The following is a 63386-nucleotide window of genomic DNA, read 5'->3' on the forward strand; positions in this document are numbered from 1 at the left end:
ATATGGGTTTCTTTTGAAAAAATTTCTCCCTCTCTTGTTTCTTCTGAAATGATTTATTCTCATTCGTGTTTTAGTCTTCTTTCATGTCTTACATATGTTATTGAAAGAATACTAATTTAAATTCTCTTATTAAACTCAACACCTTGTAAAGAATAAAATTGGATCTCTTGAACCTTCTTTGTGTAATCTGGAATTAAACAATGTAATTGTTGGCCAATTGATTTTTTATTTGCGAAATTTTATTTTCTATAATCTTTTTTATGCAATATAAGATAATTTTTAAGAAATACAACACTACATGCTTTTATTTATATTTTGAATGTGCTACAAAGTGAATATAAATAAGGACTTATTCAATTGGAGTCTAGCATAAAGCACAATCACAATTAAACCTAAAATTAATACTGTAAATTAGATACTATTTTGGCCAAAACTTGTAGAATTAATCAGTCATCCGAGAGTAATGTATCATGAGTAAACTATATAAAAACTTTGTACAAACCATAAGTTAATATAGTTAGACAGACGCACCTTTAAAAGTCCAATATGGTATTTTAATATTTAGGAAAATATAGTTCAAGGGGGTTTTGGGGACACCGGATAGTTTAAGTAGGTAACTGACAAAAATGATAGTTTAGGAGGATTTTAAGCTGAGTTAAATAGCCACGCGTAGTGCTACATGGCACATTTTCGTGTACTAGACGCATCTCTAAAAATGCAATGAGAGTTTTTTAATATAAAGGACAACATAGTTCAGGGGAATTTTGAGGACACCAAATAATTTAAGTGTGAAACTGATAAAAATATGATAGTTTAGAAGGACTTTAGGGTATTAACTCATTTCAAATTGATGGGTAAAACTTGTGGATAGCCAAATCTGATGGATCGCTGGAATTTGGCCACAACTCCTAATAGATTTTAAGTTGATGGAAAGAACTTCCCTTGTCACAATTTCTCGGGAGAAATTTAAAAATAGCCAGATTTACAAGTGGTCATTCAAAAACAGCCATAATTTCAAAAGTCATCGAAATTTAGCCACTTTTCATGTAAAGATAAATCTGAACGAAAATAATGTTCAAAATCCGAAAAATACTCCAGCATATACTGGAGCCAGCAAAGTATACCGGTCCAGCATAATATGCTGGAAGTTCATACACAGGTGCACCGAACTCCAGTATATTATGCTGGACCGGTCTCTTTTGCAGCAAAATAGTGACTATTTTTCAATAACTTGACGAATACTGACTATTTTTGAATGACCAGTCCGAAAACTGGCTAGCCCGTGCTATTTTAACCAATTCCTTGCGCATCGCTAACAATCACGATCCAATTTTGAATCTGGCCACAAATCCTCTCATATCATTAGAATTTGATCACAAAGTCCTGACACGTCGCTATAACTTTTTGTCCAAATTTGATATCAAATTTTCTAATACCAATTCCAATTAATTTTAGTGATTAATAGATTCAACTCAAGCCTTCAAAAATTTATAGACTCACTTTGTCTTCCTCTACAAAGTTTTTTTTTTCAAGCTTAACAAAATCGAACAATGATGTTCTTCAATTTTTTTCAACCAAACCAATCCAAATTAATAAGGATAGACAACATAAGCTCAATGGAACATACCTGATTAGCTCAATTTCATCCATAAATAAGAAATAAATATTTAGTTTTCTATAATACAAATCTCATTCTTTTTATAGCTACTAGTTTTAGGGTACGCGCGTTGCGCGTGTACCCTATCTCAATGAGTAACCTTTTTTTGAAAGTAAAAATTGCACGGGGCGCCCTATTTCGGCGCCTCTTTTTAACCTGTACCCGCTTTGTCTTTCTGTTTGCACCCGTACCCACTTTTTAAAAAATTTCAGCTTCCCTTTCTCCTCCCCTTCTCCTTCTTCATTTTCTCATTGTCTACTGAGGAATGATATGGTCATACCATTGATCAGAAAAAGGCACCAATTTTTATCCAATAAAAAAACAGCAACATGAAAATCAAATTTGTTGTAATATAGATAAAACATAGAAACCGTAAAGAAAATGGAGAAACTGATCATCAGCGATCAGACATTCAAATGTTAAAAAGAAAAATTTTCGAAAACGAAATAACATAACAACAAAGCATTTATTTTGCAATAAAAACAGAACGCAAAATCGGATGCATTAGATGATCACAATACAGTTAATTAGATGTAACTGTATCTTCTTGGTGTCCTGAGCTGAAGTTAATTAGACAAAAAACTTCAGCTCTATAGCTGAAGTTTTTCAGTTACAACACAAAAACTTCAGCTCTAAAGCTGAATTTTTCTAGTTACAACATAGAAACTTCAGCTCTAGAGCTGAAGTTTTTATTTTATAACTGGCAAACTTCAGCCCGGTTACTAAACAAAAACTTATAAAATAAAACTTCAGCTCTAGAGCTGAAGTTCGCGAGTTACAAAACAAAAACTTCAGCTCTAGAGCTGAACTTCAGGCCCGACTACTAAAATGCTGAAGTTTTGTGTGATTGTCTTTGCTACTTCAGCCCCGTGTGCTGAAGTTATGCGAAAAAGCGGGTACGCTTGCAATTTTTTTTGCAAAGCGGGCACAGGTTAAAATGTGGCACAAAAAGCGGGTATAGATGCAAATGCCCCTTTTTGAAAATAGTCACATACTTATTATATTAAAGTCTTTTTGAGTGATGAAATAAAAGGCGTAAATTTTAAGGATGATGAATATTGATTATATCACTAACTCAATAAAAGAAGAAACTGTAAAATAGAACTCCTCAATTATTAGTTATTATCCTATTGTGGTTGTATGAGAGTTTTTGTAGGAATATTTTATGAAATTAGTGTTATTTATGCGACCTACTGAAAATAAATAAGTAACATAAAAAAGCTTTTATCATGATTTTTTAAAATTTATGTAATATAAATTAAAATAATGACCCTATTAGTCTTCTAGAAATTTTGGAATAACGTGGTTGGCCTACGATTCAGGAAAAAATGGTAAGTGACAACATAAATCCTAAAAAGACTAATATTGAGTTAATATTTTTCAAATGGAATAACTTTATTTATATAAAATTTAATGAATTGTCATTCGTTAGAATATATTTTATTTTCAACTGTTCCATCCTTATTGCTTTAAGTTTTCTCTTAGCCAATTTAAAGTTACTATACTATAAATGATTTGTGACGACCCAAAGGGTCATCACCTATTTTCTCTTTTATTTTCGCACTTTCGAGGCCTTGAAAACCTCATTTTTACTTGCCTTGATTTGCATGCGCAGTCCGGGCGCGTAGCCGGAAAGATTATGTGTTAAATTCTGTGAAAAATTTCAAAATGTGGCATTAAAATGATTAAAGTTGACTTCGGTCAATATTTTTGGTAAACGGACCCGGACCCGTGATTTGACGGTCCCGGAGGGTCCGTAGAAAAATATGGGACTCGGGCATATCCCCGGAGTCGAATTCCGAGGTCTAGAGCCCGAGAAAAGAATTTTTCTGTGAAATTATTTTTCTGGAATTGTTAAGGAAATTGGAAATGAAAATTTATTAAAAAACTATGATATCGGGCTCGTATTTTGGTTCCGACGCCCGGTACAAGTCTTATAAAAGGTTTAAGCGCTATCTGTAAAGTTTGGTTGAAAACGGACGTCGTTTGACGTGTTTCGGACTTAAAAATAGAAATTTGTGTTTGATGAAAAAGTTGGAAGAAATCTTGTGATTTGAGGCTTGATTCTATGTATATGATGTTATCTTGGCGATGTGACCGCTCGGTTAAGTTCGTAGGATGTTATTGAGTTAGAATGTGTGTTTGGTTAGGAGCCCCGAGGGCTCGGGAGTGATTCGGAGTGGTTTTGCACTTAGAAATATTGCAGATTTCCTTCAACTGTTGCAGGCACCCATTTGTTCTACGCGTTCGCGTTCTTCCTTATGCGTTCGCGATGCCCACTGAGTCCCCTTCTTCGCGTTCGCGTGCCCCTTACGCGATCGCGTAGGCTAACGCAGGGCCCCCCAGTAATTCCTTCATTGCGTTTGCGAACTCGTCCTCGCGTTCGCGAACTCGTCCTCGCGTTCGCATAGTATCAGCTCACCCTTTATCGCGTTCGCGTATGTACCCACGCGTTCGCGTAGAGTAAACCCAGGACCCCAGCCTTTTTCCTTCTACGCGTTCGCGTTTCCTCCCACGCGATCGCGATGCAGACCCAGACCCAGCTCGGCATGGACACACAACTCATACAAGCGGCGGGGGACCGCAGCAGAAGCTGATTCGACCTGGGCCAACAATTGTTCCTTCTCCGCCTCGAGTGCCACAACCCGGTCTCCTAGGTTCGAAGCCTCCTGGTCAATTTCACCAATACGCTCTTCGAGCTGAGCCTCCCTCAGCGTGGCCGTTGCCCTTTCAAATTCCTGCTCAGATTGGAGGACACGGACAGTGTCCTCCAATGCCGTCGCTCTCGCCAAAGCCGATGTCCGAGCCTACTCGGCACTTTCCATATCGGCCACTTTCTTTTCCATCTCGGCCAAGTTCCCCATCCATTATGCGCTCAAAGCTTCGACTCTGGTAGCATTTTTCTCAAGTTCGGCTTGCAAAGACAACACCTTCACCTGAAGGTCCTCGCACTCCGTGGCAACCTCATTGCCCACCTCAAGTTCCTCGTCTTTGGTATGGAGCAGCTCCTCGAGCTCACTACATCTGCTGATAGACCGCACCAGCTTCTGATCTCTTTTCTCTAACTCCTCCCTGATGGATTGGGTGCCAGTACCCGCTCTGAGCCGCTCGTGCATCTCACAGCACCTGTTGCGATACCACCGATACTTCTAGGGCATTTTTAGAAAAATCTTGGCCCATGTCTCAGCCCTAGGAGCACTCTCGACCTCCAGCATGTAAGACTAAAAACAAAAAGAGAGAAGAAGAAGAAAGAGAGGAAAGGAGTCAGTAAAGACAAAGGTCACAAAGCAACAAAAAAAACAAAAACAAAAAAGGAACTCACCCTTAGGCCCATCGCGGCCACACCGCGTGACAACTCGGAGTCGCTGACATCCTGAAGAGATCCGCTTTCTGCGGCAGAGCATAGAAGGTCAAACTACGGTACAAAGTCCACCGTGTCTTGCAGCAGGTTGAGATACGACAGAATTTTGAGTATTCAGGAAGGGCCTCCCGTTCTCACTACAGTTTAGGTAAAGCCCTCCTCGAACATCCTTACGTCCTCAGGATCAATGTCGGATTTGGATTCTTAATCATCAACCATGACGCCTTTCCCCTTCTCATCGGCCGAAAAAGGGGTACGGTTTGACCGGGATGACGAAGGGCCGCCTGTAACAGCAACGATAGCCTCGGGACTTCGTCTCTCCGCCATACCAGCCTCTTGATCGCTCACAACAGGCGTAGCCTCCACGGCTGGGTTGGCACCACCACCAGTTTCGGGCACCGCCAAGGCAAGGTCGCCTCTCGAAGATGTTTCGGCTGGAGGAGTCTCTTCCAACACTATCCGTCGTCTCTTCAACGGGTCCTCTCCACTACCAGCGCGGGAAGATTCGCCCGGTGAACGGACTGCGGGAATCGGAGTCTCTGGCCGAGGAGTAGCCTTCGCACGCACGGCTTCGATCACGGGTGCAGATCGGGCAGTAGCTCTCGACACAGGCCGGGAAGCAGCCCTCGGCACAGGCCGGGCTGGGGATGCTGGTTGACGGAATGCGAGCGGAGGAGCCCTCGTCCTTCGCGCTATCCGACCTGCAAACAAGGAAATATTAGATCATATAACGACAAGGTTAAACTATGAATTAAAGAATAAAGCGAAACTTCGATAGGCCGATTCACCAGTAAGAGGCTTACGCCCATACTTCTCATGAAAGGACGCCCACTCACGAATCCCCATCGTATGGGGGAGATTGCGCTCACCCACTGGCGGATATCGGCAACTAGCTAGGGAGGGGGGGTAGTCTTTCGGTTGCAAAAGCAAAAACAAGTCCTCAGCAATATCACCTAAAGGAGGACGATCGACGACCGTCTTAAGAAAAATCACAAAGTGAACAAAGGAAAACTCACGAGCGAAGTTCCACGTCTCTGGAAACCCTGTCTGGTCCGCCACAAGGTGCTCTGTCCGCACATAGAAGTAGCTTTCCCAAAAGCGGCGATTAGCCTTATCGTCCATCTTCACCACCAAACTATTGGTTCCTCGATGGCGCATATGGATCATCGTACCCCGAAGAAAATGAGGGGCAAAGATGTGAAGCATGTGTCCCAAGAAAATTCCTCGGCCGGCAAGCACCGCGTACTTGATAAGCATAAGAAAGAGTTTGTACGCGTACGGAGAGAGTTGGGCTAGGCATACTTCATAGAAGCGGCAGAAGTCCACCACCAAAGAGGGAAGAGGAAGCGTGTACTTGATAACAAAGGGGTACGCGTAAAATGCGCAATATCCCGGGCGGTGCAAATGTACAATATCCTTCCCCGCCGCTGGTACCATTTCGATATGGGCAGGGATTCCCCACTTGTCCTTGAGCGTCGTAATCGCTGCTTCATCCATAGTAGAAGGGACGAGCTTCGGTTCGTTTCCAGCAGGGCTGTTGAAGTAAGTCCCCATTTTCCCCGGGAGGGGTACTATCTCATCCACCGTCGGAAATCCTTCGTCTTCCACCACCTACACTCCCTCTTGAAGAGGGGACACATCACTTTTCGGCGCCGGAGATTCAACAACTCTGTCAGTCTGGGAAGGAGTACCAGCCATTTGTCTTCTTTGATCGAAATAAACAAGGATGATGAAGGGAGAAATGGTAATAATCACAGTGAATTCAGCGGAGGCAGAAGAATGGGAAGCTGTAGAAGGGGAAGGAAGTTTGCAAAGTTCTCTGATAATTGAAAAGTGCAACAATCAAATAGAGGGTTTCTCCCTTATTTATAGAGACATAAAGGCCCCGAGCAAGAAAACCAAGAACTGCCAATCAGAAAACGAAAGGGGCACAAGAAACGGTACGGTGCCTGGGAAACGTGCGCCACAATAACGCATGATAAGCCTTCGTGATATCATGAATTAATGTGACAATCCAACTCTGAACTGATGTAATGGTCCAATGAGGTTCTCGGATCGTCACATCACTACCTCGACATAAAGACCTAGACCCTTGCATAATGATAAGATTTCTCCCAACTTCTGAATCAACAGAATTCGCCCATCGAGCTCGTCAAGAGGTGACCCCAACAGGCGGAGGGACTAACTGTATGGGTCAAAATCTGACCACAAGTGGATTACCAATAAAGGAAACGGTAAAGGGTCGACCAAGCCATGGACGTACCCGTAAGGCGTAACGTCGATGAGCGTCTCGGCCACTGCCGAGATCGAGCAATCAGGAGGCTTGCACAGAAGAATATATGCGGTCGTGCTTGAGCGAGTAAAGAGGCATATAGTCGAGAAAGGGTATGTTGGTTAAAGATCGTTGGATATAGGGGGAAGAGGGGTACTATATATATGAAAGATAAAGCAGAAAGAAGTCTAGATTTCTGGTTACAAACCTTTGTAATCGCCATTGTTGAATCAATAAAGCTAGATCTCATAGTTCTTAACGAGATTCCTTCCTTATCTTCTTTGCTCTTATGAATACAGAACAATATATCAAAGATGTAAGCTTATCATTTACGTTTGATGTCTTTTAATCATTCCAAGAAATGTTATATAAACTCAACCTCATTTGATTCTACTTTCCCGGATGCTTAGATCTAAAGTTAATTATGTTTCGCTAGGATTTATCCTCTATTTTATCATTAATTGATTTAACTAAAAAGGCTCAATACTGTTTGGTCAAACAACCATAATCATAGAAAATAAAAATAAAAAGTTATAACAAAAATTACTAGTTCGGGTACCAAATTCTTAATTCCCACTTTCCATAGAGTCAAAACAACCAAAAATGAGAAAACAATTCATCACCAAAATCCAACCGGTAATGCAGTTGAAACCTCCGCCCCCTCTTTCGATGCATTCGAGAAACCCATTCCCATAAAAACAACACAATCTACGCCATTCTTTTCCTCTTCAGAAAATCATCCCCATTTTTCTCCATTCTCCCCAAAATGTCGTCTCATCTCCTCCAAACCACCTTTATCCCCACCACCCCCATCACCCTCCGCCGTGCTTCCATCTTCCCCGCCACCCATTTACGCAGAACCCATGTAATTGAATCCAAGATCCGTGAAATTTTCATGCCTGCACTCAGTTCTACTATGACTGAGGGCAAGATTGTCAGTTGGGTCAAAACCGAAGGTGATAAACTTGCTAAAGGTGAAGCAGTTCTTGTTGTTGAATCAGATAAAGCTGACATGGATGTTGAATCTTTTTACGATGGTTATTTAGCTACTATTATTGTCCCTGAAGGTGGGTCCGCTCCTGTAGGGTCCACCATTGCTCTTCTTGCTGAATCTGAAGAAGAAATTTCACTTGCAAAGGCGAAAACTCCGACATCCACTTCGAGTTCCACTCAAGAAACTCAAACTCCGGTTGCAGCAGCTGTAACCGAAGAGGTGGTTTCTCCGGTAGCAGCAGCAGCAGGGGTTTCACCCTCTGATGTGGGGCCCGCGAAAATGGCTTCGGCCATTCACCCGGCATCGGAAGGAGGAAAGAGAGTGGTGGCGTCGCCTTATGCTAAGAAATTGGCTAAGGAGTTGGGTGTGGAGTTGAGGGGCTTGGTGGGGAGTGGGCCTAATGGGAGGATTGTGGCTAAAGATGTTGAAGCAGCCGTTGGATCAGCTGCTTCAAAGCCTGCTCATGTTGGTAGTGTGGTGGGTGGGACCACAGTGGCGCAGCCAAGTGGCGCTGCACCGGTGGCTCCAGCAGTAGAATTGGGGACAACTGTGCCATTCACAACAATGCAGAATGCAGTGAGTAGAAATATGGTGGAGAGTCTGGCTGTTCCAACTTTTAGAGTGGGGTATACTATTACTACTAATGCACTTGATGCACTCTACAAGAAGGTATGGTTTTTTTTTCCTGCTAATGTCTTATTTTAGTTGACAAAGATTTGAACTATGGAATAAACTAGGGGAATTTCATGCTATGTTATGGTTTTGATAAGCTGAAAACGCTAGCTGAATTGGTTTTACTTTGAAATCATTAGAGAAGTGTATTTGCTGCAATATCTTGTCTACAAGAAAGTAAGGATTTTGGTTGTCTTATTTTAGCTGAGTAGTTGTAAAGGTTTGGACTTTGGAATAAACTAGGGGAATTTCATGATATGTCATTATTTGGATTAACTGAAAATGCTAGCTAAATTGGTAATACTTAAAAAATCTAAGAAATGTATTGCTGCAAAATATTGACTTTCTTCTTTTAGATAAGATTGTATGATAGATAAGATCCTATGAGAATAGGAAAATCAGAGTGGAGCGCTTCTATGCTAATTACTACAAGATGTTATTACCCCCCACCTTGATAATGTTATCGTAAATTTTATGATAAGCAGCTTGTTTCCTATTAGTTTTCATTGCTATAGTTCTTAAATGTGTTAGTGAATTTATAGATCAAGTCGAAAGGAGTGACAATGACAGCATTGTTGGCAAAAGCCACAGCACTTGCATTGGCTAAACATCCTGTTGTGAACTCCAGTTGTAGAGATGGGAAGAGTTTCACATATAACAGTAGTATTAACATTGCTGTTGCAGTGGCCATAGACGGTGGTTTGATTACTCCTGTACTTCAGGATGCGGACAAGGTTAGCGTGAAATCAGTTTTTATAATATCTGGATTTTGCATAGTTTCCCTTCCTCAGGTTATCACGAGGTGATCGATTTGATTAAATGTTCCTTCCAGGTTGATATATACTCATTGTCAAGGAAATGGAAGGAGTTAGTTGATAAGGCTCGGGCTAAGCAACTCCAACCCCATGAATACACCACAGGTATTGCTAATACATTAGATGAGTGAACAATTTTGATTTGACGGAGATGTTTATTTATAGAAAATACCTATCACCAGCTGATCATATTGTTAACTGCAACTGCTTGTCCTTACATAGGGTGCTTTTATTGAACTAGATTCTTTAACTTGGATAATGGATATTATAAGGATTGATATATCATAATATTTCTGAAGCTATAAGACTAAGGCTCTCACTCACTCAGTAGACAGATACATGTCTAGAACTGACAAAGAGATAGGAGTTTGTCTGCTACTAAGAGACCTATATATTTGGGAGATAGAATTAATGTTTCTTCAAAGCTCCTCTTCTGCAAGTGCATGCACCTTGCGTTGAATTTGAGAACTTGTAACTGATAATCAAAAGGCTGGTATTATAGTTTGTTGTTTGAGCCAAGTTGCCTGTTAAACTCCAAATGAGAAACTAAAGTTCTCCTACTAACCCAATTTCATGCTTTTATGGATGGTTTAGCCGCCTTATGAGTTGAGGCTACAACATAGAACAAATAGTTGGTGATGGTTGCCGGGACGTGTTTCTTGAAACTATTTTTTGCATACGACTTCAGCAAACAAGAATTTGGTATTTATGATTGCTTAAAATATACTCCCTCCTTTCCAATTTATATGAACCTATGGGCATGGAGTTTAAGAAAGAAATGAACTTCTAAATCTTGTGGTCCTAAGCAAGCCATAATTTTTGTAATTCTTTGAAACTTGTGGTGTTAAACATATTAGAGTATTTGGATGGCTATAAAAGCTTTTGATTGAGGGTAGATTTAGAAAAGAGTTATTCTTTTTGGAACAGACCAAAAAGGAAATAGGTTCACACAAAATGAAAAGAAGGGAGTAACAATTCTTTGTTTTGGTGGGTCAAGTCCAGACTGCTAGTAAAATGCGTCTTTGTCCACTTTATCTTCATGGGGCATAGCTCCACAGCCTCAATAGGGTGATTCCCCTTTTGGATGGCTTAGCATCATGTCATTCTTGTGTTGCTAGAGATTTATTCTTTACATAGTGCCGATGCATGTGTGATGTTGTTTTATTTTTATTTTTTATAAGGTAAATAATTTTATTTACAATTAGGGAGAACCCCGTATACAAGCCGTATACCCAAACAAAACAAAAAAATATAGAAAAAAAGACTACTTTGCAACTTTACAAACTCTAGTTCCTCCCCTTCAAAAGTCCTTCTATTTCTCGCTTTCCAAATAACCCGCATGAGTGCTAAGGGGGAAACACTCCATGCCCTTTGACTTCTCTTCTCCCTCCTATGGGCCCAACTATGCAACGCTTCCTTCATTATGCCGGCATCACCCAATGTGTGAAGTTGTTATGGGCACTTGTTAGAGAATGATGAAGATAAAAAGAAAACTCCCTCTGTCTTGATTTTATGTGATTCTGTCTGATTGGATTTAAGAGTTACCAATCAGACAGAATCACATAAAATCAAGACGGAGAAAATTGGGATAAGGAGCAGTAGAAGAAAATATTGAACTACTAATTGAAAAGTTAGTATAATGGAGAAAATCACTGTTGAAGTTCTTGATTAGTCAAACATGTTTGAATTCTTTAAAGTTGGGAAAGTGATATAAAAATATGTTACTAGTCAGATGGTGTTTATCATTTTTGGGATATCACAAAAGAGAAAGTGTCATATAAGCATAATAGTTAGGAACGGACGGAGTACTTTACTCATTGGAATACAAGATTTCAGCTTCTTTGCTGATAATTTCCTGTATCATTTCTTTCCCTGCGTTATCCATTTATCTTATCCACATTCAACCTTTTTTTTTTTAAACTTAAGTTGGAACTAGTATCGTTATGCACTCTTGTGTTTTGTTTTTACTTTCTCAGAAAAAGTGAGGGACTTCATTTTCTTGTATCATTTTACTCTGCTTCAACTTTTAAGATATGATCACTACATTCCCTAAATTATGAATTTGCTATTGCCTGTTGTATTTACATCAGTGCTGTCACTATTCCAGCTAAAAGCCTTTCTTTCTGTTTATTTTTTTTCCTGGGTTTTAGTTCGGTTGGGCAGGGAGGTGAGTGTTCTATTTTGCAAGATATTACTAAACTTGCAATTTGATATGCTACGACTCTTGTGTTATTTTAGTTTTGTTTAATGTTCAGGCTAAGCAAGACATGCCTACTTTTAGGATCAAATCTATATTAATCAGATAATAGCATAGCAATCTCAATAATCTTGTTCCCTAAAAAAATATTTTCATTTAGCCAACTTTCTGAACCTTATCTGTGGTTGAGAAGGTTGCACGCAATTGAAAGAAAAGGAGGTGAAACAATTGAAAGACGCTAAACCTTTCAAGTTTCATCAAGGAAGTCAACTTTCAAGTTTGACCTTAAGAATGAGTAGGACAGGGCAATGAAGCTAGTTGGTTTTACTCAATTGAACTTTTGTTAATTGCGACTTAAACTGCCAAGGAAGGTGGGAATTTGCAGAGATATGTCACCTCGTCCCTGTAACATTATAGACCTACCTTCTTCTAGGACACTTCCTCATCTTCAAATTGCTGGATTTCTGGTTTCTATTTTTTTTGTTTCTTTTATTTCTGTTTTTAAATATATTTTTATGTCTGTTTGTGTTGGTGGCGAAGTAAATCTTTCACTTTTATGCCTTTGTACTTGTTGATGGTCTCCTAGTGATTTTGTTTACCAACAATAAACTTGTAGACTATAAATCGGATAGCTGATCAAAGCTATGTGATCATATAGTCTACAAATGATTACATAGCTGTTCATGCATTTATGCTGGAAGCACGTAGGCTATCCCCTCTTGCAAGTAGAACTAGCCCAGTTTGGTGTAAGTTGGCTTGATTTTCTGCACTGAAATAATAGTGCGTTTGGACTTTGGATGAGTCCAATCAAAGAGTATTATTTTGTTCGTAGGTGAAATGAAAATCAACTACTTTGCCTATGCATAAGATACCTATAGGCCAAACATAAAGATACAAGAAAGGGAGTGTCTATTTCTTGTCTCCATGTCGGAGATCAGTTAAAATAGATGCATCTTGACAAGTTTTCTTCTGGAGTAGTGCTGTAAAACTCTTTTTGTTCCAAGATCATTCTGTTGTATCAGCTGACTTTTCTGCTTTTGCATGTCCGAGGTTCTTGTTGTTCACCTGTTGCTTAGTGGTGTTTGATTGTTTGGCTCTGTACTGCAGGCACTTTTACTCTATCCAACCTTGGGATGTTTGGCGTTGATCGCTTCGACGCCATCTTACCGCCAGGAACTGTAAGCTCTCCGTCGTAGATACAAACTCATCTATTCACTATATTGCTTGCCTGATATCTGAATACTTCTGTATTGTTTTTCACGTTGGTACTTATTCTTTTCTAGGGTGCAATTATGGCTGTAGGAGCATCTCACCCTGCACTTGTTGGTACCAAAGATGGTCGAATTGGCCTGAAAAACCAAATGCAGGTAGAGTGATGATTATTTTTGTTATTGATCTTTGACATGCTAGGTTGTGTTTCTCAAATAAAAACGAAGGAGTGTCCAATATCTAAATTCGTTGATGCCTAAGTTATAAAATGCTAAAATTTTCAGGTAAATGTCACTGCTGATCATCGGGTGATATATGGTGCTGATTTGGCTTCTTTCCTGCAAACCTTAGCACAGATAATTGAGGACCCTAAAGACCTTACTCTTTAGGCTTATTCTCAACGTGCGGAGATTAGAGTTTTTGTAGTGTATTTGTGTTTAAGTTACATCAACAGAAACCAGATGCTGTAACATCTGAAGTATAATTCAGAAGATCAATGGGAATGGATGATTAGGTCATTTATTTGCTGGTGCTTAGTTAATCTTTTTCATTTCTTTTTTTGGCTGAAGTGTAAACTCATAAGGACATTTTTCATTGCTGTCATAATTTATGTCCTGATGATAAGGTCTTCGTTGATTCATCATTTAAATTTTATTTGCAAAGGATGCTGCATTGATTTTATATTCAATAGTTTTCTGCCATTTCAGTTGTATATGCAGTCCAATATATTGCCATTATGAAGTTGCCATGAGCATATTTCCAGCTTTTAGATGTCATTTAATATGAGGATCCACAAAGAAAACAAGGCCTACTTCCATTTACAAGGTGAAATTAAAAAATAGCCAAAAATAGCTACAGTTTTAAAAGTAATAGAAATTTAGCCACTTTTTGTGTAAAGATAAATCTGAACAAAAATACTGTTCAAAATTAGGTAAATATTCCAGCATAATATACTGGAGTGGAAGTTCATACTAAAGTGCTTCAATCTTCCGTATATATGCTGGAACTTTTCGTGTTGCAACGAAATAGTGGCTATTTTTTAATGACTTTGCAAACACTGGTTATTTTCAATTATTAGTCCGAAAACTGGCTAGTCCGTGCTATTTTCACCCATTTACCTCCACCACTTAATTGTTGTTGTTTGTTGTTGGCCAATTGCTAGATCTTGATGTTGAAGGAGGATTTTCTATAGTTTAAATTTGGAGGAAAATTCAATTTTCAACACAAAGTCTGAGGAGAAAAATGATTATTATTCTTTACCCGGATGTTTGACTGAGTACAGAGTTTAAGAAAAAAAAAATGAAGACTTTTGAAACTTGTGATTTAAAACAAATTATAAAAATTATCATAGGAAATATTAAATTTAAATTGTTACTATTAAACATAAAAATATATCATTTTTTAGGGACTTACCTAAGAGAAAAGAGTGTCATTTAAATCAGGATAGAGGGAGAAATATGATCGGATTATAGCATATAAATTGGGACAAAGGGAGAAATATAATCTAATTATATTATTTGTTTTAAAAATCAATTTGTACTCACATTTTAATATCTAGGGACCCTATTTAATTTCTTAAAGCAAAGTAGAAAAAGAGAAGGCTAGTTGTGAATGTGATCAATTCTTTTCTTTAAATCATGGAACAGGAAAAAGAAATTTGATTCGGTGGACTTTAGTGAAAAAACACAAAGGACAAGTCGCATGACTGTTGTGTGGATCCCCACTACAACACCCTTTTTACGCGTGACGTTTAATTCTTATTTTACGCATCAAAGTTCCTTAGGTATTAAGCTTCATCTTAATATTATCCTCAATTAATTATTTTAAGTTCGAATTTTGAAATAAATATTTTTTTAATAAATCTTATGTGAAATAAATTTAAATTAATTGATTCTCCTATACGAATACTAATGCCCTTTATTCGACTTTTGAAGCATTTTTTGAAAGTTAGATACCCGCAAAAAGCAAACCGTGCACACTACGCTCCTTGATGCTAAACAGCTAAAGTACGCCACATGACATTTCTGACGCAAACGGACATTCCCACGACTCTATTATAGTTGAAAGTCATGACAATTTGCAATTTTAGCCCTTCAATTATAACTAAAATCTAATTTAGCTTTTACAAAATTATGACATACTCTCTTCATTTTCAACAAGGATGAAGAGGTTCAAACTAGAAGGATCAAACATTTGCATTTTTAATCCCAATTTGGACATGAATTTCTTATCTTTTAGAAATAAAATGAAATAATAAGAGACTACATTAAAATATTATACACTACAACTTTTGTATATAAAAATATTTATATGATGTATCAAAAACTTATAATAAAAAATAAATTAATTCTATAAATAGTAATAGTATTATATAAAGTGGAATAAAGAAAATAGCATAATCTTTCATTGGCCTTCAAGTATTTGTATTTAAAAAGCGACCATTTAAATGCGTTCTAAATATCTCCTCAATTACGAGCTTATCTGGTTCAATCTTTATTATTTGAGTTGTCTAAGATTTTTATTTTATTATCTTATTCATGTTTTATAACTTTAAATTCATATGTATTGGATTGATCTTCGATTATATTCTATACAATTTGATAACATTGCTTTTTTCCTCTTGAGAAAAAATACAACTTATATACGTTACTTGCTAAATTGTTATAAAATCTTAATATTTGCAAGTTTGCCAATTCGTGTAATTATATTGAACCATTGTTAAAGGTACTTAAATACCTTACATTAGATATAATTTTATGTAACATTCATTCATATAAAAAGAAGTTAAATTTTATGTAACGTATAGGACCATAACCTGAATTAATAAAAAAACATAAGGACTAAAAACATAAAAACCTCGTGAATATATAGTTCAAACTTAACCAACCAAAACTGATAACGTTGTTTCGTTCTCCTTTTTTTCTTCAGCTTGTCCCCTGCCTATCAAACCACCACAAGAATTCTCCTTCTGAATATTTGCCTATTAAAAATGTCTTCAGATAATAATAAACTGAGTCTTGATTCAATAAGGGATAGTTTAATTAGACAAGAAGACACCATCATTTTCAACCTTATAGAGAGAATCAAATACCCATTAAATTCCACCTTGTACAAACAACCTTCTTCTTCTTCTTGGAATATTTCAGGGTCATTGTTCCATTGCTTGTTTCAAGAAACAGAAGCTCTTCAATCTAAGGTAATTATTTCATCCTTTTCTCTTCTATCATACATACATATATGGTTGTTCTGATTTTAGTAGTTGTTTCATGAGTTTTTAAGGGGTCGTTTGGTTGGTGGAATAAGGTATTATAATTCCAGGATAAATTATAGGGTTATTTATCTCATGTTTGGTTCACATTATTATTTTGGGAATATTGTTTATGCTATACTTGGGGTATTATTTTTATATCACAGGGATAACAATCTTGAAATTAGTAATCACAGGAAGATTACTTTTTTTGGAAATAAAAGTTTATATAGTTTAACATATTTTATATTATACCTTCCTATATTTATTTTTTGTCCTAATATAACAAAATCTACTAATAAAAATATATTCACTAAATAATCGTATTATTATTTAATTTTTCTATTATAGTTCCTTTATTATAGTTCCAATCTTGTTACTCGTTGGGGAAAAAGAAAAAAGCAAACGACCCTTTGGGAAAAAGAAAAAAGAAAAAACCAAACGAACCCCTAATAGTCATGTTGTCGTTATCTTGTCCTGTTATGGTAGGTCTCCTTAATCTTCGGAATTTATTGGAATCTTTTATTTACTTTGCTCTATTTTGTTAGTAGTTGCTATATTTATTGAGTTGACTGTAAGTTTTTTTCTACTTTCCCTTCTATATTTGTTCTTTTTTTCTTTATTTTTGGATAACTGAGAAATCTGGGTGGTTATATGGTAAAAAACTCAGTTATCGTTGATTTACCTCTCTCCACACAAATATTACGTAAGTTTTATCGCAATAATTTAAACTCGTCATGTGCGTCTAAACCATGCATTCATTTATCTAGAAGTTAATTTAGCCGTATTTTGATCTTCATGACGGTCAATGGTACTTTATTTGCAATTTTCTAACACGAACTCTTCATTACAAAGTTATCAGTGGGCTGCTATGCAAGTATGTTCAAAGTCTATTTTTAATCAATAACAAGTAATATTTTACCTTATACATAGTATAATTTTTCGGCGAATGATGTTCAGTTGACCACCCTTGGGCCAACATAGCTTCGCCCCTGCTCTTAAGTCTTAACCAACACAAATTAATTTAATAAGTACAAATTATTCATAAAGTTGTTGTCATGTGACCAAGGTGTCACGGGTTCGAGCCGTACATATAACCTCTTGCAGAATGTGGGGTAAGATTGTGTACAATAGACCCTTGTGGTGAGGCCCTTCTCCGAACCCTGCGCATAGCGGGAGCTTAGTGCACCGAGCTGCCCTTTACTAATTAACCATAAATGGATTAGGCTCTTTAATTATTTCTCTTTTAGTCCATGCCAAAATAATATTTATGTCCTTAAAGTAAAGTTTTCCATTTTTTATATTTTAAAACGAATATCACTCTTTTTTTCTCGCTAAACTTTCCTCCTATATTATATTCTGTGAAAGAAGAAAAGGTAATCATGTGACTCCAAATATAATATTCACTAATCTGAAAGGTTAATTTTGAAGATTTTGGATTAGTTTTTGAAGTGAAACTTTAGAGAATATCTTTATTACATGTAAAAGCTTCAGTAATAGAAGCTGAATATTCCAATAAAAGGGGGAAACTGCCCATCTTGGATTGCTTTCGATGTGGAAAAAGTCATTTTTATTTGATTTCTGAAAACTAAAATCTTTTTGTTTAATTTACATCTTGCTTACTTAATTCTATATGAAAGAAAGATTATAGGGTATGCTTGATACGACAGAAGTTATATATTATCGAAAATGTATGTTTTTTTATATATTTGGTTGGTGAATATATTATATTATTCAGGTTGGTAGATACCTATCACCAGAGGAAAATCCTTTCTTCCCAGATAACTTGCCTGCTTCAATCATACCACCTAGCAAAAGTACACATGTAAGTATTTATCAATATATACTAACGTAGTATTTTTAAATTATAAATTGTCCTTTTGACCAGGATTTAAATTAATTATCTAGTATATCATATATATATTGTCACTAATTTCAGTTCTATATATATATATATATATATAGATTTTGCATCCTGCAGCAGAATCTGTGAACGTAAATGAGAAGATATTGGATGTTTATATAAAGCAGTTGCTTCCACTATTTTGTACTGAGGCTGATGAAGAAGGAAACTTTGCTACAACTGCTTCCTGTGATATTCAGTTATTGCAGGTAACTCAACTTTTACATTAATACTACTAATTATTTAATTTGCTCATTGAAAATGAATGGGCTGACATTTTGTTCGCCTAGATCAATAAATACATGACATGTGTCTTTTATGTACGCTTTTTTACCTCAATCTATCAATAGTAAACTAGTGTGATTTAATTTACCGCAATCACGCGAATGGACAAAAAAAAATTGATTCAACTATATTCCTTTCAACAGTTCTAGACCACTAAACAAATTTATATATCCAGCCCTTAAAGGAAATTTTTGAACTTAGTTTTAAACATGAAACCGTTTTGATTTCTTTTTATTTTATTTTAAAGTAAAGATATTATGCACCTTTTTAACCACTAATTGCATGTACATGCAAAATAGGAGTAATAAATTCTGTAGCTACCTATATTTACAAGCATGTAAATTAGATATATATGGAAGCTTGACATAGAATTATTAGAACAGTGGATTAATTAATAAACTACAACACTTCTTTAGGAATACATTAATTTTAAAAAACAAAATAATTCGCTCTTGATTTTTTTTTAATCAGTTCTCTCTTGAACCTACATTTAATTACACACACACGAAATAGTAAGCCAACCTTCATTTGTTTAACACCCAACCACTTGAACATTAACTCAAAAAAAAAAAAATTGAAAAAAAAAAGAAGCAAACATAGAGAACAAAATTCTCTGCATTCTCCATTCTCCAATAAAGCTACGGCCCCTACTTTTATATCTCTACTTTTGTCTTTTGCCAGCAACTTTGAGATTAATAGTACTAAAATGTGACTTAAAACACATGTTAGAAGGTTTAAAAAGCACATGTTAGGAGACACATGAGCAACTCATTATTAAATTACAGAAATGATCCAAAAATATCCCTAAACTTTACGACTAGGGGTAAATATATTCTTCGCTAATAGTTGAGCCTCTTCATACCTTTGCCGTTACTAAACTGGAGCACAAATATCCCTGAACTTTACGATTAGGAGCAAATATACCCTCTGTTAATAGTTGGGCCTCTTTATACCCTATTTAAAATTTTAAAATTACCTACAAATTCGATTGTTAAATCTTTCCTTACCTATGTAGAAATCCTAATTTTTAGTACTTTAAATTAATCAGAAATTTACGTTAAATTTTTTTTTTTGTCTCGTTTGAATTATATAAGATACCTATAATACCATTTATATTAATTTTTTAATATTTAATATCTTAAAAACTATTATATGGATGGATCGTCCGTTTGGGGATCTTATCCCTTAGTGTAAGATCATTCGTCCTTTTTATCCTTTAAAAAACAACTTCGCACTGGGTATCATTATAAGTTAATTATTTTTTTAATATTAAAATTTTAAAATTACCTACAAATTCAAGGGAGAGAAATTAAAGAGAAAAGATAGACCTACCCTATGAGTATGAGATGATGTTGTATAAATCTTATCGTCCATCCACATAATAGTTTTTAAGATATTAAATATTAAAAAATTAATATGAAAGGTATTATAGGTATCTTATATCATTTAAATAAGAAAATTTGTTTTCAAGGTAATGTTTTAATTGATTTTAAAGTACTAAAAATTAGGATTATATTCCTACATAGGCAAGGAAAGATTTAATAATCGAACTTGTAGATAATTTTAAAATTTTAAATAGGGTATAAAGAAGCCCAACTATTAACGGAGGGTATATTTGCTCCTAGTGGTAAAGTTTAGGGGTGCTTGTGCTCCAGTTGAGTAACGGCAAGGGTATAAAGAGGCCCAACTATTAACGGAGGATATATTTGCTCCTAGTCGTAAAGTTTAGGGATATTTTTGGACCATTTCCGTTTAAATTATCATTTCTTAGGAAATCCTAATCTACTTTAATTAAATAACACGAGCTGACACTTCCACTGTAACTCTTAGACTGCCTTTAATTTGCATAAGCTTCAGCTTCCTTCGTCACTTTTTTTCTTCTTTATTTTATTATATGGCTTTCTTTATATATTTTAATTTGTAACCAAAAAAAAAAAAGCAAATATCAACTTTAGTTGAACTATTGTGTTAACAAGCTGGGAAAAGTTTTTAGACTTAACTGCTATTCTTATGGCTAGATTTTAGAACGTTCCAATTTCTAACCCGAAATTATAATATATATATATATATATTGTTTATTTCTAGCTATTTAATTAAGAAAAATCTACTTCTTAAATCTGGAATATTTTTGACCTAGAGAAAGAAATATCGACAGTATTTTGAACCTTTTAAAAAAAATTACGTCTTACGTCACTTTTTCTTCTCGTAAACTTCATTCCTGCGTATCCAATTTAATAGTTGATTCATTTAAGATGTAATCTCAAAAATATTAATATGGACTTTAGATTATTTTTCCCAGTGCTGTTTTTCTTTAGATATAATTTCTCCCTAATAATCCAGCTTTGTTATGACTTGAATTACAATGGTTATAAGCTTTAGTGAAAATATCTTGTTTTTTCTTGAAGGCACTCTCTAGAAGAATTCATTATGGAAAATTTGTTGCTGAGGTTAAATTCAGGGATTGTACTGATCAATATAAACCACTTATTCTTGCTAAGGTATGTCTCACATACAACTATTTACGGTTTCCATGTCTTCTTTTATTCCACCTTGGATTGTTGTTAATTTTGTTTGTCGATATTTTTTTCATAAATAATTGCGAAAATGTCTCATTTAAGTTTTTCTGAAAAAGCTTTTGTAAAATGTATTCTTTTAGAAAGACTGTTTCTTGCAGAAGTTGTTCTCTATAGTGTTTCTCAAAAATAAGAAAAAAAAAAAAGAGACACAAGCGAAGATTATCCATATTTCCAAAACACTTTTTTTTTCTGCACACACATTACAGATTTCTCCAAAGAGTTGCAATTAATAATTGATACAATATTATGCATATACACTAAGGAAATATATTTTAGCCAAAAATGAAAATTTTCGTGGCTTAACACTTTAGCCACTTTGATTTTTTTTTTTTCTCGTGATAAGGGATAGCAAGATAGCTAAAAGTTTGCTACAGACTTTACAAGTTTTGGCTACGGACTAATACCAATTGATATATATGGAAGTTTTGTGTAGCTAAACCAAGAAATTTTACACAATTGTAAACAGTGGCGAAGCCAGAAATGTTTTTAAGGATGTTCAAACTTGAAAGAAGTAGAAAAAAAATTCCGACAAAAGGTGTTTAATATAGGTTTTATACATCTAAAATCAATATTTTACTTATATACACAGTGTAATATTTCGGTGATGACCACCCTTTGCTAAAGGTGCTTCGCCCATGATTGTAAATAGCCATGGAATTTTAATGCTTGCGGCTATAGCTAGGTACTAGGTACAATCCTCGAATCTATAGCTATATAATGCATAGTGTTATAGTACTATGAATTATATAGAAAATATATTCAAAACGATGGTAAACGCATTTAAAATTCTAGCCATAGTTAAACTTGTTCATGATGAACTTTCGAATTAGTTAGTCGAGGTACTATTGATCAAATTCTTGAACTATATATATATATGAACAATAGCATATTTGTTATAAGAAATAAAATATAGTATTTGTTATTGCAGGATAGTGATGCTCTAATGAAGCTATTGACATTTGAAGCAGTAGAAGAAATGGTAAAGAAGAGAGTAGCAAAAAAAGCCATGACATTTGGGCAACAAGTGACCCTAAATATTGACGATAGCACCAAAGAAGTAAAGTACAAGGTTGATCCATCACTAGTTTCGCGCTTATATGATGAATGGATAATGCCTTTGACAAAACTTGTTGAAGTTGAGTACCTTCTACGCCGTCTTGATTAGTACAATGCAACTATCATTATTGTTATTAATTACTATTGTTGTTTTCCATTTTTAGTAGTATTATTATTAAAATAAGTTAAAGGGCTTTTACGATATTTGCCTTTGGACCATCTATATATTCCATTGATTGAAACTGTGAAAATTCTCTGAATTGAGGATGCCGTTTAGTGTTTCAACAAACTAATGTTACTTACTTGCAAGACATTTGTGCATAAAAATATTCTAATTCAGCTGTTCAAACTACAGTAACAGATATCTTTTCTTCTTTTCGATTTTAAAGCCGTACGTTTATACATTGTCAGAGTTCATATTTACATTGCACGCTAATCTCCAAAATCCTTTCAATTCGTTTATTTATATTTTACGCATTTCAAACTTAAAGATTGCTACGTTAAAAACAAAAAGAAGAAAAGAACTGCAAACTGCATTTTGCCTTAAATATTGTCGTCTTTAGTTATTTTCGAATGGACGAAAGGCAATTGATCCTGTTATCTTAATCCGTACTTAGGGATTGCAATGGTGCGGGGCGGGTATAGATGTATGCGGGTGCGGTGCGGGTTTGAGTTTTGTGGGTGCGGGGCGGGTTAGAAGCATTGTTATTTAAAATTAAGCGGTTGCGGGGCGGTTGCGGGTTGAAGTCATGAATTGACTACATACTGCTTCGGAACATAGCAAACTTGTCCTAAACCCATTTATTTTGTTGTTTTGTCCTACATTATAAAGAACTCAATCGATTTAGTTTTATTGAAACTTTTTAATCCAATCTTTTAAGTATTATTTCAGTTTCTAAATATCCCATTTCTTTTTCTTGTTATACCCAAATCAAGCAATGAAAAGTAAACAATTTCCTCTGTCTTGGTATATATTCTTCCTTCCTCTTCCTTTTTAGACTTCTAGTTTTCAAATAAAATAAAAGAAACTTAAACATGGAGTTTGCTGGAGTTTCTGGTTTCACAAAAAAATTTTCATGTACATATGGAAGTGCATGCTTTTTTCTGGTATTAATACTAGAAATTTTTGTTAAAGGAATTAAAATTTGTTCTGTCCTTTCAATTCAATTATCAAATGTTTGAATTCTTCGTTGGTTTATTAGTACTTAGATCATCTTATCATCTCTTTTATAGTTTAATGCGTAAGAGTTCAAAAAAATTGCGGGTGAACGCGAGTGGAGTGCGGGGCGGGTGAATGCGGGTTTAAATCCTATGCGGGACGGGGCGGGGCGGGTTTAAATTTCACGGGTTCAGACAGAACCCGCCCCGCACCCGCCCCGCCCCGCAACGCCTGTCATTCCTATCCGTACTGAGAAGTTCAACGTTGGTCCCTAAATATTTCACGCTTATAGACCTTAACTATATCTGAGTAAATGTAGAGGGTAAAATCGGTTTATATTAAATGCTCGAATGATAGCGTGACAGGTGGAACCGGAGGCAAACGGAAGATAAAGCGAGTGAAAATCAAGTCCGAGGACAATAGCTTCCATTGGCACCGGGAAGATCCCGGAGGGAACACAGTCAACAGAAGCAAACGAATGTTTGTCACCAGATGACATTTAATGAAAAATGTTCCTCAATATTAAGTACACAACTGTTGTAGAGAGTTTTGGCATTCATGGTCTGCCGTTACATATTCATCAATGACCCTCATTATTGTCATTTAAGAGGGGCTTGATCCTAGGACCTTGTTCCCTAGGTATATCTATAAATAGCGACTTCAACAACCATTGTAAGACACGAAATCTCTGACAAACCTATGATATACACTATTCTCAAGCTAAATAATACTTTATTTTTTGCCTAACATTCTTCTTATTGCTGCCTTCGGAAGCCTTGCTCTCAGAACCAGGCTATCTGTCATTTATCTCGAGTTCAACGCTAAGTCTTGCATTTTATATAATTCATTTATCATTTTTGGAACGAATCAGTTCGCTTGTCTATAAACCACATAACAAATTCAACTGTACCGTTTTATGGGCAAACAGTTTGGCGCCCATCGTGGGGCTTAGACAGTTGTGTAAGTGAGTTGATCCTTGCATCTATATTACTAATTTATTTGATTCTTTATTTTATAGAAAAAATCGTATAAAATTGCAGCTAACAGTGTCAACATCACACATAACGTTGAGGCGCAAGAAAATCTGCCTTAACACGAGAATTCGGTCAGTGACACCCGTAACGAGGAGGACGTAGGAACTCCGGTCCATGGCGGGCGATATCCCCGACATGTACGGGAGACAACTTCTAATATTGGACGAGCACGTTTCGAGAATAGTAAGGATCTTGAGGGAGCAGCAAAAGGCCATCCTGGGGCATCTCTCAAGACAAGACCAGGCCATGACGGAACTGAAGCAAGCATTGTCAGGTGCCTCCAACAATACGAATGGAATAGGCCATGTTCCTCCCGGTGCTCTCACAAATCAAACAGCGCAAAGAGTTGATAACAACACCCCGAGGGGTGAGGTCGGCTACGACAAAGCTGAGGTGATCGGCAGCGGGTCCGGTAATGACAATGGCAATGATCCCTTCAAATCTGAACTCATGAGATTTATGAGAGAAATGAACGATCGTGAATTCGTGATCGCGAAGGTAATCTCGCGATCGTGAAGGGGAAACTGGGACAGAGGCGGAACTTCTTCATCTCGAACGTGATGGCTTGGTCGGGAACGCGAAGAACTGAGGAGTTTACTCTTCGCGAACACGACCAGCCTTTCGCGAACACGTAGGGTTATTGTGCTTGGGAAGAGACTTGGTTGTTACTCTTCGTGAACGCGAAGGGTGGATTGCAAATGCGAAGGCCTTTGGACGCTGCTGTTTCGCGATCGCGTCAGGCCCTTCGCGAACGCGAAGAAGGCGTGATGCCCAATGACTAAAATATCCCAAAGTCGGGATTTAACTTATTTTTAACCAGTACCAAGTTTGAGCTCTGCCTAGACGTAATTTTGAAGAGGTTTTTCATCCCAACTTCATAGGTTAGTAGATTTTAACTTGTTTCCTTCCTTTTTTTCATAAACACACATTGATTTTAACATTTAATCTATGCTTTTTCACGGTAGAAGTTAGGGATTTTGGGAAATTAAGATTTAGACCTTAAATTGTGGTAGGATTTCTAAATAAATCACATAACCGGCCTGAGGTGAATGGATAATTGAGTTTTGGTCCGAATCTTGGTTTTGACCAAGCGAGCCCGGGGTTGACTTTTGTTGACTTTTAAAAAATGATCTAAATTGAACCTCTTTCATTTGTGGGCAGTTTCTAAAGCTTCATTTGAATCATTTGGTCCATAATTTGCTAGATTTGGTTGGTTTGGAGGCTTGTTCAAAAGGCAAGACCGTGGTTGATTGATTGTTTGAGTTGCGGAGTGTGGTAAGTGTTGGGCCTAACCTTGATTCGAGGGAACTAGGAACCCTTGAACTACATGTTATGTGAATTACATGGGAAACAGTGTATATGCTAGGTGATGAGTGTATATGCGGCGGTATGTACTTGCTTCCATGTTTTTTGTTACTTCACAATATATCTTGTTTTATCCCTTAGTTGCTACATGCTTATTTGACTTCATATTTGTCATTTAGTTATCTTTGTATTAAATTATCCATCTCTTTCATGATTCCATGCTTATTTTCTATTTGTCTCTACTTGCTTTACTTGCATATTTAAATTGTCATATGTCTTACTTGTCTTATAGTTCCATAAAATTTGTTGTCTTCTATAATGTACTTTCACTTGTATGAGTTGTTAATTGGTAGATATTGATGAGTTCGTAAAGTTGAGACAATCGAGTTATTAGAGATTCTTTGATTATTACGCGATTCTTCATTGCCTCGTACATTTACTCTTTTGACGTAGAAATTCTTGTAAATTTAGTTGTTGAATTGCTATTGTTGATTGAAATTGTTTGGGAAGCGGGTTGCACGCCGCAACGGAAATTGAAAAGTAATAAATTGAAATGGCAGAATAAGGACAGATTATGATATTGACATATGATGATATGGTGGGATCAGGTTGCGCGTCGCAATAGATTGTATAGTTGTATTTGTTTGTGACTGTTGGATTTGCCTCGGCGTTCGAGATGAGTTTATAAGACTTGTTATTCTGGGCCCTCTGGTAGTTGGATTTTGAGTTGTTATGAGTTAACTGTTTTTTTTTTGTCTATTCATGTCTTTTATGTTATTATTATTATTATTGCGTACATGTTATTGTAAATGACCCGCCTTAGCCTCGTCACTACTCCGTCGAGGTTAAGCTAGCCACTTACATAGTACATGAGGTCGGTTGTACTCATACTACACTACACTTCTTGTGCAGACACCGGAGTTGGTCCCAGCTGCGCTGAGTGAGGTTTGCTCGGATCTTGTTATCAATGGAGACTTGAGGTATAGCTACACGACGTCTACAGCTCTAAAGTCCCCTTCTACATCATTTTAGTTGTTTATTTTTATTCAGACAATTATGTTTATTCAGACCATTATCTGTAGTACTCTAGATGCTCATGTATTCGTGACACCAGATCTGAGATTGTATTTGGATTTCGTCGTTTATTAGTTTATCACTTTAATTCAGACTATTCAGTTTTATTGTTGTCACTTAATTTGGAATTGTTAAAAATGGTTAATAGATATAGCTAATGTTATCTTGCCTAGCAAGTAAAATGTTAGGCAACATCACAGTCCTGAGGGTAGAAATTCCGGGTCGTGACAGTTTCAAAATCACGGGGTCAAGTCCCCCGCTCAAAGAAAACAGACCCAAAGTGAAGAGATACGAATAAACATACATAAAACCCTTCTTATTGAAGGTCATTCGCTCCACCAAATCAGGAGCAATGATGTTTAAGACATGGCAATCACAGTCCTCCTTCACAGTAGGAGTACCGGAAGGGCGAATTGAAGAAGGGTATTTGGCAACAGCCCAAGTGCGAGGATTTGAAGTAGGGAACTTCTCTTCAAAGTCATTGGCTGTGTTGAGATGTTTTGGGGATGATGTTGCTCACCGTAGGAGGATCAACATTAACATTGGCTTCTTTGTCTTTGCTCTTATTCGGTGCGCCACCGAATAGAAAACCGGAGTTCTTGGAAGAATTGGTGTAAGAAGCCGTAATCAACATAAGGTGAAAAGAGTTTTTTTTTGAAGAAAATCAAAGAAAGATGGAAGCTGAAAGGGGTTTAATGCAAGGAAGTTGAGAAGAGTTTATGAAATTGGTAGAAGTGAAAGAAGAAGAATGAGCCGTATAAGTAAAGGTATAGGCGGCTAAAATCGTAGCCATGATTACCTCGAGAAGCTAAATCGTGGAGTAACACGTGTTCGGAGTATTAAATGCGAGGAGACGTGCATCTTATCAAGCGTCAGATACTTTTCAGAAGGGTTTAGAAAATTTCCCGCCAAGAAAGAAATCTTCACCAACTTGCTGGCAACACAAAGATGTGCCATCCGAAAGCAGGGGACTATCTGTATAGGGTAAAGTCGATTTATCGTTAATGCTCGAATGATAGCGTGACACGTGGAACCGGATGCAGATGAAAGATAAAGTGAGTGGAAGCCAAGTCCGAGGACAATAGCTTCAGTTGGCATCAGGAAGACACCGAAGGAAACACAGTTAACGGAAGCAAATGAATGTTTGCCACGAGATGACATTTAATGAAGAATATTCCTCAGTATTAAATACACAGCCGTTGTAGAGAATTTTTGCATTCATGGCCTGGCGTTACATATTCATCAATGACTCCCATTATTGTCATTTAAGAGGGGCTTAATCCTAGGACTTTGTACCCTAGGTATAGCTATAAATAGTGACTTCAACAACCATTGCAAGACATGAAATCTCTGACAAACTTATGCTATACAGTGTTCTCAAGCTAAATAATACTTTATTTTCTGTCTAACATTGTTCTTATTGCTGCCTTCGGAAGTCTTGGTCCCGGAACCAGGCTATCTGTCATTTATCTCGGTTTCAACGCTAAATGTTGTATTTTATTTAATTCATTTATTATTTTTGGATCGAATCAGTTCGCTTGTCTATAAACCACGTAACAAATTCAACTGTACCATTTTACGGGTAAACAGTAAACACATTTAACATTCAATTAAATGAAATATCACTTTTAATCATCTACTTGTGAATCCTCACAAACTTGCTAATTATGTACCATTACATAATTAAGTGTCCATGTATTATGTTAAGTGTGTACTTATTATGTATTTGAAAGTGATATAGTTCTAAATCTAGTCTAAATATAACAACATTTCTATATCAAGGAAAAAGTATATCTACTTTAACTAATTTTATATAAGGGTGTTAGACGGGCCGGGTCATCCCGGTTCCGGACCGGCCCAGACCGGTAGAACCCGGAACCGGCCCGGACCGGTAAGGGGGGCTGGGCTGGGCTGGGCTGGGTTGGGGGGTTGGGGTGGGTTTGAACGGTTTAAATTTTTGAAACGGGTTACCCGGCCTGGTAAAACCCGTTAGATGAACAGTGCCGTTAAACCGATTAATCGGCCCAGCCCGGACCGGCCCGGAACGTGAATATAACATGAATATACCGTGAATATACTATAAATATACCATGAATATACTATAAATATACCAATTATTGTATACTAATTAACATAATTTAAAATTGTTGGAATATAACATATAGTGTATATATTTAGGGTATAAAACTATAAATACTCAAATCATAGAATATGATGGTAACGTATTATTTTTAAAATATGCTATATATGTGTTATTTTAAGATTTTAAGACAATTTGTGTTATTTTAAATTATTNACTATCATGCGCTCAATGTGTAATCAGCATGCCTAGATCACACTGCCTAATTACTGTCTCACTTAGCATATTGGAGTTTGTTCTGACTAATATATTTATCCGTAAGAATCTGTTTACTGTTTAGTATGCCCAATCCTGCCTTGTGATAATTGCATGCATACTGTTTGCTCATTAGCATGTCCAAGCTACATTGTTTGTTTACTGATTCACCCAACATGTCTTAATTCTGCTTGTTCTATCTGTGATTAGTATTTCCAAACTATGAATGTTTTCATGAAGTGCTTGCCTATTTTGTTCATCTAAATCTTGCTTACTCTACTTCACTAATGAGATCCTGCTAAGTCATCTAGCCCTACATTTACTCTTTTGACGTAGAAATTCTTGTAAATTTAGTTGTTGAATTGCTATTGTTGATTGAAATTGTTTGGGAAGCGGGTTGCACGCCGCAACGGAAATTGAAAAGTAATAAATTGAAATGGCAGAATAAGGACAGATTATGATATTGACATATGATGATATGGTGGGATCAGGTTGCGCGTCGCAATAGATTGTATAGTTGTATTTGTTTGTGACTGTTGGATTTGCCTCGGCGTTNTAAGATTTTAAGACAATTTGTGTTATTTTAAATTATTAGACGTATTTATGCTTAATGATTTAGTTTGTTAGATTAATTTGAAGTATTATTAATTTATTATGCATGAAAATTTAGTTTGCTATTTATTTGTTAATTTACTTTTTAAATGCAAACTTTAATTTTGTAATTTTGAAATAAATATAGCACTTGCAATTTATAAGTGCAATTTTTTCCCATCTTCCTCGTATTCTTTATGTTAGTATTTTGTATTAATACTATAACTTACAATATTTATACAAAATCCAAAAAAAAAAAATTAAAATTATACTAAACCCGGCCCGCCCCGCCCCTCAACCCGTAACCCTTATGGTTCAATTTTTACCCGGATGAACCCGAACCCGAACCCGTTAAACCCATTAATACCCAACCCATAACCGGCCCGGACCGTAATCCGTACGGGTCCAAAAAATATAGGTCCGACCCGGCCACCCGTTAAACACCTTTAATTTTATATCATAAGGGCCAAATTTAAAATTTACCAATGACTGATACTGTATTTTGTCTTAATTGTCATCTTTACTGATCATATTTGCATGGACCAAGAGCAATTGATATCCTAGTCAGTCCAAAGAAGCTATTAGATGTTTTGGTCCCTAAACTATGGAGTGTTAAGCTTATAGACCTCAACTATAACTTCTAACATTTTTAATCCCTAAGTCTAGATGAGATAACTAGAATTCCATTTAAGCTTTCGTCTACAAAAACAATTCTAGCAAATATGGAGATTCAAAAAGCTACCTTTATCATCAATCCTCGCCATTTTCACCCAATTCCAAACTCTACCCACCACCCAATTCTTGTTTCCCCACAACACAGACCTTTACAGCATAGAAAATTGCTAAAACTACGCCCCCAGTCCTGTTGTTGTTGTTGTTCTTCTTCTCATAGTCATCATCCAGTTGTAAAAGGCCCAATTTTGGAAGCAGGGAATGAATCTTTTGGGAAAAACCATTACAAGAATATTACAAGAAAAAAGAGGGTATTTTTCTTGGATGTTAATCCTCTTTGTTACAAAGGAAGTACTCCGTCTTTGCTTTCTTTTGCTCATTGGATTTCCCTTTTCTTCTCTCAAGTTAGCCTCACTGATCCTGTCATTGCTGTAAGCTCTCTCCCTCTCTCTCTCTCTCTATATATATCTACCTATTTACTTAGCTATTTCAATTTATTTGAACCTATTTCCTTTATAGTATGTTACTTTTTTTTTTAAATTTGAAAACATTTAACTTAAATTTATCATTTCGACCTTAAATGACAAGCCTTTATAGCCAGGCAATTGTTATGCGATGTTTAATAACACGAGTTTCAAAATTATTTGCCACAAGCTACCTGAGCAGATTTCCCACCCTCCAGTTCTTGATATCTCCAGCCTCTACTGTCCTCAACCACAACAAATCCTAGACAGGAGATTGGTGCAAAAAGGGAACAAGGCCATCACTCAAGTTCTGGTTCAATGGGAACAAACTACACCTGAACCAGCCACTTGGGAGGACTATCATTCCCTGCTGACTAGGTTCCCTTCTTTCCTTCCTTGAGGACAAGGAAGATTTTGACACCGGGGATCTGATACGATATAGCTTGCGTCTGTGGTACATCGTGCTAATGGAGTAGTACGCGGTAGTTAAATTAGTTAACTGTAAAGGTTAAGGCTAAGTTTTAGAAATGTTAGTTTGGCCCTTTTTTCATCCATCTCTGCAGGAGTTAGCCTTCTTCTCCTGTTGTTATCAAAAACAGCAGCTACTGGTTTCTTATAAGAAGGCTGATTCCCCTTAAATATACTGTGGTTACCTTGGTTAGTAAATGGTTTGGGTAAACTTGAAGTAGAAATAGTGCCTTTGATTGCCTTGCACTGAGCAGCAAAACTAGCTTCTTGCAATCTAGCTAGGTAGTAGGCTTGTGGGGTTGCCTACCTTGACTGCATTACTGAGCTCAGGCTTCAAGTTGTTCAGGAAGATGCTAATGGCATGTTCTGTACAGAGATTGATCCTTGTCATCACACTCACAAAGGCCTTCTGATAATCTTTTACAGAACCAGTGTGCTTGATATTCATCAGCTCTGTCATAGGATCTGAGTATTGTGCTCCAAAACTATCACAAAGAGCCCATAAGTATTCATCCCAAGTAGGCAAGGGCATCTGGCCTCTACTCCTCATATATCCCAAATGCCATTGCAAAGCATCTTCTTCAAAGTGTAAGGATACCAACTTCATTCTCTGCTGAATAGTCACCTCCTCATCTGCAAAAATTTGCTCCACTTTGTGCAACCATGTCCTTAAATCTTCTCCATCAAACTTAGGAAAGTCCACCTTAGTGTACTTTGTGTAGGGTATGTTGGGTAAGGGTGTGGCAGGGTTGTTCTGAGTTTGTGACTGGTTGGGAGTTATATTGTTGTATTGTTACTGGGGTAGATTTGGCACATAGGGTGTCTGATGATATAGAGGGGAAGGAATATGACCAGGGTGAGTGTAGTATGAAGGGGGAAACTGTATGGGTTGAGTGTAGGTAGGCTGAGGGGGTATCAGTCCTGTGTGAGAGCCTTGAGTCCAAGCCATTAGGGGTTGGTAACCTCTGCCATTGGGTGGTGGGGTTGGAAAATTTAGGGGTTGCAAAGGAGCAGGTCTGGGATGAGGAGAAGGCATATTTGGAAACACATAAGGTGGAGGAGGAGGTAAAGGGGGGTTACTTATCATGACTGAACGAGTAGGTGGTTGAGGTTGAGCTCTAGGCAGCTGAATGGGAGCAGAGCTCACCTCACTTGTTATAGGGTTACTAACAGTTGGTCTAGGACTTAGATTAGGAGCTTGGACAGAAGAGGTGAAGGTACTCACAGTTGCAGTGTTCATATTGCTGATGTTTGGTGTGGCTAGATCTCCAAAATCGAATGGTTGATCACTAGGGGAATATAGCTCACCATCTGCAGGTTGTGCCTTCTTGTCCCTCTCCGGTCGTTTACCCCCAAGAATCACCTCATTGATTACTTCCCTTAGCTCATTCAAAGACTCCTCCTGATGTTTGTTGCTATGTTCTTGTGCAGCTTCCAGTTGCTCTTGTCGAGCTGAGAAACTGGACATCTCAGCAGATATTTTATGTAATGTGCTCATGATTTCATTCAACTCGCCCGGCATAGCCACAGAGCCAAGAAAGAGCTCTGATACCACTGATAAGAAAAGAGCTCAATGTAACAGTAAAAAGAGGAAAAAGCTGCGGCAACAATGAAAGGAAAAGCAGAAAACTAAAGAGAAAAAGAAACTAGGGCAAAACTAAGGAATATTCTCATTCATATGCAATACTAGGAGGTGTAATTACAATATATAGGTGAGTGAGAAGAGATGCTCTCATCTGACACTCAAGTCCCTTCCTCAATTAGCTATGTGGACCTTTTGTATAAAAGACAAGAAAAATTACAGGACCAAAGTGTAATCCTAGAACTTCTAATTTAAAACTTAGACGGCCAAACTAACATTTCTAAAACTTCGCCTTAACCTTTACAGTTAACTAATTTAACTACCGCGTACTACTCCATTAGCACGATGTACCACAGACGCAAGCTATATCGTATCATTATTATAATCACACAAATGCTATGGCATTAAGACCACAAGTTTCAATAGTTTTCATTTATTCCTTAAATTCCGTGCCCGAGTTGACATAGATTGAATCCGAGAATCTATACACAGTCACAGATAAGTACATGTGTGTGAGAGATGTTTGCTATAAGTACAACATGGAGGGATAGGCCAAAGATTGCACTAACTCTTTAACTCCAAGTGTGTGTTAGGTGGGTAAAACTTTTAATTCTTCATGTCAATGAATAGCTAATAATTTGAAATGAAAAAAAAATAAAAAACTGTCTTGGAATTCAGGAATTTTAAAAATATAATAAGGATAGAGAAATCCTAGCAATTGGGTTAGGAACATAGAAAGAGAAGAGTTGACATAAAGAAATAAAAGTGGAATACATGCATGTTGATTCATTTTATTGTACAAAAAAGTGTATCTTGGAAGGTGTAGATGGTATGTAAAAGCATCATGAACTACACATTGTTTGAAATGGGTGACTGTGTAACAGGTTGTTGACGGGGAAAGAGGTAATGAGTATAGAAGGCAGTTGTTACCTTCCTATAAAGCAAAAAGAAGGAAACATTGGCATCAGTTTCCAGGCGCAGGAAAATCTCCAAGGCGTATCGTTGAAACGTCACATCGACTTGTCTTGGATGTTCTTCGCAACTGCAATGTTCCTGTGAGTGAACATTTTCTTGATCAACACGCGTAGTTTTTGTTTTATTGATGCATCCTTGGAATATGGTTTCTTTAGTAGTCTGAAGCTGACAGTTATCTTTTACTAACAATTTGAGAAAAAAAATTTCTTTTGTGCATAGACAAAGTAAACTGATATTAACTAGTATAATGTTTATTTCTAACTGGAGATACTAAGAAGCATGAACTATGATATAGATTTTATTTTTTCTCTCTGTCAGTAAAATTTTGTTTCCCGAGATGTGAGTTGGTTATGATGAAATGTAGCAAGCTACAACTCTGGAGATTCATGTCTAGTAAAGTTAAATGGAGAAAGAAAGAATCTTGGACCACTTAAATAAACCGATAAATGCTAATGGAATAATCAATACGAGCAAGTTTTCCCTCAAGAGAACACTTTCTGCGGCCATCTAATGTCAGGCTCATTCCTAAAAACAAAGAAAAATAACAAATGAGAAGGCAAGTGTACAGATCCACTACTTCCCTTGCGATATTTTTAAATCCTAGTTTTTTCCTGGTACCTTGTGTGTCGCCTATCTCGGGTTTGACAATGATTGCTGTAATTATAATTGTAAACTTGTAGTTATTTTTTTGGGCTGCAGAGTCTTGTTCAGAAGCTTTTTGGTGCTCTGCAGTCTTGTTTGGAAGCTTTCTTCTCTGGGTTGCTCATATATTTTTCCGTTTCTGTACCAGTTTTTAGCAAATAGAGTATGTACTCAACTTCAATTTGCCAAATGGTAGTCCATCCATTTCCTGTAGATAGATATATTTTTATTTGTTTCGTCTATAATTTCAACTTGGAGCCCTTCGGGACTTAGTTATCTAGCATTATTACTAGTTGCATTTGACATGTCAGTTCTAACTGTCATGTTTTGTTTCTATGAATTCTTCCACATTGCAATTTGTAATGCACTTGGCAAAAAGGCATTGCAATCAGTGTAACGAACTTTTCTTTTGCCATGGTTTTGCATAATGAGAAGGCAGATAAGAGTTGATTACTAGCTTTACTTCATCAAAAAACAAAAAAAAGAATTGATTACTAGCTTTTGACTAGGTGTAGTATGCAGGTAGTTAAGATTGAATCACATGAAGCAGATGATGTTATAGCCACACTTGTTGAACAAGTTCTACAAAGGGGACACCGAGTCGTCGTTGCCTCTCCTGACAAAGACTTCAAACAGCTGATATCTGATGATGTTCAAATTGTCATGCCAGTACCAGAGTTTAATAGATGGTCTTTTTACACCCTAAAACACTATGTGGCACAGTACAATTGTGATCCAAGGTCTGATTTGAGCCTGAGTAAGTATGTGACACTCCTTTTAGGTGTTGTTTCATACCTTCATATTAATCTTAAGTGACTTGCTTTTTTTAAAGGGGATAGGGGAAGGGGAAATGGGGGAGGGGATTACAAGGTGGGGAATGGAACCCTCACCAACAAGGTGAAAATTCAGGTAGCCAACCAACTAAACTACTAATGTTTGAGTTACTAGTGACTTGTATACGAGTTATTAGTTCATGTACTTGTTGAAGCTAATAATATCTTATTTATACCTGCAAATTAAAAGTCATTATTCTACTTTCTTGTTGGGCAGGATTTTGGTGAGATTTAGAGAACCTCTAGTTTAAGAGAACCCCTATTTTATTTTAGAAGGCAAATTATTGAGTAGTGAAATGGAAATGGTCCTGAATGGAGCAGACCAGATATAGAGGATTCATATATCCAACCCTGCTAGCCCGTGATTGAGGTTTAGCTAATTGGGAGAAGTGAAAGTTAGGGAGTGTGTCTTTCCAGGTAGAGGGGTAAAATGGATGGTCAGTGTGGGAATTTTATCTTGGGTAAGACATCTTGTTCTACAAATTTGTACGACATCTACTAAATTTTTTTTCTTCCATTGAATACGTTGGACACAGCCGTAACTCTTTATTCTGCTCTTTTATCTTACTTTCAAAAAAAAATATTCTTTATAATTTTATTGATGACTAAGAATAATGTGGGTGGCTTCTGTTTGGCTCCAAGGTTGTATTCACGATTTGATTTGCTAGAAACTAGACGGATATATAGCCCTCTTTCTTTTCAAAAAAAAAAAAAAAAGACATGGCCCTCTTTTAATGCTTACTATTCTGACAAGTCTTACTCCAAGATGGTCCTCAAAAGTTAGTTTATTTTGTATGTTGCTCTTGCTTGCTTCGTATGTCATTGAAATAAGCAACTCATGTATTTGTTTGTAAGTTGAGCATAGTATGGTTTGTGAATTGTGCTTCTTTCACTAGGAAAGGATGTTCTGTATGACAACTAATGGTGCAATTGGCTCTTTTATTTTATTTATAAGTATGGCATTTTAAGCTATGTTGTTCAGGTACTTATTCAATATAAGAACAAGAAAGTGACAGATAAAATGTGATAAAATTTTATGACTTTCCATGGTTATTTCGGCATAAAATTTCAGGATTCGTTAGATAATACACTTGCAATTATGGACTACCACATCCCAAGCAAGCATTTCATTTTGTCTGTTTCTTGTTTGGCATGGGGAGCTATGTTTTCCAATTATTATGCTAATTAGCTTACTTAAATCAGGATAACTTAATGGTGAGACAATCTTTTCATTCCAACGGTTATGTTAAAGTTTCTTTTGTTGATAGTGCATGTCCTTCAAATTTGTTCCTCCGTTTTAGACTCAATCTCCACCTCTCTCAGTATCTTATTATAAGATCTGTGTTTACCGTTCTGTATGCTTTGCCATAAGTTCCTTTTGCACTGGTATTGAGGAAACATTGTTTGTGGCCCTTGTCATCTGACAATAAGGCAGTGGTTAGACTGTTGAGATAATATTGAGAGTTGAAACAGAAGGTTCATTCCACGGTTTAACTTCTTGCAAACATGGTAATATATGCCAATCTTGCCGGTCCTAGGACACAAGTAGACCAGGAACATCACGGAAACTACTTTAGTGTTGTGAAGAAAGGGGGCATCAAGATGCAGGTATTCTCTTGGTAAAAGAAGAGGCGGAAGCTTTTTTTTTCTCCATTTAGCTTCATGTGTTTCATGCTATCATTTTTCTCTTAGAAGGCTTCAGCATTTTTCCCTGTTCAATTCGTTCTTGAGTGTCTGCTGTTATTATGTTGGCTACTAAATCTTGTGGTTTTCTGGAAAAGGGTGTATACTGGGTGACGAGGTTGATGGTGTTCCTGGAATCCAGCATGTTGTTCCTGGTTTTGGTCGAAAGACTGCTTTGAAGCTTTTGAAAAAGCACGGCACACTGGAGAATTTGCTTAATGCTGCTGCAGTAAGATCGGTGGGGAAGCAGTATGCACAGGATGCCCTTATAAAGTATGCTGATTATCTGCGCAGAAATTATGAAGTTCTTTCTCTGAAGAGGTAATATCTTCATTTTCCTTTCTTTTCCATCGGTAACAGCAAAAGTGTTATTCAGTATCCAGGCCCTTTTACCGCTTTCTAATTCTATCCATTTTTTATAATGGAATGCACTAAAAGGGATGTCCGCATCCATATTGAGGAGCAATGGCTTGATGAGAGAGATGCACGTAATGACTCACTAGTTTTATCCAACTTCATCACTTTGCTGAAAGAGAGTCGGAATCTTAATTTGCAAAACAGCTCTCATTCCAACGGTTGAAATTGCCAGAAGAAAGCATTCTGTGAGTTTTCTTCCTTACTATCTTATTTGGTCCATTTACTTGATAATTCTTCAGCTTTGATGAAGCAACATATGAAGTATCTTCTGGATAACAAAGGCGGTAAAATGCCAAAGGTTTTGTTGAAAGGTCTCTTAACCTGTCCACCATTTTATGGTGCACATTTTTCTAGCCTATCTTACTTACCAAAAGAAGAATTTTCTTTAGCTCATTTGCTTTGGCTTTAGTTTACAATTTAAGCAACAAAAGATTGTTAACTTCTTTTTTATGAAGTGTTAAGTATTATTGGTTTAAAATCAGCATGATGTAGTTACATCCAAAAGCATCACAAGTGAAAACTGAAAAACTTCATAGAATCTTTTCTATAGGCATTCTGAGAAAAAAGAAAACTGAAAAAAGCTCTCAGAACGCCTGTAGAAAAGATTCTATGAACTATAGGAGTATTTCAGCATCGTTTACTCATTCTAATCTACAGCGAAAAGCTATCAACATAATACTAGTCTGTTCCCAGCTTAGGTAGGTTTCTGGACGAACTTAGTGTTTCTGTTGTAATTCATTTTAGATTCTGAATGATTATGTTTCTGTTGTAATTCATTTTAGATTCTGAATGATTATAGGAACGGTCGTACATGATGTTGAGTGAATAGAAGTATATTAACCAGAAGGACCTCATTTCATTACCACACTGAAAGATTAATTAAGTTCTCGTGAAGAGAAGACAACGAAAAATGGACATCCTGAAAATACCCTAAATCCCCCTAGACTATCATGTTCTTGTCAGTTTCCTACTTAAACTATTCCGGCGTACTACCCCACCCCCCCCCCCCCCCCCCCCGCCGCGAACTATATTGTCCTTCATATTAAAAATCCCTCATTGCATTCTTAGTGGTACGTGTAGTACACGCTCCTAATTATTTAAAAAACGTGTCATGTAGCACTACACATGGATATTCAACTCAGCCTAAAACCCGCCTAAACTATCACTTTTTTGTTGAACTTTTAGAGGTGCGTCTAACTATATTAACTTATGGTTTGTAAAAAGTTTTTTATATAGTTTACTCATGATGTATTGCTCTCGGATGATTGATTAATTTTAGGAGTTTTGGCCAAAATAATATTTAATGCATTGTGTTAATTTTAGGCTTAATTGTGATTGTGCTTTATGCTAAACTCCAATTGAATAAGTCCTTATTTATATTTACTTTGTAGCACAGTAAAAATATAAAGAATGGCATATAGTGTTGCATTTCTTAAAAATCATCTTATATTACATAAAAAGATTACACAAAATAAAATTTCGCAAATAAAAAATCAATTGGCCAACAATTACTTTGTCTAATTCCAGATTACATAAAGAAGGTTGAAGATATTCAACTTTATTCTCTACAAGGTGTTGAGCTTAATAAGAAGATTCAAATTGGTATTCTTTCAACAATATGTTCTTTCAACAATATGTGTAAGACACGAAAGAAGACTAAAATAAGAAAGAGAATAAATCAAGAGAGGGAGAAATTTTTCAGAGGAAACCCATAAAAGAACTGAAGAAAAAAGGTTAAAAAATGAAGAAGAAGGTGAAAAAATAAAGAAGAAAGGTTTAAAAAAATAGTAGAATGGTGAAAAAATGAGGAAGAAAGGCGGATTTAACTGAAATAAGGAGAATATTTATTAAAAAAATAAATGGGAAAGAGGGTTAGACTAATTAGCCATTATTTTCTGTCATATGAGCCATTTTGATGGTTTTTTTCAGTTGCCACGGGCTCCCTAGCGAGTGTTTACACACGCTATGCCACGTGAACGACGAAGGGGTTTTAATATGAAGAACAATATAGTTCAGGGGGTTTTGGGTACACCGAATAGTTTAAGTAGGAAACTGATAAAAATGTTATAGTTTAAGGGGGTTTTAAGGTATTAACTCAAAATTAAATGAATATGATGTTAGTCAAATCCTCTTGTGCTTAGTGTTTTGATCAAAGCAGTGCGTGAATTGATGTAGGCTCTAGAACTTGAAGAATGATGATCTTGATGCTTAAGCAGAACATCATACTAAAGAATATAAGATTACACAAATTTTGCCAGAAGATTTGACCAGATGAAGCGAGCTGAATTGGAATATCCAACATCTCAGTGAGTATAGACCTAATCCTCTCTGTGGTTCATATTTGCATGTTTTTCTGTTCAATATACACTAATTCAGTTTTCTTCATGTATCAGGAAGGAACAAGCAAATAGTGAAAAAATGGTTCTTTTCCAAATCACTAAAGAAGAGACTTCTGAGCTATCTTAGCAGTAACACTAGAATAGATTCTTGTTACTAGTGTATGGTCTTCTATTTTGCTCTTGGGCAATGAGGAAAGCTGTTTTGGTTTTTTTTTTTTGGTGGGGGTGGGGGGTGGGGGGAGGGTGGTGAGGGGGGTTGCTTTTTCTTATGTTGTTATATAAAAGTCATCTTGAAATTGCCCACATCCACTAAGGTGATTGAAAACCCAACATGAAATGGTAGTATTTTCTTGTTCTTTTTGGATATTGCCATAATGTTGCATGATTCTATATTTACGAGGACCATCGCCGTAGTTTGCAGCCGGCGCACATCCAAATTACCCTTGGGTCAAAGATTTGGGGAGAGAGTTAGTTCGGGCTAAACAATGAGCCACAATGATTTTCTATTTGCTTGTTTATTCTTATAATAATTTGTTTAGTTATCAAATTAACTAATATTTTTTTTATTATGTATTATGATAATATCAAATAAGAAAATAAAAAAAACTTATCGTTCTATATCTTATAATATTTTGAGGGTTCATTTAGACATAGATGCAATCCGAATTAGCCCAATTTTTATTGGACTAATTGAAATTATATGTGACCCGCCTATGAATATATGTCTACCGCAATTTGCTCAACTTTGGAGAGTTATATTTTTATGGGCTAAATTTGATACCACTAAAGTTGATCAATTTGCTCTGATACCAAGTATTACAAAAAAATTAAAGAGATTTTTACTCAACTAATTATTTATTTAAAATTATTTAAGAAAAAATTATCACTTCTTTCTTTTTTTTTTTTTTTGCTAAAACGGAAATATTATTAAAAGCTAAGAAAGACAGGTAGTAGAGTTTGTACATAAGGGGACTGTTCTTCTTAGACAAGTGTTTGAACAATCTTTATTGAAAGCAAGTAAAGCATAAGGCGGTGGTTCTTCGTAATGTAGTGGATGACAACAGTATTGGCTTGTACAAGGAGCTAAGGTCATGCCATGTTTTGCCCGGAGATCCGCTACATTGTTTGCTTCACGATATATATGCTTAAGTTCCGGTTGTCGCAACTGTGTCATCAATAACCTGCAATCCAAAATAAGAGGTAAGTAGAGATCAGTTATCGTGTCAAACATCGTTTGCAGTACATGGGAATCTGTTTCTATTTGTAGTGGACAGAAGTGAAAGTCCTGAGAAATTTGCAGTCCTATAAACAAGCATGGAGTTATAAACAAGCATGGAGTTCTGCTTCAAGTGGGGATGAGCAAATGAGGTGAGTAGTAAAACCTCGGATCCATTGACATTGATGATCTTGAAACACCCGCAGTTTTGGTGCTGGAGTTAAAGGCACCATCAATGTTTAATTTAAGTAAATGTGGCGTGGGAGGGTGCCATTTAATATACTGAGCAGTCGATATATGAGGTAAGGTAGGGGTGTTCGTAGATAGAGAAATTCTATCACATAGAACATAGTATCTTTTTATCGCGACAGGATCGTGTAAATTGTGGAAAAGGTTATGGTTATGAGTAGTCCATATGTGCCAGAGAATGAAAGGGACAAGTTGAGCTGTAGGAACTTCAATTTTATGGTAAATGAATGGAAGATGGGTGCGTGTACAATTCCCTTTAAGCCATTTAGAGAAAGATGTTGCATGCAAGTTAATAGGGAAGAAGTTCGATACAATATGAGAATTGATGCATTCAAAGAATAAGTGTTGGAGGGATTCGATTTTAGTAGGACAGGAATGACAAAGGCTGGGGACGCATATTAATAAGTGAAAGGTATGGAACAATAGGTAGTCTGTTAAAAAGTGGAAGCCAAAGAAAAATTTGAATTTTTTAGGTGGAATATGGAGGTAGCAAACCCATTGGATATTTGGTGGATTAGCAAGAAGGTTGTAACGGGTGTTAAGAAATAAGTGATACGCGGATTTAGCAGAAAAGAAACCTGAATTTTTGGAAACCAACAAAAGTCATCTGTACGTGATGAAGTGGGATTAAAGTAAGTATTATGGATGAGAAGTGAGATATCTGCAGGCAGTTCAAAGGAGAGGACACTACTATTCCAATTTTCATTACGAAGAAGGTGATCTAGTGTACAAAATTGCTCAGTATGAGTTAAAGGACCGTAAATAAGATTACGAAGAGGAGAATTATTTGGAAGCCAAATGTCATTCCAGACGTTAATGGTTGTGCCATTGCCGATGTGCCATAAATAACAATTTTTTTTTATATTTATGTCACGACCCAAAATCTGACATTGAGGATCATGATGACACCTAATCCCTAAGATTAGGTAAGACTAACACATGCTGAGCTATTATCAAATTTAAACCATTAAACATGAACCAATAAATGACATACATAGCTAAAAACGACCAATAGTTATATATTTTCCAAAATCGGTAGTACGGAGTCATAAGCTCATCTACGAGTAACTAAGAATAACAAATACATCACTCTTTGGAGTGAAAGTACACAGTAACAAAGCTCCAGAAGGCGACTTTGAGACTTGTGAGCGTAATGGCAGGTATACTGACACGCTCCGAGGTACCTGGATCTGTATAGAAATGTGCAGAAGCGTAGCTTGAGTACACCACAAGGGTACCCAGTAAGTATCAAGACTAACCTCAGTGAAGTAGTGACGAGGAACAAGTCAAGACACCTACTAGACATAATAACCCGTGCAAAGTATTAACATAAAGCTAACAACGGAATGAATATCAACATAGAGCTAACATGGAATGAATAACAATTTAAATCTAGCAATGGAAAGTAAAAGCAACAAATGGAAACAAGGAGTAACCAGGTGATAACCCAGCAAAATAATCATAATACAGTTAAGGTACCAGTGAAACCAATTAAGGAAAACAAGTGACAACAAAATATTCAAGCTGTTCTAATACCAGGTTTCCAACAAGAATCACCCTGAGTTACCATACCTTATAACCACAGATCACGAGTCCCAAATCGTGAGTCATATACACATGGCACCTCGTGCCCACGTTATTAATCGTAATCACACGGACAACTCACGTACTTCACGGATTACTCATGTGCCAATAACATCAATATCTCGGATCTGCACGGACAACTCACGTGCCAATAGTAAATGTCTCATATCTGCACGGACAACTCACGTGCCAACAGTGAAAATATCTCATATTCGCACGGACAACTAACGCGCCACCAGTTCAATCAATCCACAGAAGGCAGGTATGAGTACACGTACATGATCTATGGACATTAAGATCCATGCTCCTAGACTGATATAAGTGACATGTTACAATGTATGCTTGTGCAAGTATACTATGACAACTCAAGTCAACATGTAAAATCAGAGATACCGAGTAGCACATTAGAAAAAACACATCAAAACCCGTAATATGCATGACTAATAACTAGGGATTTTGATACATTTTATACTCCTCCTTGCTTATGTTTTGATTAGAAATTTGTACAAAATAGTCCCAAAAAGGCTAACAAGTTGTGCTTGATTGTAAGTTTGATCAACAAGGTGACAAGATGTCAAAGATCAGCTCAAAAGGAGTGAAACTTGCACAAGTATCAAGGCAAGACAAAGCTCAGACAAAACAAGGCCAGTGCGGCCGCACACCATTCTGTACGGTCCGCACAAGTGAGGTTCAGAAAGTATGCAACTCAGGCAAATCAGGCAATGCGGCCACATGGGATTTAACGCGGTCCGCACTGAAGTTACTGTGGCCGCACTCGATTTAGTGCGGTCCGCACAACCAAGAATCAGAGAGTTGCTATTTTCGGAGATTGAAGCCAATGCGGTCTGAGATTGTCTGGGTGACTTTTCATGCTACTTTAGCTGTATTAGTTTAATTAAATAGTATTTTTTTTAAAAGATTGGACTTTTCCCGACGATGGATCTATTAGACAATTTTCTTGAGGGATTTAAGTCTAAAAAAAAGATTTTCTTTGTAGGTAGTGTAATAATTCCCCCTTGATTTTTCTTTGTGTCGCGTTTCTTTTCCAAGGGTTTTATTTGAACCGGGTGTAGTTAGTTTTTTTGGGAGTAGGAGCCATTGTGTTGTGTTTTGAGAATAGTGAGTACTTTGGCTGTGACGCTTAGGCTCAGTTTTTGACTCTTGTATAAGTACCTTAAATTGTATGATCTTAACTTTGCTTAACTGCTTTGACTAGAGTGTCTTGATGAAACCAATCCTGAGTGAGTTATGTGCCATGTGTGTATAAGGATTTGTTATATTCTGTGCATTGCATTTGATGCCTAGAACTTGCCCCGTGTGTTTGCAAAGCGAAATAGTAGTTTTATTCAGTCTAGGAAGTGATATAGGCATTTCTTTGTTGAGCCAGATATGTATATTTTACCCGCCTAATTATTATGCATCGTAGTTAACCCCTTTGAGCCTGTAATCCTGTTTCTTTGGCAACCACATTACAAGCCTTACCCATTTGTTTGAATTAAACATCTATTTGAACCATTGTAACCTCTCATGAGCACTTGAATTGTTTATGAACTTTGTAAAGGTTAAAGTGTGGGGTGGTTGGTTTGGCTTTTGAGTGGAACTAATTAAATAAGGAGAAAGGTGCACTGTTTTGAAAAAGTAAGAGCCACTTGAATTGAAAAAAGAAAAAGAAAAAAATAGTTCGATTGTTGTGAAAAAAAAAATATTCCTTGATAAGTGGTGCCTTTTGATGTAAGTGTGCTTAAAAAAGAATGGGGTAATATACATTGATGTGAAGGTGGAGTTTTGGTTTGACATAAGTATGGGGTTTGAATGTTAAAGTATATGTGTTAAAGTGCTTAGGGAGGTGTAGTCACTCTTATATCTAAATGTATCATACCCGTCCCGTAGCCTACATTACAACCAAATAAAGTCCTAATTGATCCTAGATTGAATGAGCTCGATTAGTGGAGTAGTACACTACGGGCAAGCCTATGGTGCATCTTTTGTGGCATATGAATGTTATTTCTGAGAGTGAGTGAATTCTTTCTATCTTGAGTTCCTAAGTGTTACTTAAATTTTATTGTGTGGAACTACTCTCTTTTGTTGTGTGAGGGCACTTGATTCATGAAGGAAAGGTAATGTTAGTGACCTCTATGTTAGAGTAAGTGGGTGAGTTGTGAATAATGCGTGGAACTTATGAGTTAAATCTTGAGGTGAAGATGTTATAATTTTGCGTTTAGTCTATTTTAAATACTCTTGGTGTGATGAGTTAGGAGAAATGTTTAAAAATGTCGTGTCTATAAAAAAAGTGTAGTTTGATTGCTCGAGGACGAGCAAGAGTTTAAGTGTGGGTGTTGATAAATGATGAAAGTGCATAATTTTGAGTATATTTGCATATTAATTCTTGTGTGTGTCGCGGGAGATTACATGATTTTCAAAGTGAAATATACTCATTATGTGTTTCTTATGTGTAGGAACGAGTTTGGATGATAAATGATCAAAAGATGACAATTCGACACAAAAAGAAGAAATTAAAGGAGTGGGAGCTCGTCTATTCTCGTGCGTGGCACGAAGTCGGATGCGAAAAAGGAGAAAAGTTAAGGCACAAAACAACGAAGTGAAGCAAAGGCACGGAGCGCTTCGCGAAATGGAAGAATTTCAAAAGCTGGATCCGCGTCAAAGTCCGCGTCTAGACGCGAAGGCAAACGCGGATCCGCGTCAAAGTCCACGTCTAGATGCGAAGGCAGACGCGGATTCCAGCTCTCCCATCCGAAGTTGGATTGAATAATTTCGCCCCTCATCAACCCTAGGTCATATAAATACATCCTAAAATACCACTTTGAAGGAAGAGGCACTACTTTAGGGTTAGACAACACCCTTGGAGGCAAGAACACGCTAGGAGCAAAGAGGAAGATTCAACTACGAGTTTTTCCCCTTCTTCTTCCTATTTTTTCATTGTTGGTTATGATTTTTAGTATTGTAGTTTTACATACTATTATGAATAGCTAATTCGTTTTCTAGGGTTTTGGTGAAACCCGTTGGGGATGAATTGGTTGTTATAAGTAATATAGATTTGAATTAGTTTAATCTCTATTTGTTCAACTATGTTTTGATTGTGGTTAATTGAAAGGATCCTCAATTAGCAGTTCCTATTTATTATGTATCTGCTTGAGAGAGAGTGCATATTTAGGTAGTTGTTTGAACAACATCACTCCCGGAGTATAGGCGAGAGTCATAACCGAGGGTTTAGAGGTTGGATTAGAGATAACGATACCTCGGGTGCGATCTAAGTGAACTGTAATGCGAATCTAGCTAGCGTAGCTTGAGAGAGTGCATCTAGTAAATTATCATAATTGCTTGAGAGAGATTTATGATAGCTGGAGAGTTCATGATTGATAGAAGCAACTAAGTCAACGCTATAAGAAACATACAACCAAGGAAATCAACAACGGGGGAAACCATTACCTTAGACCTTTATTCCAATTGTTTACAATTCAAGCATAGTTAGTTTTCAGCTGTTTATTTATTTTCAATCTTGTCTTCTTGGTGATATTAAACAGATACAGCTAAGCCTTAGTTCTCTGTGGGATTCGACTCCGGACTTTTAGGCCGGATTATATTTGCAGCGACCGCTTATCCTTTTTAGGACTAAAGTTGGGCGTGATCACCTATCGTCAAGCCGACATTTCCAAAATACTACCAACATTTAACAGGAAATGAATCAAGAAATTTTAAATAACTAAAGTCTTCATAAAACGGGGTAAAAACCCAAACACAAGTGCGAAAAAATAGCTCCCAAATCGGGGTGTCACTGAGCTCATGAGCATCTATACATCACCAGTCTAGAAAAGAAATGTCTATGAAAATCTGGATCAAAATACAAATAAAGAAAGGTTAAGGAAGGAGAAACAAGGACTGCAGACGGCAGGCAGCTACCTCGTAAATCTCCAAAGATCAACTGTACACGATATCAACGCCCACCGTGTTCGAAAACACCTGGATCTGCACACGAAGTGCAGGGTGTTGCGTGAGTACAACCAACTCAGTAAGTAACAATAATAAATAAGGAACTGAAAGATAGTGACGAGCTACACAATTAAAGTTTATTTTCAGTAATCTCAATAGGAAAGTAGACATGCTTTCAAATCCGGCAATTTAAGTCAATTCAGTTTATACATGCCAAGTTCAAGTAAAACCGGATACAATATCTCCCAGAAATTTCAAAACAGTGACATATAGCAGCTATGTGCAACAACAATGAAAGCAAATACAGCCTCTCAGGGCAACAGTCACTCAGTCTTTCTCAATAGCTCATCACTCGGCTCTCAGCCCTCAACACTCACACTCAATAGGTACCTACGCTCACTGGGGGTGTACAGACTCCGGAGGGGCTCCTTCATCCTAAGCGCTATATCGTTGCGACAAGCAACCCGATCCCATAATATTTAAATAGCCATAAGGCTTGATGCAACGTGCAACCCGATCCATATACATACAGCCCTCAGGCTCGTTGCAACGTGCAGCCCGATCCATATATATACATATAGCTCACAGCTCGGCACTGAGGCCCTAACTCAGTCACCAACCTCTCCAGTCTCTCGGGCTCTCAGAAATCATTAAAAAATCAGCCCAAACACAGATACTATAATGTATCAACAAAAAACAAGAAGAGACTGAGATATGATACGCAAGTAAAACCGTGACCGAGTACAAGAAAGCAATTAGCAAATAATTCAACAAGTACACGACCTCTATGGGTCCCAATAGTGTCACGGCCCAAAATCCACAAAGGGTCGTGATGGCGCCGGATACTGCTGTCAGGGAAGCCAACCAAATTACTTAATCAAATTTTTGTTTTAATACTTTTGAAATCTAGGATTTTCCTTCAAATTTAGCAATTTAAAAGATAATTGTCTCAAATCAAATTTAAATGATAAGCAGTTAATACACAATACTTCAAACCATCCCAGAACCCGGTGTCACAAGTGCATGGGCAATTTCTAAGAAAAATCAAATAAAGTACAACAACTGTCCGGAACACAATATTGGACAGAAAATAAATACAGATAATTGAAAGAGACTCTGCTGACTGCGGGTCGCCTCAAGAAGTGCAGCTCACCTAAGTCTCCGTATCCACCATGCTGCTACGCCCAGTAGGCCACTAGAGTTACATATACCTGTGCAACAAAAATGCACAGAAGTGTAGTATGAGTACGAAAATAACGTGTACTCAATGGGTATCCCATCTAATCTCGAAGAAGTAGAANGCCGTCTAGGCAAGGTGACACTCCTCGGTCGAGAGCCAACAAGTGCATAAGATTTTATCTAATTTTTGACTCGCAAGAATTTGTACCGCCCCAAGAGCATAATCATAAGCTTGAAGCAAAACTTGGGGTTCAATTCATAAGCTCGAGGTGGAGGCAAAAAGTGATTCGCAACGTGTCGCGACGTTAAATCAAGCGCTTGTTGGGAGGCAACCCATCTTTATTGCTTTCTTTTATTTATTTTTTATATATATTTTTTAATTGTATTATTTTTGTAGTGTCAATTTTTTATTTTTTTAGGATAATGGAAAGCAAAGGTATTGGAAGGATGCAACGACAAATCAAATGGTTGGAACTAAGTGTGAGGTACCCGCACGAAGGACCAAGCCTAGGAGAAGTCTGAGTACCCCATGAACTGCTAGTGCTTCGGCCTTTGGCCTACCAGGGAGTTTCTCTTACCCTTTTATGGTTATGTTGTGCATTGGGGACAATGCACAATTTTAAGTGTGGGGTGATGAGATTGTCTGGGTGACTTTTCATGCTACTTTAGCTGTATTAGTATCAACCGCTTATCCTTTTTCAAAACAGTGCACCTTTCTCCTTATTTAATTAGTTCCACTCAAAAGCCAAACCAACCACCCCCCACTTTAACCTTTACAAAGTTCATAAACAATTCAAGTGCTCATGAGATGTTATAATGGTTCAAATAGATGTTCAATTCAAACAAATAGGTAAGGCTTGTAATGTGGTTGCCAAAGAAACAGGATTACAGGATCAAAGGGGTTAACTACGATGCATAATAATTAGGCGGGTAAAATATACATATCTGGCTCAACAAAGAAATGCCTATATCACTTCCTAGACTGAATAAAACTACTATTTCGCTTGGCAAACACACGGGGAAAGTTCTAGGCATCAAATGCAATACACAGAATATAACAAATCCTTACACACACATGGCACATAACTCACTCAGGATTGGTTTCATCAAGACACTCTAGTCAAAGCAGTTAAGCAAAGTTAAGATCATACAATTTAAGGTACTTATACAAGAGTCAGAAACTGAGCCTAAGCGTCACAGCCAAAGTACTCACTATTCTCAAGGCATAACCAAATAAAGAGATATTGTTTCAATTCAAAACACAACACAATGGCTCCTACTCCCAAAAAAACTAACTACACCCGGTTCAAATAAAACCCTTGGAAAAGAACCGCGACACAAAGAAAAACCAAGGGGGAATTATTACACTACCTACAAAGAAAATCTTTTTTTTAGACTTAAATCCCTCAAGAAAATTGTCTAATAGATCCATCGTCGGGAAAAGTCCAATCTTTTAAAAAAATACTATTTAATTAAACTAATACAGCTAAAGTAGCATGAAAAGTCACCCAGACAATCTCATCACCCCACACTTAAAATTGTGCATTGTCCCCAATGCACAGCATAACTATAAAAGGGTAAGAGAAACTCCCTGGTAGGCCAAAGGCCGAAGCACTAGTAATTCATGGGGTACTCAGACTTCTCCCAGGCTTGGTCCTTCGTGCGGGTACCTCACACTTAGTTCCAACCATTTTATTTGCCATTGCATCCTTCCAATACCTTTGCTTTCCATTATCCTAAAAAATAAAAAATTGACACTACAAAAATAATACAATTAAAAAAAGATATATAAAAAATAAATAAAAGAAAGCAATAAAGCTGGGTTGCCTCCCAACAAGCGCTTGATTTAACGTCGCGGCACGATGCGAATCACTTTTTGCCTCCACCTCGAGCTTATGAATTGAACCCCAAGTTTTGCTTCAAGCTTATGATTATGCTCTTGGGGCGGTACAAATTCTTGCGAGCCAAAAATTAGATAAAATCTTATGCACTTGTTGGCTCTCGACCGAGGAGTGTTACCTTGCCTAGACGACCTTGAGAAATCCAAAATATAAGGCTCATCTACCTCTTCCTTGGACTCCTTTTTATGCTCATAAGGGTGAATTTCCATTTCACCGTCTGAACATAATATAGAGAAGTGTTTGGAATGAGGCCCAACGTGCTCAAATACATGAACTTCAAGATTTTTAACCTCCTCAACACCAATCACACTAGAGTCAACTAAATTTGTATCTTCAACGTCCTTGGTTGACTCTAGTATTACTTCTTCAACATTGACATCCTCAAATTCTAGTTGGCTAGGTTGTTGATGTTCTACTCTAACCTCCCCAATTAACACCTCAAATTCATGCTCTTCTTGGCTAATATCCTCAATATTGGCTTGTTCAGCATTAAAAGCTCCAACCACTTGACTCAATTGAGCCTCCAACTTGCGAATAATTGCCTCTTGCCTTTCTATGTGCAATTGTTTCTCATTGTTTTGTTCCAGAAGGCACTTTAGCATATCCTTGATCTCCTTCAGGTCCGCATTTCCAGGTTCTTTGTTCCTATTAACTTCACAAGAAAAGGTAGAACCATCATAGTAAGGGGTTGGGGAAAATAAGAAATATAAGCACAACCATGGAGGTGACCATTTTTACCACCACACACATCACACACATTCCACAAATAAGATTGAGTTGGTGCACATAACTCGCTCTTAGGAACGTTTTGAAAATTTTGCCACGGGTGGTTTCCTTCACAATATGTATGGAGATCAATAGTAGAATTATCAACACCTAAATTCCCATAATTCCAAGATGCCATGTTTCTCAAATCAATAATTATAAAAAAAATACAAAAAAAATAAAACAAACTAAAAGTTCAAACTTGAACCCTAGCAATATATACAGCTACAACTACACCGTTAGTTCCCCGGCAACGACGCCAAAATTTGATCACGCCCAACTCTAGTCCTAAAAAGGATAAGCGGTCGCTGCAAATATAATCCGGTCTAAAAGTTCGGAGTTGAATCCCACAGAGAACTAAGGCTTAGCTGTATCTGTTTAATATCACCAAGAAGACAAGATTGAAAATTTTCTAAATTATAATATTAAGATTTTTACATCTAACTAATTAACCAACAAATACTATAAAACGGTAAAATTATCAACTAACGAGACAAAGGTTTGGAGACTAAATTAAGGAGGTCTAGAGTTATGATTTCCCCAATTGTTGATTTCATTAGTTGTATGTTTCTTATAGCTTTGACTTAGTTGTCTCTCTCAATCATGAACTCTCCAGCTATCATAAATCTCTCTCAAGCAATTATGATAATTTACTATACGCACTCTCTCAAGCTACGCTAGCTAGATTCGCATTACAGTTCACTTAGATCGTACCCGAGGTATCGTTATCTATAATCCAACCTCTAAACCCTCGGTTATGACTCTTGCCTATACTCCGGGAGTGATGTTGTTCAAACAACTACCTAAATATGCACTCTCTCTCAAGCAGATACATAATAAATAGGAACGGCTAATTGAGGATCCTTTCAATTAACCACAATCAAAACATAGTTGAACAAATAGAGATTAAACTAATTCAAATCTATATTACTTACAACAACCAATTCATCCCCAACGGGTTTCACCAAAACCCTAGAAAACGAACTAGCTATTCATAATAGTATGTAAAACTACAATACTAAAAATCATAACTAACAATGAAAAAATAGGAAGAAGAAGGGGAAAAACTCCTAGTTGAATCTTCCTCCTTGCTCCTAGCGTGTTCTTGCCTCCAAGGGTGTTGTCTAACCCTAAAGTAGTGTCTCTTCCTTCAAAGAGGTGTTTTAGGATGTATTTATATGACCTAGGGTTGATGAGGGGCGGAATTCTTCAATCCAACTTCGGATGGGAGAGCTGGAATCCGCGTCTGCCTTCGCGCCTAGACGCGGACTTTGACGCAGATCCGCGTTTGCCTTCGCGTCTAGACACGGACTTTGATACGGATCCAGCTTTTGAAATTCTTCCATTTCGTGAAGCGCTCCATGCCTTTGCTTCGCTTCGCTGTTTTGTGCCTTAACTTTTCTCCTTTTTCGCGTCCGACTTTGTGCCACGCACGAGAATAGACGAGCTCCCACTCCTTTAATTTCTTCTTTTTGTGTCGAATTGTCATCTTTTGATCATTTATCATCCAGAGTCACACATAAGAAATACATAATGAGTATATTTCACTTTGAAAATCATGTAATCTCTCGCGACACACACAAGAATTAATATGCAAATATACTCAAAATTATGCACTTTTCATCATTTATCACGGTCCGCGCTCCATTTCATGTGGACCGCAGTAGAAGCCACCGCGGCTGCACACCATTCTGTGCGGTCCGCATTGCCTGAGTTCAGAGAGCTGGAATTTTGTGTTCAGAGCCCTAGTGCGGCCGCACACCATTTTGTGCGGTCCGCACTAACCCCGCAGGGGTATTTTTGTCCAGACATTTTAGCTTAGTATAAATAGCTTCTTTTCCATTTTTAGGTTAAGAAGATAGATTTTGTACTGAGCTGCGCTCGTGACTTCCGTTTCTTTAGCTATTTTGGGCAATTTTATCTTCATTTCAACATTGAATCTTCTAGTTTATCTTAGCAATTAATTAATATGAGTTGTTTTTATCTATTTCTTTGTTTCTTTCTCTAATTATGAGTAGCTAGACCCATCAGCTAGGGTTGTGGCTCAATCCTAGTGTGGGTAATTGATGGGTCTTGTATTTTAGGGCTTGATTGACTATGAGTGTTTGATGTTTGGGCTAATTCCATGTTTAATTGCTAAATTAGTGGTTGCAAACACTAGTTTGTATTTAGTTGACTTTTGCTCTTCTTGAGAAAGAGAGCATAAGTCTCTAGAATTAGTCCAACAAGGAATTGGGTCGTACTCAAGAGAACTGATATCCCCAATTAAAGGGTTAAATCGAGAGATCGTAATACCCGACTTGAACCTTAATTGCTTGTGCAAATTTGCATACCCAATTGGTCTTGAGAAAGCCAATTCGGGCAAAATCACTCGAACTACCGAGAGGTATAGAGTGAGTAGAATCGAGCAATGGTTATATCATACTCCCCAAATGTGTCAATCTAGCTTTAGATTCAAGAATCCGCCAATTGACCACCTAGGCTAAAGTCACTACCCCAGTGCCTTTTAATCATTTGAACAACCTGCAATAGTTTAATCCTAGCTTATAGTAGTTTAATTGAGCATTGTAGTTTATAGAATTAGAATCATAATTAAAACCCAAAAATGTGTAGAAGTGAAATTTGGAGCAAACACACAACTCCACTTTAGATAGACACCCAACTCCAATATCTAGCTCTCTGTAGAATTCGATCCCGATCACAAATCGGGTAAAAGCTGCTTCGACCTCTCTCGCTACTTAATAGTAGTGCAGGGTTGGTCTTCTGAAGGCCCAGCTGAAGGTAGTGATGAATACTCCACCTCTCCCACAGCTTCAGTATTCGGAGAGGGTGCAGTAGGAGATGAGGAGGAAGTAGGAGGAGAAGGAGATGTAGGAGAAGGGGGTGAACCTCAGGTTGGCGGGATTGCTAGAACAAGAAACCCGGAGGTGTGGCAAGACCGATTTGTCAGTGAGGTAGCTTATCACAAATTTAGGGAATGGTGGCCGGTGAGGAAGTTAATCCCGGAGAGGAGTTTTGTTGATAGAGATTTGCTACCTCACAACCCCAATGTGAGGAGGCAACTTAGGGAGAGAATTGGCTGGGAGTACTTTTTGAGTGATTGTGTAGAGGCCAATGAGCACTTGGTCAAGGAATTCTACGCCAACGTTGCCCACATCAAAAAGGGCACCAAGGTGACCAAGGTGCGAAACCTGAAAGTATTGTTCGACGGGAAGTCAATAAATGATTATCTAGGCTTTGATGAGGAGGATGGGACACTCTATATGGCAAAGATGGAATTGGGTAAGGAGGTCCGTCCCTGGTTGGAACAGTACCTGGCAATCCCAGGTACCACCCCCGATTGGTTGAATGCGGGAGTCAAGATTCTGAGACGTAGTTTGGATTTTCTTTTAAGGGGTGGGTCTTATTTTGTTTGCTTGAGGACAAGCAAAAGCTTAAGTTTGGGGGTTTGAGTCTGTTTTTCTTTTCTTTTTTGCTTTTTAGTAGTTAGTGGTTAAGGGTGCCTCAAGAAAAGCTTCACTTGGGCCTAGCACATTTGCCTTTGATCTCATGGCCAAAAACAAATTGTTGTGTTTAGGATGGTGAAAGTCGTGACCCAGAGAATCTTGTGTTGACCGATAATCATCAAGTGGTTTTTCGGGACCATTGTGTGCTCAAATCTTATCTAAGGTTGTTGTGGCCCCCGACTCTGTGTCTTTAGCAATCCCATAGCGTGTGTGGTGATAAATTGCATTGCAAGTCCAAGTCCCGAGCCAATGGTCTAGAACTTGCCCTGAATGTTTGTTGAGGAAAAATCCTAAGTGAATTTTGACTTGAGACACGATTATAGGCTCTCCTTGATCCAAATGATGGCTTAAACACTTTCATAGCCTACCAAAGATAAAATCCCTAGTCAACCCTTTTGAGCCTTAAACCTTTTTCCTTCAAGAACCATGATACAAGCCTTTACTCGTTCTAAAAGATACCCTCTCTTGACACCCGATCTTTCCTTAGCACATGGCAAAAGTATAAGTTTGGGGGGAGAGACGAGGATTGCAACAAAGTGGTAAAAGGTACATAATGAAGAAAAGGAAAGGCAATGAAAAAGAAAGAAAAGCAAAAGGACAAAAAGAATACTCAATGTGGAAAAGAATTAAAAAAAGGGATTCAAGAAAAGCAAAGAATGAAATGTGTGGAAAATTGAGAAAGGAAAAAGATTTGAAATGTATAAAAAAGAGTGACAGTGTGTCTCTCTTACCCCTTGAAAGAAGTGAAAAGACTCAAAGAGTCAAGTGAAATCTGTGCCAAAATGAAACAAAAGAAGTGCTTAAGGGAATATGGAACCTACTTAGACTAAACATTGCCTACCCGGAACCAAAAGCCTTCACTATGTCTCCATAAAAGCCCTATATGATCTCTAGTTGAATGAAGCTTACATTAGTGGTGACTCACATAAGGGGCAAGCATATGGTACTTAGTGCCGGACTTGTAACTTTTCTTTGAGAGGGATGAGTGAATTTCCATTAACCTCGTTCTGAGTGCCACTATTCTAAAAGTGAGGTTTGCTTAGGGAGAGCCGAGGATGTGTGAGTTTGGGTTCCACAATGACTAAAGTAATAGAAAGAGTCCTTTGATGTGTTGAGTCAACTCTTGATGCTCTTGTGTCACACTTGATCCATGGTGTTTTAAAAGAGTAAATGTTGTTAATGATTCATGTGTATTGAGGGCAATTGTTAGTCCCAATTGATGCTAGTGAGGTCACTTTAGGATAGCTGAATTGTCTTGGATTTTCTCTTAAGGGGTGGGTCTTATTTTGTTTGCTTGAGGACAAGCAAAAGCTTAAGTTTGGGGGAGTTGATAACTAGGGATTTTGATACATTTTATACTCCTCCTTGCTTATGTTTTGATTAGAGATTTTGTACACAATAGTCCCAAAAAGGCTCACAAGTTGTGCTTGATTGCAGGTTTGATCAACAAGGTGACAAGATATCAAAGATCAGCTCAAAAGGAGTGAAACTTGCACAAGTATCAAGGCAAGACAAAGCTCAGGCAAAACAAGGCCAGTGCGGCCGCACACCATTCTGTACGGTCCGCACAAGTGAGGTTCAGAAAGTATGCAACTCAGGCAAATCAGGCAATGCGGCCACATGGGATTTAACGCGGTCCGCACTGAAGTTACTGCGGCTGCACTCGATTTAGTGCGGTCCGCACAACCAAGAATCAGAGAGTTGCTATTTTCGGAGATTGAAGCCAATGCGGTCCGCGGTCCATTTCATGCGGACCGCACTAGAAGCCACGATGGCTGCACACCTTTCTGTGCGGTCCGCATTGCCTAAGTTCAGAGAGCTGGAATTTTGTGTTCAGAGCCCTAGTGCGGCCGCACACCATTTTGTGCGGTCCGCACTAACCCCGCAGGGGTATTTTTGTCCAGACATTTCAGCTTAGTATATATAGCTTCTTTTCCATTTTTAGGTTAAGCAGATAGATTTTGTACTAAGCTGCGCTCGTGACTTCCGTTTCTTTAGCTATTTTGGGCAATTTTATCTTCATTTCAACATTGAATTTTCTAGTTTATCTTAGCAATTAATTGATATGAGTTGATTTTCATCTATTTCTTTGTTTCTTTCTCTAATTATGAGTAGCTAGACCTATCAGCTAGGGTTGTGGCTCAACCCTAGTATAGGTAATTGATGGGTCTTGTATTTTAGGGCTTGATTGACTATGGGTGTTTGATATTTGGGCTAATTCCATCTTTAATTGCTAAATTAGTGATTGCAAACACTAGTTTGTGTTTAGTTGACTTTTGCTCTTCTTGAGAAAGAGAGCCTAAGTCTCTAGAATTAGTCCAACAAGGAATTGGGGCGTACTCAAGAGAATTGATAGCCCCAATTAAAGGGTTAAACCGAGAGATCGTAATACCCGGCTTGAACCTTAATTGCTTGTGCAAATTTGCATACCCAATTGGTCTTGAGAAAGCCAATTCGGGCAAAATTACTCGAACTACCGAGAGGTATAGAGTGAGTAGAATCGAGCAATGGTTATATCATACTCCCCAAATGTGTCAATCTAGCTTTAGATTCAAGAATCCGTCAATTGACCACTGATCACGCTCAACTAAGTCTCACAAAAGACTATGCGGGCGTTGCAAATATAATCTGAGTATTATTACCCAGAGTCGAACCACAGGGAACTAACCTATCAATCACTACTGTCAGATTTACTAAATTCACACAATCTATTTTCCCAAAATTTTTGATTCACAATGGTTGATTTTCTAACAACTAAAAATTCAACAGCTGAAAATTAACTAAACTTGATGTGTAAACAGTAGAAATAAAGTCTAAGGCAATGGTTTCCCCCGCTGGTAATTTCCTTGGTTGCACATGTCTTATAAATACGATTTAGTTGTCTCTAACAATCATGAACGCTCAAGCTATCATAATTCTTTCTCAAGTAATTATGATAATCTACTAGACGCACTCTCTCAAGCTACGCTAGCTAATTTCACAATACAATTCACTTAGATTGCACCCGGGGTTTCGTTATCTCTAATCCAACCCCTAAACCCTCGGTTATGACTCTCGTCTATACTCCGGGAGTGATGTTGTTCATACAATCACCTAAATATGCACTCTCTCTCAAGTAGATACATAATAAATAGGAACGGATAATTGAGGGCCCTTTCAACTAATCCACAATCAAAACATAGATGAACAATTAGAGATTAACAACCAAGTTCAATTATATTAATAAAACAACCAAGTCATTCCCAACGGGTTCCACCAACCTTAGATTAAGGTTTTTAGCTACTCATGACAATGGGGAAATAAACTACTAAAAGATTCATAATCATAAATTGCAAGAAAAATAAAGAAGAATAAGAGTAATGATGTTTTGGGTGATCTCTCACACTTGTTTTCCTTGCCAAAGTACTCACTAAAATATTACATGCCTCCCTTGGGCGAGTTCTATTGTTTAAATAGGGTTTTTGGGCTAAGAATTCCGTGTTTTGCACTTCAGTCCCTCAATTTTACGCCTCCTATCGCGGTCCTACCGCGGTTACGCTAGGACCGCGGCCAAATGACCTCTCTGAATCTGCAATAGCTTCTCGCCGCGGTCCGACCGCGGTTACGCCGGGACCGCGGCAGTTCATCTCCAGTTCTGGCTTGTGCACTTCACATGGTGCACTTGGCGGATATTATGCGATTGGCCTCTTTTTCCTCCATAATTGATCCCAAAAGTATTCCATAGCCTTCTTTTATTGTATGTAACCTGCAAAACATGAAAAGCACTAATAAGAGCATTTTGTTATCACTTTTACCATAAAAACTCTACAAGAAAGTGGTGCTTTTAGGGCTTAATCATAGTTCAATTTACCTATTATCAGACGATTATAAGTAAACCGTCACTCCAGCAGAAGCAACATATATAAGATGCCAGGGCTGAAGAATTAAAATACACATGATCTGCTAATAACACCAAGTCAACCAAAGAGAGAAAGAAATATGTAAATTTTTTGTACATTAGCAGCTCATAAATTAGTGGCAGTGGTACATGCCAAATAAGTTAGGCGTTGAGGAAGTTAGTCCATAATCTGATCTTGGACTAAAACAAGTGGAGTATATACAAATGTGCTTTCGTACTCACGAAATGGCCTTCGTACTTGACCTTGTCTTCTTTTTTCTGTTGAGCTCTAAGAAGAGTTCAGTTGATCACTCTTGTTTAAAGTTTAAAAAAAAAAAAAACCGCAGAAGCAAAAGAAGGTTATTCCAAGATTTGTTTTATAATTACTTCATATGTACATTTGTTGTCAGTACAGAAAATTAGTTTAAGCCCTTATCCCTTATATTGAAATACTTCTACGAGTTATTGTGACATATATTGTCACACTGAGTGGTTGTAGCCATTCTTATTGTTTCCTTGGTCCTATTTCAGATATGGCTGAACAGGGACAAGTTCGAATTACTCCAAGTGGGAGTTCTCGAAGTCAAGGAAGGGGACAATGTAGAAGGGTACGTCGTCGCAGGACTTATTTCTATAACGATTCAGACTCGGAGCCTGAAGTCATCAGGATTGTCCCAAGGGCGAGACAAAATCAATTAAGGGATCGAAGGGCTGAACGAAGGGAAAGGGAAAAGAAATTTAGAGAGCTTAGGGCTTCACTAGCTGAACATATTGGAAATTATCAGTTTACCCGAGATGCACTAATTGATGCTATTGACGAAATTGAACTATCTGATTGGGAAGCCTTAGCAAATTTAGTAGATTCACTTGGAGAACCTTTAGGTAGTATTTTAACTGAAGTTTATCACGAGGTTTGGCCAAGTGAACCTTTTTGGGTTTATGTTCTTAAATTTGAAGCTGAGTGGGAGAACCGTCTCTACAACTACTTGTAATTTGTTTAGTTAATGAAACTTTGTTATTTGTTTGCAAGATTACATGTCATTTTATTTGTTTGTTTTTAATATGTGGCAATTAAAACAAGTATGACATGATATTGAAAATCTTGACAAGATACACACTATGAGAAATGATTTTATAAAATATTAGTTGAACATTTAGTTGTAGATGATGAATGGAAACGTAGTAACCTTTCGATTCTATACTAAGTATAAAATTAATATTTTATTTAATTGATTTGCCTAAGTGTGTATATCACATGCGAGAATGATGAGTAATAAATACACTTGCATTATTGTTTCATTTAACAGACTATGGCATCAAAAACTATCATTGCTGCTTAAACAAGGGTGACAAACTGAACGGTGAAAATTATAATATTTGGAGCCGTACGATGTGGTATGTGCTGGAAGAGCAAGATGCTCTTGAAGCCATTAACCATGTCATGGTTTGCCCAGAGGAGGGTAACACCGCCCAACATAGGAGAGATCTTGAGGCTTACAATTCTTGGAAAAAGAAAGATGCCACTGCTCGTGGAATCATTGTAAGCTCAGTTGTGGATGATTTCATTCATAAATGTGAACAATTCCCTACTGCTAATGCCATGTGGGCGCATTTGAGAGAAACATATGGGGGTACAACTGTAACCCGCCTTAGACAGCTGACTATCAAATTTGACACTTACAAAAAGCATCATGACCACAGTGTCAAACAACATCTAAGAGTGATGTCGAATATGATTGCTCAACTCAAAGGTGTTGGCCATGTTCTCTCTGACGAGCAGCAGGTTCAGGCAGTGATTCGGTCTCTTCCCAATAATTAGGAGCATCTGAAGGTTAACTTGACCCACAATGATAGTATCAAAACTTTTGCTGATGTTGCCCGTCATGTGGAGCTTGAAGACGAGCGGCTTAGTGCTACTAAAGCTGTACCTAATGCCTTTGTGGCAGAATCAAGTGGTAAAAAGAGATCAAGCTTCAAGCGCAAGAGAAACTGGAAAAATAACGGAAAGGGTAAGGAGACCGGAGAAGGATCCTCCAAGAAAAGAAACAAGCCACATTTCAAGAAAGGAAAACGGTTCTATAAGAAGAAAGACAAGAGCAAGATGAAATGCTACAATTGCCAAGTCACAGGGCATTTTGCTCGTGAGTGCACTGAGCCGAAAAAGGTAGCATTTAAAAATGCATCTCTTAGTGCTATATATGTTTCTAGCACTGTTTTACTAACTGAATCTTATCCTGTGTGGATTGTAGACTCAGGGGCCACCGACCATATGAGCCGTGATAGAGAAGCATTCATAGAGTTTCGTCGAGTTTCACCTGGATCAAAGCATGTATTTGTGGGAAATAATGCAAAGCTTGAAGTCAAAGGGATAGGCACTTGCGGAATGGACATGCGTGGTGGCCGATCTTTGATGTTGCATGATGTCCTTTATGTTCCAGAGATTCGACGAAACTTAGTCTCTGTGTCTGTTCTTCTAGATTTAGATTTCAAGTTGAACTTTAGTCGCAGTGGTCTTAGGATTACTCAAGACAATGTTTTTTATGGTTTTGGACATCGTTATGATGGTTTTATTGTGTTAGATTGTAATCCTTCTACGTATAACTATTAAGTTGACCGTTGTGTTATGGCATGTTATTCTAGTAACAATGAAATTGATGTTATCACATGGCATGCAAGATTAGGTCACTTAGGGCAGGATCGAATGAATAGATTGGTTAAGGAAGGACATTTGGGTTCTTTCTCTAAAATTAAAATGCCAACTTGTGAAAATTGTCTTGCCGGAAAGATTACACGTAAACCATTTGGAAAGGCTAAGAGAGCCGATTTTCCATTGCAATTAATTCATTCTGACATCTGTGGTCCAATGAATGTGAGGGCTAGGTCTGGTGCTTTATATTTCATTACGTTTATTGATGATTTCACGCGCTTTGGTTATGTCTATTTGATTTCTCATAAATCTGAAGCACTTGAATGCTTTAAGAAATATTTGAATGAAGTTGAGAATCAATTAGGAAAAAGGATTAAGACCCTAAGAACCGATAGAGGGCGTGAATATCTATCAAAAGAATTTGAAGGATTATGCAATGAAAAGGGAATCACCAGACAGTTAACTATTCCATACACACCTCAACAAAATGGTGTAGCAGAAAGGAGGAATAGAACACTACTGGACATGATAAGGTCCATGATGGCGCAGGCAAATTTACCTATCTCCTTTTGGGGAGATGCGTTATTGACTGCAACTTACATATTGAACAAAGTGCCTTCTAAATCAGTTTCTTCCACTCCTTATTAGCTATGGGCTAGTAATAAACCAAACTTAAAGGATTTACGTCCTTGGGGTTGTGCTGCATATGTAAAAGATTCTTTTAGCAAGTTTGGTAAATTAGGTCCAAAAGAAAAGAAATGTATCTTTATAAGATATTCAGAACACTCCAAAGNTCTCCGTCGCCGGCTTTGACGAGCATAAATTATAAGTAGGCCGTGAGATCAGAAGATGGTATCGGCGTTGAAAAATTATGCTCGGCGTTGATAAATTATAAGTAGGTCATAATCCAACGGGCAAGCCAAATATCTTCTACGAAGCTGGTATCCGAAGTAGGCCATGAGATCTGATTCGTAAAACAAGAGAAATTTTCATGGAGAAAGACTGGAGTTGAGAGAGAGAGAGGGTGGAGAAAAATCTGAAAGAATGAGAGAGAAAAATAATACAAAGCGTATTTTATGGCTTAAGGGGCAGGCAAATTTACCTATCTCCTTTTGGGGAGATGCGTTATTGACTGCAACTTACATATTGAACAAAGTGCCTTCTAAATCAGTTTCTTCCACTCCTTATGAGCTATGGACTGGCCATAAACACAACTTAAAGGATTTACGACCTTGGGATTGTATTACATGTGTAAAAGATTTTTTTAGCAAGTTTGGTAAATTAGGTCCAAAAGAAAAGAAATGTATCTTTATAAGATATTCAGAACACTCCAAAGGGTATGTGTTCATTGGTGAATTAGAGGATGGAAGTGTTAGTGAGATTGAATCACGAGATGTCATATTTCTGGAAAATAATTTTCCAAAAAAGGGCGAGGTAAAGAATAGTGAGCCTCTTTATGAAATGTTGAACTCAGATAGTCAGCAAGTGTCTTCTGACATAGTTGATAATCAAATTGATCAAGATATTATTCTTGATCCAAGTGGGAGTGGGAACTCTCAATCCCAAAATCCTTCTGACAAATTTGAATTTCAACTACGAAAGAGTGTCAGGAAAAATATACCCAAACGTCTTATGAAATTGAGGATTATATTTTCTTGGTATCTCCGACAGAAATGGATGAGTCAAAGTCTGTGACTGAGGCTTTATCAAGCCCTAGAAAAGATAAGTGGATGAAAGCAATGAAAGAAGAATTAGAGTCCATGAAAACCAACAAAGTCTGGGATCTAGTTGACCTGCCACCTGGGCGTAGAGCCATTGGGAACAAATGGGTTCTCAAAGTTAAACACAAAGCGGATGGGTCAATAGAAAGATACAAGGCACGATTGGTGGCAAAAGGCTTTACTCAAGAAGCCGGAATAGATTATGAGGAAACATTTTCACCAGTTGTGAAGTTTACCTCAATTCGCTTACTTTTGGCCATTGTTGCACGTTTGGATTTGGAATTACATCAAATGGACGTGAAGACAGCTTTTCTCAATGGAGAACTGAACGAAGAAATCTACATGGAACAACCTGTAGGCTTCATCGTTAAAGGCCAAGAAAAGAAGGTCTGTAAATTGAAAAGATCTATTTATGGTCTGAAGCAATCTTCAAGGCAATGGTATTTGAGATTTCACAAGGAGGTGATCTCATATGATTTCACCATGATCAATGAAGACCATTGCATTTATGAGAAGAAGTCCAATGGGATGTTTGTAATTCTTTCTCTTTATGTGGACGATATTTTATTGGCCGGAAATAATTTGGAGTATTTGAAAACTGTCAAGTCATGGCTTTCAAAGTCTTTTGACCTGAATGATATGGGCGAGGTAGACTATATCATTGGAGTTAAGATCCAAAGAGACCGTTCCAAAAAGTTATTGAGTCTATCTCAAGAAACTTATATAAAGAAAATCTTGGAGCGTTTTCGCATGAATAGTTGCAAATCCATGGATACTCCTATAGCGAGAGGTGAAACTTTAAGCCTTTAAATGTGTCCCAAGACTGAAAATGAAAAGGAAGACATGTCTCGAGTTCCATATTCAAGTACTGTCGGGAGCCTGATGTACGCTATGATGTGTACTCGCCCAGACATTTGTTATGCCGTAGGTCTGGTTAGCAGGTATCAATCCAATCCTGGAAGAGATCATTGGAAAG

The 63386-nt window shown here is 37.3% G+C and overlaps 3 protein-coding genes across 4 annotated transcripts; all 3 read left to right on the top strand.

Annotated features, from left to right (window-relative positions):
• The first annotated feature begins 7880 nt into the window (after positions 1-7880).
• On the top strand, positions 7881-13865 carry LOC109242387 (dihydrolipoyllysine-residue acetyltransferase component 5 of pyruvate dehydrogenase complex, chloroplastic). Its single transcript, XM_019409252.1, has 6 exons — positions 7881-8953; positions 9499-9690; positions 9789-9876; positions 13076-13146; positions 13252-13335; positions 13462-13865. Exons 1-6 carry the CDS (start codon positions 8057-8059, stop codon positions 13564-13566), a joined length of 1437 nt encoding a protein of 478 aa, XP_019264797.1. The 5' UTR covers positions 7881-8056; the 3' UTR covers positions 13567-13865.
• A 2200-nt stretch (positions 13866-16065) lies between these two features.
• Positions 16066-22579, top strand: LOC109242388 (chorismate mutase 2). The gene is made up of 5 exons (XM_019409253.1): positions 16066-16373; positions 18163-18249; positions 18390-18536; positions 21018-21110; positions 22117-22579. Exons 1-5 carry the CDS (start codon positions 16167-16169, stop codon positions 22351-22353), a joined length of 771 nt encoding a protein of 256 aa, XP_019264798.1. The 5' UTR covers positions 16066-16166; the 3' UTR covers positions 22354-22579.
• A 7809-nt stretch (positions 22580-30388) lies between these two features.
• LOC109242389 (5'-3' exonuclease) lies at positions 30389-40037 on the top strand. 2 transcript variants are annotated; one of them, XM_019409254.1, is made up of 7 exons: positions 30389-30845; positions 33813-33983; positions 35068-35302; positions 37160-37382; positions 37500-37663; positions 39654-39784; positions 39872-40037. In XM_019409254.1, the coding sequence occupies exons 1-5, from the start codon at positions 30465-30467 to the stop codon at positions 37639-37641; spliced, it is 1152 nt and encodes a 383-aa protein (XP_019264799.1). In that variant the 5' UTR covers positions 30389-30464; the 3' UTR covers positions 37642-37663; positions 39654-39784; positions 39872-40037. The 2 variants fall into 2 exon arrangements, with proteins under 2 accessions (XP_019264799.1, XP_019264800.1); XM_019409255.1 differs by having other exon boundaries at positions 30577-30845; positions 35061-35302.
• The last annotated feature ends 23349 nt before the right edge of the window (positions 40038-63386 follow it).

This window comes from Nicotiana attenuata, unplaced genomic scaffold (assembly GCF_001879085.1).
Source record: "Nicotiana attenuata strain UT unplaced genomic scaffold, NIATTr2, whole genome shotgun sequence".
Lineage (NCBI taxonomy): Eukaryota > Viridiplantae > Streptophyta > Magnoliopsida > Solanales > Solanaceae > Nicotiana > Nicotiana attenuata.

Coding starts and splice junctions, on each gene's coding strand:
- LOC109242387 (XM_019409252.1), top strand. CDS start 8,057: ATGTCGTCTCATCTCCTCCAAACCACCTTTATCCCCACCACCCCCATC. Junction 9,691..9,788: donor TACTTCAGGATGCGGACAAG/GTTAGCGTGAAA, acceptor TGTTCCTTCCAG/GTTGATATATACTCATTGTC. Junction 9,877..13,075: donor ACCCCATGAATACACCACAG/GTATTGCTAATA, acceptor TCTGTACTGCAG/GCACTTTTACTCTATCCAAC.
- LOC109242388 (XM_019409253.1), top strand. CDS start 16,167: ATGTCTTCAGATAATAATAAACTGAGTCTTGATTCAATAAGGGATAGT. Junction 18,250..18,389: donor CACCTAGCAAAAGTACACAT/GTAAGTATTTAT, acceptor ATATATATATAG/ATTTTGCATCCTGCAGCAGA. Junction 21,111..22,116: donor AACCACTTATTCTTGCTAAG/GTATGTCTCACA, acceptor TTGTTATTGCAG/GATAGTGATGCTCTAATGAA.
- LOC109242389 (XM_019409254.1), top strand. CDS start 30,465: ATGGAGATTCAAAAAGCTACCTTTATCATCAATCCTCGCCATTTTCAC. Junction 33,984..35,067: donor TTCGCAACTGCAATGTTCCT/GTGAGTGAACAT, acceptor TGTAGTATGCAG/GTAGTTAAGATTGAATCACA. Junction 37,383..37,499: donor GAAGTTCTTTCTCTGAAGAG/GTAATATCTTCA, acceptor ATGCACTAAAAG/GGATGTCCGCATCCATATTG.